This window comes from Euphorbia lathyris, chromosome 4 (assembly GCF_963576675.1).
Source record: "Euphorbia lathyris chromosome 4, ddEupLath1.1, whole genome shotgun sequence".
Taxonomy (NCBI): Eukaryota; Viridiplantae; Streptophyta; class Magnoliopsida; order Malpighiales; family Euphorbiaceae; genus Euphorbia; species Euphorbia lathyris.
This window is the reverse complement of record NC_088913.1, coordinates 71,858,816-71,930,904: the sequence shown is the minus strand read 5'-3', so window position 1 is coordinate 71,930,904 and position 72,089 is coordinate 71,858,816. Positions and strand designations below refer to the sequence as shown.

The 72,089-nt window shown below is 36.1% G+C and overlaps 1 protein-coding gene and 2 long non-coding RNA genes across 3 annotated transcripts; 1 reads left to right on the top strand and 2 right to left on the bottom strand.

Moving 5' to 3' along the window:
* Nucleotides 1-24,777: 24,777 nt before the first annotated feature.
* Nucleotides 24,778-26,116, top strand: LOC136225508 (uncharacterized). The gene is made up of 3 exons (XR_010687130.1): nt 24,778-25,168; nt 25,278-25,382; nt 25,915-26,116. It is a non-coding gene; the product is annotated as an uncharacterized lncRNA (long non-coding RNA).
* A 3,824-nt stretch (nt 26,117-29,940) lies between these two features.
* LOC136225640 (uncharacterized) lies at nt 29,941-30,455 on the bottom strand. Its single transcript, XR_010687202.1, has 3 exons — nt 30,368-30,455; nt 30,098-30,275; nt 29,941-30,014 (listed from the first exon to the last, which is right to left on the bottom strand). It is a non-coding gene; the product is annotated as an uncharacterized lncRNA (long non-coding RNA).
* Nucleotides 30,456-34,573: 4,118 nt separating this feature from the next.
* On the bottom strand, nt 34,574-43,468 carry LOC136227234 (uncharacterized). The gene is made up of 7 exons (XM_066015904.1): nt 42,458-43,468; nt 42,064-42,351; nt 41,652-41,923; nt 40,670-40,694; nt 38,882-39,355; nt 36,902-38,791; nt 34,574-36,847 (listed from the first exon to the last, which is right to left on the bottom strand). The coding sequence occupies exons 1-7, from the start codon at nt 43,466-43,468 to the stop codon at nt 34,574-34,576; spliced, it is 6,234 nt and encodes a 2,077-aa protein (XP_065871976.1).
* Between the last annotated feature and the right edge of the window lie 28,621 nt (nt 43,469-72,089).

Below are 72,089 nucleotides of genomic sequence, written 5' to 3'. Positions count from 1 at the left end.
CAAGGATTTAGAGTCGAGTCTTCCACAAGCGATCCTTGGATGTATCTCCCATTTATCGGTAGTGATAAATGCTCAATCCAATATATAACGATCCCGCAATCACTTCTTGTGATACCCAACATCTACTGTTCACACCCCAGAGTCATCTCTGTTAAGGATCGTGTTACACCAGAGTCAAAGCGTCACATTCCGTAATCCAGAATACCAATTAATATTCCTTTGAGTCTGAGGATTAGTTATACCTATTAATACCAATGAGATGAACATGTGAGAAGGATGGATCTACCCATCCTGTTATCTCAAATCGGATCCCCAATCCTAATGAACTCCCTTTCATTGGATCCACGTAACTGTCCAGATATCTGTATATATGAAGCTTGTGAGATCAGCTTTCTGTCGGACAGAAGATATTGTTACATGCAAGTCTCAACAGTGATATGTCAATCCTGGGCATATCACTTGACTTGGGGTGGTTTTAAGTTTATTAGTTTATCATAAAGTTTAGTCTCACTTCATGCTTGTATGAACACTTTATGATCACTTTAAACAAACTTACGAATTTCCTTTTATTAGACTTTATTTAGTGCTTAAAAGGGATTGCCTTTATATAGTTATAAAACATATATCTCATTAAAACAAATGATATAAAGAACACTTCATTTACATTAAGTTTGTATCCTAGAACAATTGTCTATAGGACACTAAACCCCAACATACTCCCACTTGGACTAAAGCCAATTGTTTCTAAAACTTATCCCAGTAGAAGTTAGATGACGATCATGTACTCTCTGGGTTAAGAGCTTTGTCAACGGATCTGCAACGTTGTCCTCTGTAGGTACTCTTTCTATTCTCACATCTCCTCTAGCCACAATCTCTCTTATGATGTGGTATCGCTTAAGGTAATGCTTGGATGCATTATGAGACCGTGGTTCCTTTGCTTGCGCAATGGCTCCATTGTTATCACAATACAGTGTGATGGGATTTACAATGTCAGGCACCACACCAAGTTCTGTAATGAACTTTCTTATCCAAACCGCTTCCTTTGTTGCTTCCGTAGCTGCGATATACTCTAACTCGGTCGTAGAGAAAGCTACGCTTCCCTGCTTGGAACTCTTCCAACTGACCGCGCCCCCATTCAAGATAAACAGGTATCCTGATTGGGATTTAAAATCATTCTCATCTGTGAGATGACTTGCGTCTGAAAATCCTTCTATTTTCATATCACCTTCTCCGTACACTAGGAACATATCTTTAGTTCTTCTCAAGTACTTAAGAATGTTCTTGACGGCAATCCAATGCTTGTCTCCCGGATTTCCTTGGTAACGACTCGTTACAGATAACGCGAACGCTACGTCAGGTCTAGTGCATAGCATAGCATACATAATCGAACCGATTGTGCTGGCGTACGAGACTACAGCCATGCGTCTTTTGTCATCATCGGTTTTAGGACATTGATGATTGTTTAACTTTACTCCATGTAGCATGGGTAAGTTACCTCATTTTGATTCAAGCATGCTAAACCGATTTAGCACATTTTCAATGTATGTAGCCTGTGAAAGACCAAGCAGTCTTCTCGATCTATCTCTGTAGATCTTTATACCAAGTATATAAGCTGCTTCACCAAGGTCTTTCATTGAGAAGTTACCAGATAACCATACTTTTATCGACTGTAGTAGAGCAATGTCATTTCCCATTAATAATATATCGTCCATATATAGTATGAGAAATGTTATAGAGCTCCCACTTGCTTTCTTGTAAATGCAAGCTTCTTCGCAATTTTGTTCGAAACCAAATTGTTTTATGGTTTCGTCAAAACGCTTATTCCAGCTTCTCGATGCTTGCTTGAGTCCATAAATGGATCTCTGAAGTTTGTAAACTTTGTTTGCATCATTTGATATGAAACCTTCAGGTTGCATCATATATACATCCTCAAGCAGGTTTTCGTTTAGGAAAGCTGTTTTCACATCCATTTGCCAAATCTCATAATCGTAGTGAGCGGCAATAGCAAACATGATTCTGATTAATTTGGACATAGCCACAGGAGAGAAAGTTTCGTCATAATCAATTCCTTACTTCTGATGATATCCTTTCGCTACTAACCTAGCTTTGTAGGTGCTAACCTTTCCATCCACGACAGTCTTCTTTTTGAAGATCCACCTGCACCCAATGGGTTTTATCCCTTCGGGTGGATCAACCAAAGTCCACACTTGGTTAGTATACATGGAATCCATTTCAGAATCCATAGCCTCAAGCCATGCTTTAGAATCTGGACTAGTAAGAGCCTCTTCGTAGTTTTCGGGTTCGTCGTCTAACACGGGAACCTCATTATCATCTCCCACTAGAAAACCATATCTAACTGGGAGTTCACGAACTCTTTGTGATCTACGAATAGGTGGCACTGGAGTCTCATCTAATGGGACTACTTCGAGTACCTCAACCGCCTCCGTTGTTTCAGTCGGTGTTTCTTCTTCTTGAACTTCATCAAGTTCAATCATGCTTCCCTTTTGTGTTTCTTCGAGAAACTCTTTCTCTAAGAAGGTTGCGTGCCTGGATACTATTACTTTCTGATCATCTGGATGATAGAAGTAATATCCCTTAGTTTCCTTAGGGTATCCAATGAAGAAACATTTATCAGATTTCGAATCTAGTTTGTCGGACGCAATGCGTTTGAAAAATGCTGAACAACCCCATACTCTCATAAATGAAAACACAGGTTTCCTACCAACGAACAATTCATATGGTGTGGAACTAGCGGATTTAGTTGGTACTCGGTTTAGGGTGAAAAGGGCAGTTTCTAAGGCATAGCCCCAGAACGTCTTTAGAAGTAAGGCCATGCTCATCATGGATCGTACCATATCTAGTAGGGTACGGTTTCTCCTCTCGGATACACCATTGTGTTGTGGTGTATAGGGAGGTGTCCATTGTGAGCATATCCCACATTCAGTTAGATAATTCAGAAAATCATCTGAAAGATATTCGCCACCTCGATCAGATCGAAGTGTCTTTATTTTCTTTCCTAATTGATTTTCTACTTCATTCTTGAAGCATTTGAATTTCTCAAAAGCTTCTGATTTGTGCTTCATCAAGTAGATGTAACCATATCGGGTATGGTCATCTATGAAGCTTATGAAGAATCTAAATCCTCCTCTTGCTTGGACTGACATAGGACCGCATACATCTGAATGAATGAGTCCTAGAGTGTCTGATACACGCTCACCTTTATTGCTAAAGGGTGTCTTTGTCATTTTACCTTTTAAACATGATTCGCATGTTTCCAATGATTCGGGATCGATTGGATCTATAAGCCTATCTGAATGTAGCTTCAGCATGCGTCTCTTGTTTATATGGCCTAAACGACAATGCCACAAGTAAGTTGAATTATCTAGCTTATGTCTTTTGGTATCAATTGCGAAAACAGAAATCTTGTCATCTAACACATAAATCCCATTTTGTGATATTCCTGAAAAATAAAAGATCGAATCTTTATAAAAATCGCAATGTTTGTCTTTTATTGAAATATGAAAACCGTCGTCAACAAGACGGCTAATAGAAATAATGTTGCGAGACATTTGTGGAATATACAAACAGTTCCTTAATTCTATTACAAGCCCAGAGGGCAAATTCAAAACATAATCTCCAATTGCGAGGGCGGCAACTCTTGCTCCATTTCCCACTCGCAAGTTTATGCTTCCTTTCTTTAGTTCCTTAGTCTGTTTTAGCTCCTGCATATTTGTACAAATATGAGATCCACATCCGATATCAAGTACCCAAGATTCAAACTGTGAAACTGTATTTATTTCAATATAAAACATACCAGATGCTGAAGCACCGCCATTTCCCTTCTTGAGGGAGGCTAGGTACTCCTTGCAGTTCCTCTTCCAATGCCCGTCTTTACCACAGAAGTGGCACTCTCCTTTGGGCTTCTTCACTTCCTTTCCCTTAGTTTTGTTGGGCACGGCTTTCTTACCTTTCTTGGGATGTTTAGGATTGGGAGAATTCCCTTTCCTCTTCTTTGATCCCTCTATGACAAGAGCCGGTATGGCTTTGTCTTTCTTCATATTGGGCTCAACTCACTTGAGCATATTTGCAAGCTCTTCAAGAGAGGTTTGCAAGTCATTCATCTGATAGTTCATAATGAACTGTGAATAACTCTCTGGGAGGGATTGAAGAATTAAGTCTATGCTTAATTCATTATCCATCGCAAATCCAATACTAGAAAGTTTGGTAATGTAGCCAATCATCTTGACACAATATGTCATGACAGATGTGCCCTCTTGCATCCTGCAACGATATAGCAACTTGGATATCTCGTAGCGTTCGCACCTGGTCTGTTTCCCAAACAATTCCTTTAGGTGCATGATGATGGAATAGGCATCCATTTCCTCATGTTGCCTTTGTAATTCCGGTGTCATCGATGCAAGTATGATGCATCCGGCATGATCATCATCAGCCTTGTGCTTCTGGTAAGCATCAATTTCCTCAATGGGAGCATCATCAGTAGGGAGAGGGGGTATCGATGTATCAAGTACATACCCTATTTTATCGAACTTCAAAACGATTTTGAGGTTACGAAACCAGTCGGTGAAGTTTGAACCATTCAATTTGTTATCGGTAAGAATGTTTTGCAGATTGGTTTTAGTCATGATTTTAAGAGTGTGTTTAATTAAACCTGATAGTGAGAAAGAGTAAACGTATGTCATTCATTTGCTTAAAGTATGTCAATCTAAAATTATAGGCCTTTTAGTTTATTTTAGATTGCTCCCACTATTTTGCCAAATTAATAGCCCTCCATATTAATTCGAAGAATTTCACAAATCCTTTAGTGAGCTAGGATCCTAACTCCTGAGATTTCGCCTTGAGTTTGCTCAACAAGCTAGTCTCATTCGTTAGGTAGATTCATGTAATCAATCACATCTTTAATGTGATTCCTAGGTTATTGGGTTACTAACCACATTAGTAACTAATATGCTATTCATATTAATCCCAACCATATTGCCCATTAGTTTATGACAACATGAGTTTGCTCATCCAATTATCATAATCTAATTTAAGTATTACCCCATATTCATGAAAAGTAATTTTCGATAATTCAGGTGTTACCGTAAGACCCCGAGCTTGAGTTTGCTCAACAACCCAAAGGCCCCCAGTACTGCCGGCTGAATTATAATATTAGGGAGGGGCAACCGATTTTAATAACTTGTTTATTTACTTAACTTTTTAATGACGGATTTTATTTTAGGTCTCATAATCTAACTTAGTCTTGATTTGTTTTAGCATACATCAGACACATACATTCACATACATTGGCGTTATGGACATATCATCTAAATTATTCCGTCGAGCCAGAGACGAAATAAAAGGGCAAACCTAAGGAAATACTAACTATTACATATTTCTCTTTAGGTCCTCCGTCTTCTCCATGGCGCCTTGAAATTACATATTAATTTCTATACTACTAAAGAAAACTTCAATTGAATTGAAGGGAATTAGATGAGAGGAGAAATTACAATAGATAGTAGAAAGGCAGGACTCGCAGCCCTATTTCAAAAATACCAAAAGACTAAAAGAGGGTCCAAATATGTCCATAACTCCAAACATGCATAAACTCAATTAAATAAATTTAATTGGTTGATTACATAACTATTTTATGTAATATTTAGGTTAATCATATTAACTTATTAAATTAACTTTCATCCAATTTTACTTCTAATAGTTTCGTATCTTTAAATTAATCCTTAGATTAATATAACTATACAAAACGTCAATTATGCACGTCCCAATTATTTTGATTTCAATTCATTTAACATTTTGATTTACAAATTGGTAAAACAAACTTTTAAACAAATTTTCATTCGATAATCAAAACAGAAAACTATCAATTTCTGAAACATATATATTCAAATATATATAAAAACCGATTTTAAACAATTTAAAATTCAAGTGGGTCTCGGACCGGGCCCAAGGGTGGGCTGCTGCCGATTGGCAGCAGCCCTAGGACGGCTGAACCGCCGCTGCATTGCGGCAGCGGCGGCCAGGCGCCGCACGCGGCTGCTGCCGTGCGACAGCGGCCAATCGCGCCGCGAGGCGCGACTCGAGCTGCTGTCGTAATTTTTTTTATAATAATTATATATATATATATATATATATATATATATATATATATATATATATCAGTTCTAAAACGGTTTTAAAACGATTTTCAGAAAATAGGAAAAAACTACTATAGATTTCCGTTTTATCTTTAGAATTAATAAAACTGATTTTATCAATCTAACTATAAAACTAATAGATTTTGTTATGATGATTATCAACCAAAATAATTAGGAACATACGCATAATTTATTTTAATTAAGAATTAATTAAAACTTATTTATCTTTAGAATTAATTAATCAAAACAATTTGTTAATTAATCCTAACTATAAATATTTATTCAATCCTATTGAAAAACTTCTAAATTTTCATATATGAAATAACGGATTTAACGATGGCTCTGATACCACTGTTGGAAATTAGGCTAAAGTATAGCAGCGGAAATATAAAAATTTTAACCTATTTCCATTAACCCTAGGATCCGTTAATCGTTATTTCATATAAAGAGGGATAAGAAGAATTACCTTTTGATGATCAATCTACCGTTGTTAATGAAGTGCCCGCAACTCTTCTCCGAGTTCCCAAGCACGAAATAAAACACGGGAAGATTAAGTTAGAATCAACCGTTGAATAGCAACCAAAATAGATTGCCTCTAATTAATCAACACAAGATCAAGGATAAAAGAAATAGATGAAATCAATTGATCGGAAGGAAGCCGTAGAAAATCTCGTCCTCGAACTGGGGGTCGAAAATTCTCTTTCTTTCTTTAGGGTAGGTTTCGAAAATCACTAGCCTTGGATTAGGGTTGAAGGATTTGAAAATCACATAGTGGGGGGGGGGGAGGGGTATTTATAATCTCTTGTATCTAATCCCTAGTTAGATAGAATTAGGTTACTGAATAGGAATTCAATTCGGAATAGAATTCCTAATTATTATCTCATTATATATCTAACATATTAAGGATAATAATAATAACCTTATTGGATAATAATAGGAGTATTATAATCTAATTAAAACTCCTAACTTATTTATCTCTTAATTAATTTAATTCATAATCCTAATCCAATTAGGATTGATAAAAATCAAATTAATTATTCATGTACATACTACATGAATTTCGACCCCCCCCCCCTTTGGTCCATGGGCCTTATTGGGCTCAATTGGGCTTCCATCAATTAATTAACATTTATCTCTTTTTTCGGTTCCAAGTCTTATGTGTGACCCATTAGGTTCCTATTACTACTGGTCGTATGCAACTATTAAATTAATTTTCAAAGAATTATATTTAATCTTCGCATAACGGAATGATGTACAGAGTAAGTGATTAGCAAGTCCGTAATCATTCCCCCAGAGCCATAAGAAGACAGGTTGATTTTGTCGTTAACCTTTCCATATTAGTTACAGTATAATTCGATCATTTATCAACTACATCCTTGAACTGAATCTTATGACTATGGATGATGTCAAGTCACATATAGCGAGACGTTTGTTTTACTTGTACAGGCCGAGTCAACCCAAATAGATAGGTTAAGTGAAATCTGTATTTCAAGTCTTAAGCTATCACCTTGCAAGGATTTAGAGTCGAGTCTTCCACAAGCGATCCTTGGATGTATCTCCCATTTATCGGGAGTGATAAATGCTCAATCCAATATATAACGATCCTACAATCACTTCCTGTGATACCCAACGTCTACTGTTCACACCCTAGAGTCATCTCTGTTAAGGATCGTGTTACACCAGAGTCAAAGCGTCACATTCCGTAATCCAGAATACCAATTAATATTCCTTTGAGTCTGAGGATTAGTTATACCTATTAATACCAATGAGATGAACAGGTGACAAGGATGAATCTACCCATCCTGTTATCTCAAATCGGATCCCCAATCCTAATGAATTCCCTTTAATTGGATCCACGTAACTGTCCAGATATCTGTATATATGAAGCTTGTGAGATCAGCTTTCTGTCGGACAGAAGACATTGTTACATGCAAGTCTCAACAGTGATATGTCAATCCTGGGCATATCACTTGACTTGGGGTGGTTTTAAGTTTATTAGTTTATCATAAAGTTTAGTCTCACTTCATGCTTGTATGAACACTTTATGATCACTTTAAACAAACTTACAGATTTCCTTTTATTAGACTTTATTTAGTGCTTAAAAGGGATTGCCTTTATATAGTTATAAAACATATATCTCATTAAAACAAATGATATAAAGAACACTTTATTTACATTAAGTTTGTATCCTAGAACAATTGTCTATAGGAAACTAAACCCTAACATGATTTACGGTCTAATTTAAGAGTAAATAAAGGAGTTTAATTACAAAAATAGAGTGTTTTATTAAAATAGCGAAGTAAGAATAAAAATCGTAGTGTCAGTTAATTATCTGTATTTTTGATTGAATTTATGAAATAAAACGTCAAGCTAACTCGGCTCGTGAGAATTGTATTTCAAGTACAAGCAAGGAGTGAAAATATATCAGTATACGCGGGGCGTATATCCCTTCATCCAAGGCGTGAAACACTTGGTCAGTAATAATTGCCCTATCTACAGACACCACGTGGGATCTACTCAGCATACGCGAGGCGTGTACCACCATACGCGAGGCGTGGAACATATGTCAGAAATAATTAACCTAATCCTGAAAGTCAGACTGCATGGTCTCCCTGAGTCAACCACCCATACACAGGGCGTACCACCTTACACGCAGGGCGTGTAAGGAAGTTCTTCAATGCAAACAGTTCAGAGACTCATTTGCGCAAGGCGTGCTTCAGCTACGCAAGGCGTAAAAGACCCAATTCAAGCTATAAAACTTCAGGAGCTCAAACACACACGGCGCATCCCAGTCTACGCGTGGCGTGTTTGAGACAACAGGATCCAGAATTGGTCCATATGCAGGAGATTTCTGACGGAATGGGCAAACACGCGAGGCGTTCCACACCACACGCGGGGCGTATCATGGGAATCCTACACAAAATCATGCTCCTCCATGCTTGCACCTTGTGAAGTTACAATTCTACCCCTAGCTTGATGTGTATAAATAAGAGTGACTAGCACTCATTTGAAAGAACTTTTGTACCTTAGAGCAAATTATACTTCTTTTGTTGTTCTAGATTAGATTCGGTTTTGTAGCTAAACTCTCCCACCTCGAGAGCTTGTTCGGTTATCCCGGCATTCCATCAAAGTTTCACTCCATCATTCGTTCACCAAGCTCGAGAGTTCCACCTCCACGACCTAGGAGACGGCCTTGAGTCCGGTTAGCTAGTTCCAAGGGCGGATTCTCCCCTTTTTACTTGCTAAATAGCTTGTACTCTTCCTATGTATTAGGCTTGGTTGTATTCCATATTTCTATTTTCCATATTTATAATTCATGATTCATAATCTCTATTTCCCTTTATGTGTTAATATTTGCTACTTGTTTTGATACTCGTAATTGATTATTGTGTAGGAGAACGCGATTTCTGACGCCATTCGGGCTATCTCTAGGGAATTATATAGGTGTTGCCTTACCAGAAGTGACAAACCGGAAACCGTAGGAATTGACACACCACGGAACTTACGGGCCCTAATTTCTAATTCCCCCGCATTAGACACGCCTTGACTAGGAATCACGTAGTCTAAGTACTTTATGGGTCGGTCTAGCTACACATAGTCGTCATTGCAAGAGTAAATCATTAACCGTATACATTTAGAGTTGTTCTTTATCATAGTTATAACTTATCGCCATTCATATCCCTTCATAAAGTTTTCGCTATATAAATCTGTTTCGTCACTAGTTAGGAGTAGTTTGTAGTTTGTTATCACATCAACCCCAAAGTATTCACCGCTTAAATAACATACGAAACCGAGTCGTCTAATACTTGTACTTATAAATCCCGTGGATTCGATACCCGGTCTTAACCGGATTATTACTTGATACGACGGGGTACACTTGCCCCTAAGTAGTCGTAGCGTCTAGTAAAGATAAAGCAATTTATAAAGATCACATCCGTAGTCATGGAGTCCGCACCATAACATAATATTTCATCGTAGAAACTCTACTACACATATAGACGTTTACACCCCATCAGTAGTCAGCATCATCCTTATCTACTTGAAGGTTTGAGTAGAATTCACGCACTAATTTAGGATACACAAAGCCGGGAAGAGAAAATAGTTTGGTCCATTTATTCTTCGAAATCCATTCACAGAATGGTTTCTCGTCTGTGATGAAGCTTGGGGAAAACCACCTGCAACGAAGAACCTCATGATTTTCCACGCTTTTGTAGACTTTGCAGAGCACCCTTTCCTTGGTATGCTTTTCCTTTTGCTCTTCTTCTTCTTCTTCGATGAACCAGCCTGGTCAGCATGTGCTATCTTGGTTGGGGTTTGGTCATGCTAACTGGATCGTTGGGACTTAGTAGGAGTTTCCTCATACTCCTGCTGAGTAGGTGATTTGGGGTTTTCATCGGAGCCACCGTCATTGTAGCCGGTGCCGGAGAGGTTTTGGGAGCTTGACATTTTCTGGGATTTCTTAGAGAGGTTTTGGGATTAAGAGAGTTAGAGAGATTTGAATGCCAAGAATTCGAGAGTAAAGAGTCCTAAGTGGGAAATCTTCCACTATTTATAGGCGTTTGAATCAATCTTAATCGTTGAACTAGCCGTTTTACCTCGAGATAATCAACCGACAGAGATTCTGTCATTTATGACACGTTCGGTGCATGGGTTTTTAATTATTGATTGCGTTATGCTAGGTAGCTATTTAATACGTGTGCAAGCATTTAATGTTTTTAAATGGATTTTACTCAGCTTCGAGAATGTCAATCGTTTGGAATTCTGAGTAGTTAGTTTTACGCAAGATTTGTTGATTTCATGCTTAGTAACTCGGCTTCAAACTAATCACTCAGCATGGGGTGATTTTATGTTATTTCTAACTCAGCATGCAACAGTTACTAACTTAGCACAGATTACTTAGCATGGCAATCACTCAACATTCAATTTAGCACATGGAATTATTGAAGAGGATTAGACATACCGATTGCTTCCCTTAATATGTTAAATTGCTCACGAGCCAAAGGCTTCGTAAAGATATCCGCAAGATGTTCATTTGTTGGTACATAGGTCAGCTTGATCTCACCCTTGAGTACATGATCTCTGATGAAGTGATGCCTTATGTTGACATGCTTCATCCTGCTGTGTTGGATTGGATTCTTAGACAGGTCAATGGCACTCTTGTTGTCACACTTGACCTCTATTGTTCCTGTTTTGGCACCATAATCCTCAAGCTGTTGCTTAATCTAAAGGACTTGAGCCACACAGCTTCCAGCAGTAATGTACTCAGCTTCAGTTGTAGACAAGGCCACTGATGACTGCTTCTTGCTGAACCAAGATACTAGACAGCTTCCTATGAAGTGACATCCTCCTGAAGTGCTTTTCCTTTCTAGCTTATCTCGTCCATAGTCAGCATCAGTGTATCCAATCAGTGTGAAGTCACTTGTATTTGGATACCATAAACCAGCATTAACTGAGCTCTGCAAATATCTAAAAATTCTTTTTACAACTATTAAGTGAGATTCCCTGGGGTCAGCTTGATATCGAGCACAATAACATACTGAGTACTGAATATCAGGTCTACTGGCAGTTAGATAAAGTAGAGAGCCTATTATACCTCGGTATAGTTTGCTATCTACTGACTTACCTTTTTGGTCAGCACAAAGAACCGTGTCAGTACTCATTGGGGTTGATATAGGCTTACATTCTTCCATATCAAATTTCTTTAACATCTCTTTAGTGTATTTGGACTGACTAATGAAGATGTCGTTCTTACCTTGCTTGATTTGGAGTCCAAGGAAGAAGTTGAGTTCACCCATCATGGACATTTCGAACTCAGTTTGCATCTGTTTACTAAATTCCTTGCACATAGACTCGTCAGTAGCACCAAATATTATGTCATCTACGTATATTTGTGCAAGTAGGGTATTTTTTACCCTTTTTCTTAATGAATAAGGTTGTGTCAGCTTTACCCCTAACATAATTCCTGGTCAGTAGGAAGTTAGTCAACCTCTCATACCAAACTCTTGGAGCTTGCTTTAAGCTATATAAGGCTTTCTTGAGTTTATAAACGTGGGTTAGGAATTTTGGATCTTCAAACCCCGGAGGTTGATTGACATATACCTCTTCGTTTATAAAGTCATTAAGAAATGCACTCTTAACATCCATTTGATACAATTTAAAGTTCCTAAAGCTTGCATATGCACACAGTATTCGCATAGCTTCTAACCTAGCAACGGGTGCAAAGGTTTCACCGTAGTCAATGCCCTCTTGCTGACTATAGCCTTGGGCTACAAGTCGGGCTTTATTTCTAACTACGTTACCTTGCTCATCTAATTTATTTCTAAAGACCCATTTAGTTCCTATGGTCTTTTGATTCCTAGGTTTAGGTACTAAATCCCATACCTCATTTCTTGTGAATTGGTCAAGCTCTTCTTGCATAGCATTCATCCAATATTCATCGTGCTCAGCATCAGCAAAATTCTTTGGCTCATGCATTGAGACGAATGCAACATTGCTGAGGAATTTCCTAAGCTGATCTCTTGTCATCAACTTGTTGTCAACAGCATCAAAAATGGACTTTTCTGAGTGTCCTCTTGGGATTTTTATTTCCTTAGGTAATGTTGGGTCGTTTGGAACAGGTGTTTCTACAATTTCTGTAGGAACAGATTGGTCAGCAAAGGTAATTTCAACTTCTTGTTTACCTTTGGTCAGCCCTTGTATTGATGACTCAGAGGCTCCTGGTTGGTCAGCAGAAGCTGAGCTTGGTTCATCTTCTTCGAGCTGAGTTAACTTTCCTGCAGGGTCAGCTTCATCGAACTCAATATGTACAGACTCTTCTACAACCTGAGTTCTTTTATTATAGACTCTATATGCTTTACTGTTTGTTGAGTACCCTAAAAAGATCGCTTCGTCAGCTTTAGCATCAAATTTTGCAAGATTATCCTTTGTATTGAGTATAAAGCATTTACACCCAAATGCACGAAAGTAGCCAATGTTGGGCTTTCGTCCTTTCCAAAGTTCATATGGGGTTTTCTTAAGAATAGGTCTGACTAGAGCCCTATTGAGTATATAGCATGCTGTGTGAACAGCTTCACCCCAGAAGTACTTTGAAAGCCTATTTTCACTCAGCATTGTCCTAGCTATTTCGACAATCGTTCTGTTCTTCCTTTCAACAACCCCATTTTGTTGAGGTGTTTTAGGAGCAGAGAAATTGTGGTCAATACCACTGGTTTCACAGAATTCATCAAACTGTTGATTTTTGAATTCTCCACCATTGTCACTTCTAATATGAGCTACTTTTAGGTCTTTGTCATTTTCAAGTTTTCTAATTAATGTTGTGAACATCTCAAATGTTTCATCCTTGCTACTCAGCAAGATGATCCAAGTATACCTAGAGAAATCATCTACAATGACTAAGGAAAATTTCTTACCTCCCAAGCTGAGTGGCTGGACAGGTCCGAAAAGATCCAAGTGTAGTAATTCCAATGGTCTTTTGGTTGAGACAATGTTTTTACTTTGAAATGACTTTTTAGTTTGTTTACCTTGCTGACAAGCCTTACATAATTGATCTTTTTCAAATTTTAATTTGGGTAATCCCTCAACTAATTGCTTTCTTGCTAGTTTGGCTAGGAGGTCCATGCTTACATGACCAAGTCTCCTATGCCATAGCCAGGAGTTGTCCTCCTTTGACACTAAGTATATATTTTTTGAAAATTGTTTTTCCAAACTCAGCATGTACACATTATCAACACGAGGGGCGGTTAAAATCAGTTTGTTTGTTTTTCCCTCAAGTATCCTACACTGAGTGGAATCAAATATAACCTGTCTACCGCTATCATAAAGCTGAGCTACGCTCAATAGGTTATACTTGAGACCTTTAACTAAGGAGACTGACTCAATAGTGGGATTACCTCCGATAGTACCTGACCCTACTATCTTACCCTTCTTATTGTCTCCAAAGCTTACATTACCACCTCGTTTAAGCTCTAACGTGATGAATTGAGTTTCATCACCAGTCATCTGCCTCGAGCATGCGATGTCAATATACCAAAGCTTTGACTTTTCCATGCACCTCAGGCTCACCTGCATTTTGGACTATTCATCTTTAGGTATCCAATTCTTTTTGGGTCCTCTTTTGTTAGCATAAACAGGTGCAAAATCATACTTTAGTTTGTGACGACAAACTTTTATATTGTGGCCTGGTTTACCACAGAAGTCATAATAAGTTACCCTTTGAGGGTGATGCTGAGTGTGATTAACGTTATTATGCTGAGCATGCCAACATACCTTAGTGGTATGTCCTTTTCTTCCGCAGAAGTCACATTGGACAATCCGCTTATTGTGCCAACACACATCTTTTGTGTGTCCCCTTTTCCCACAACAGTCACACTGAGTGAACTGTTTATGCTGGCTAGTACCTTGGTACTCAGCATGGGATTTATTTTTATTTGAACCTTTCATTTGATTTTGTAGGGTGGTGACATCCTTTCTCAGTTTCTTTGAATCTGATTGGACCTCCGAGACAAACTTATGTATTATTTCCATATTGCTATGCAAATCTGAGTTATCTTGGAGGAGATATCGGAGGTCACTCAGCTTGACCTCTTCAATCTCGTCACATCGCCTGCTGAGTAATTTGATTTTCTTATTACACTTCTTGGTTAGTGTATATAAATCACTCAGGGCATTTACCATTTCATTTCTGAGCAAAAGTAAGGAAGTTACCTCATTGTTGTGTTCCTCCTGGTCAGTTTCATCAGAGAGGTCAGCTTGCTCAGATTTGGTGTACTCAGCATCATCGGCCATGAAGCATATGTTGGCTGTTTCATTTGCATCAGCTTCAGATGATGTTGACTCATCACTATCACTCCATGTGGCTACCATAGCCTTTTTTCTCCCCTTCTTCTCTTTCTTAAGGTTGGGGCAGCTTGACTTGATGTGCCCAGTTTGGTGGCACTCAAAACATGTGACAGGCTTGGAGCTATCCTTCTTGTATTTATCACTGGACTCAGCTTTATACCTATCATTTCTTCTGAATGGCCTTCTGCTGTTCTTTTCATTCTTTCTAAACAGCTTCTTCATCTTTCGTGTGAACATGGTCATTTCCTCATCGTCTGATGAGTCAGCTTCAGTAGAGTCAGCTTTCATGACAAGTGATTTTTGTTTCTTGTCTTCTGACTTTTCTTTCTCTTTAGCTTCGAAATTCTTCATTGATATTTCATGGGTCAGCAAGGATTCAATCAGCTCATCGTACTTGTACGTGGTCAGGTCCTGAGCTTCTTCTACGGCAGTCTTCTTAGCTTGCCAACTCTTGGGTAGGCTTCTCAAGATTTTCTTCACCTGTTCTTCTTCAGTGAAGTTCTTGCCGAGTATTTTTAGCTCATTTATAATATTGGTGAACCTAGCGTTCATTGCAGAGATGTCCTCGTTGTCGTTCATTTCGAACAACTCATACAATCTCATGTGTTGGTTCACCTTGGACTCTTTGACTTTGCTTGTACCTTCGTAGGTCACCTCGAGCTTCTTCCAGATTTCCTGTGCTGACTCACAACCTGATATTTTATTGTACTCTGCAGCATCTAGAGCACAGTGAAGCATATTGATAGCCGAAGCATTATTTTGTAATTTTCTTAGGTCATCCTCTGACCACTCAGTTTCACTCTTGACGATTTTCTCACCGTCAACAGTTTTATAAGGTACATAAGGACCTGGTACAATTGCAAGCCATGCACTCATGTTTGTGGCTTGTATAAAGTTTTTCATCCTATTCTTCCAAAATGTATAGTTTGAACCAAAGAATAGGGGAGGCCGAGTTATTGATAGTCCTTCTGGGAGTATCTGTGTTGTTTGGTTCCCGGGAAGGAAATGAGTGCTGTTCTCAGCCATTTTATCAGGATCAGCTCAAGATAGTTATATCTTTGAGTAGTGAGCTTAAGCTCTGATACCACTTGTTGGTCCCGTGTGATTAGTTCCAAAGGGGGGGGGTTAGGAACTAATATAAAATTTTCGCTAATTACTTAAACTGACTTGATAATTTTTGGTGAGTTTATTAACTCGGCTTTTAGTCAGCTTGGTCGAACTTAGTGTAAGACAGCTTCAGTCAGATGTTGACTAAGACTGTTTCACTTGTGAGTTGGGAATTGACACTTTTAGAGGTCAGCTTCCAACTCAGCACTCTAATTTACTCAGAGTCAGCTTAATCAATTTATATGCTGAGTAAATTTATCATACAACACATGCAAGTATATATATATATATATAGAGTTAGAGATTACTCAGTATCACTTATCCTGGTTCGGCCTCTCTGCCTACGTCCAGTCCCTAGAGTTCTCTGGGCTTTTAGAATCCAATACTGAGCTCTTTAAAGGTAGAGCACAAACCATTTACAGGCAGTTGAATATGCAAGAGTACCTTCCTCTATTCGTCTACTCAACTCCTACTAAGTGCTACAACCCAGCACCTAGATTTCTCTACCACTAAGTACTCAACACCAAGTACTCATCATACACTCTCAATAATACAATTGATAAGAACTTGTTCCTTTTTCAGACAAAGAACGCTTTAGATGATTACAGAAAATCAATCTAGCATTTACACAAAGAATGGAAGTTTGGTGTAAGATCTTTCTTGTTTTTGAGTGCTTTGAATTTGTATCTTTCTCACTTGTTATTTTCTGTAAATCGGCAATCTTCCAAATGAAACCTTTGTCCCTTTTATAGTTGAAATGCAAGGGACAAATCATTTGAAATTGATTTGTCCGTTGAGTCCAAAACGGCTCTTTTGGGGGACAAATCTCTGGTCAGCTTCAGACATGCAGGCCAATCCTGAATCCTGAATTCTTCAGATGTCAGGCTTGTCTTCTTCCTGCAGACTTTGTCTTTTTACGGCAGTTCGTCTTTTAGCCACGGACAGTTGACCCATTCATCTTGGAATTTGGCTTTTGCGTAATTCCAAGACTTCTATTATTGGCGCAGACAGTTGTCGGATTTGTCTTTTAGCTAACGGATCAATCATACTGTCCTGAAGATCACTCGGCTTGACTTTGTTATCCGCTGTCTTTGTTTGTTGCCAAATCTCATACTAAGTTCTTTCTCACTCAGCTTCCAATGTCAGCTTCGTTCTGTTAAGACTCTGTTCTGAAGCAGACTTTTCTTCTTTTATGCTGAGTTTCGTTCTACTTAGCATCTTTTGATCATCTTCATTCTTAACCTGTTGTTTTGAGATGACTTATCCTTTATCGTGCTGAGTTGCTCCTCACTCAGCTTATGATGTGTCCTCATGCTAACTTTGTCCTGTCTTAACTTTATTTTTCTTGCATATATATTTTTACTCAATATTGAACAAACGGATTAGTACAATTAAATCAAAGCACTTAAATTTAATTGTCTCTTAATCATGGATTAATTTAAATGATTTTGTCAAATCAAAATCTTGTGGAAATGTGTTTCAACACATATGTTTTTGTTTATTTATGTACACATGTGTTATGCAATACAAATTCAATTCATTTCATACTTTAATCTTATGTTCTGGTTTATGTCTATTAAAATTTATACACTATTAGCAAATGAATCTGTACATATATATCTTAAATGCTAATAAGTTATAATCATTATTAACTATTGAATATGATAGTGAATTTTCATTTTAAATTAAATCATCAAGTTTACTTTTTAGTTTTTGATTCATTTATGTTAACATTGCTAATTATTAACATGTACCAGTGCATATATCTTTTCATATGAATCTGTATGAAATTTAAATCATCTGCTTAAGTTTTCATGTTTAAGTTTTACCATGAATTGGTGACTAATTGAACTTCCTTTAATGTACATTTATTTTTACCTCTTAGAAGATTAATTTCGATTCAAATGCTTATTCATTCAACTTATGTGAATTAATGAACATTGATTCTACATTAACTATGTTTAGGGCATTTATTGTTTCATTACTCCAATTAACAAAAGGATAAACCTATAGTTTTCCTTGTATTTAATGTTTTAAATTTGTGTTTTTAAGTTCAGGTACAGATTTACTTCATTACAGGCCATACTTACTCAGCAAATTTGCACAAACGAAGTTTTTACGCACATTTTGTCGCTGCCAGGTGCAGATTCTCGGCCGAGAATTGATAATTCTTAGTAACTTCAACGAAAACATGTAATTTTCAGTGAGATTTTCTCTCTGAAAATGACGTGTCGCGACCGAGAATCTGGATTCTCGGTCGCGACACGTGACTTGTAGGCACAAATTTATCCAATTTTGCAACCTTTTCCTATTTTTACATTAATTCCTAACACCTATATTCATACCTATATATACATATCCCTCACACAAACCTAACATCACCCTCCATTTTACCCAAATTCCAAAAATTCCATAACCGAACCCTTTATTTTCTCTATCTTTTACATCAAATTGTCTATTTTTATTTTTTCTTAAAGTTCAAAGTTTTACACACCATACCTAGACATAAGAAGGTTACTCACAAGGTTTCCTCTACCTCTAATAAATTGTTTGCATGTTGAATATGGATCCATTCAGCATTATTTCAGCTTAGCACGGGCAGCGGTACAAGCACTATTATGGACATAATGCCTAGTGAAACAGACGTTATTGTATTGGTTACTCTTTCCTATTCTCAAAAGAATGAGAGGATGATATTTAGGGATTTCGGTTAATTTTATGAAGTTGGGGATGACGAGATGAGTATTTGGTTTGGAAATCATACAAAACAATTTATTGTTAAGCCATCAATTTTCAAACCAATCCAGTTTGGACATATTTTGCCTAGTTTAGATGAATTTAATTCCAAACACACTTTTAGCAAGCTCCTAACGGATAATAGTAATTTCTATTTCATACAAATTTTTATCCTATTTTCTTTTTGGGCATGTTAAGAAGGTAAAGGATTTGAAGTCAGGATTTATTTGTTCATTTTGGATTACATCTTCAAGGATTTCGTGGTAGATTAAATTGGATTACCTTTTGATAAATGTTTCCTTTCTGAACCAATAAGCAAGTTACTATCAGTTCTTTGATTACAGGTTTTGTTTTGGATGCTACGAGTATTATGGAGTAGTTTTCAATCCCTTACTCCTACTTATTATCCGATGTTGGATTATGCCGCCATTTTACACATTCACTTAGTGCTTAGCCAATGTTGGCTAGTTTTGCAAGTTCGATGTTGGTACTTCAAGTTCACATGGTAATAGTATTAACGAGGATGGTGATGCGCATGCGAATTTTGGTAGGGATAACGATATGCATTATGATGATGAAGATAATGATGGTGCGTAGGAGGAGCGTGTTGATGCCTAAACACAAGCACAAGGGCATGTTGATGATGAGCACAATGTTAATGATCACATTAATTTGCAACAAATTTTGAACCAAATGCATGCACAAAACCGTCAAATGAATTTGCGGTTAGATGATGTTGTTGAGAGCAACCAAGCGATGAATTCACGAATTTATGTGGTGGATGCTTATATCAATACTTTGAGGAGCGAGCACACGTTAACACGACGCCGGTTATTATTCCATCGTCAAAACGTTATGACCACACCGTCTTCACTGGGTTCGCCTTCACAAGAATAGGTTTTATCTTATCTTTTCTCCACTCATTTATCTTGAATTGTTGTTTTTAATTAAAGTTCGGTACCATTTCAATTTCTATTATGTTGGATAAAATCCATTTCATATTTATCTCTTTTCTTTTCGTATGTTTTCTTTTCGTACAATTTTTCGTGTTTTATCCATTTTTGCACCAATGAGGACATGGTCCAATTTAAGTGTGGGATGAGATATACATATATCATTTATACATATACGAATAAAAGCAACGAATAATATTTTTATGCAATGAATAAGAATAATTTATAAATGCAACACTTGTTAGGCAATTGGTTTAAACATATAATAAATTATAAAACAATTTGATAGAATTAGTCGTGATAAATTAATAAACTTTTACATTTAAAAATGATGGATCGATTTCATAGAGAATAGATTTACCTTCTAGATTTATGTGTTCGTTATCTTGTCTTTCATTCATACCCGATGTCGTTTAGGGTCGGATTTGACGGTTTACGCTTATTAAATTTAAGCCATAAAATATTTTGAAATCTCCCCTTATAATTTATAATTCTTTTATTAATATTAAAACGTGTTGTCCAGTTGCATATGGACGGTATCAGAGAGCATATTTTTTTTTATTTGGATGTTCCAATGGAATGTTGTGACGAGAACTACGAAAAATACAAAGAGGCTAAAAGGGAAGTAAATAAGGTCATACGAGATGCTAGAGCAAAGGTGAATCGGGATCTGTATACAAGATTGGATACGAAAGAAGGGGAAAGAGACATATATAGAATTGCTCGGATGAGAGATAAGAAGACGCGAGATCTCGGAAAAGTTAAATGTGTGAAGGATGTGGACCAGAAAGTCCTAGTTGGAGATAAGGATATCAAGGAACGATGGAGGTCCTATTTTGATGACTTATTTAATGGAGATCGCCAACAAGATGTTGGAGATATAAGTATCCATCACGATATGATAAATCATGAATGCCTGCGGAGAATTCAAAAGGGTGAAGTCAAAATGGCATTAAGTAAGATGAAGTTGAAGAAAGCAGTAGGACCTGATGGCATCCCTATTGAGATTTGGAGATGTTTGGGAGAAAGAGGAATCGAATGGTTGACGATGTTCTTCAACAAAATTTGGAGAAACAATAAGATGCCATCAGAATGGAGGAAAAGTACCTTAATCCCTTTGTATAAGAACAAAGGCGATGTCCAAGATTGTGCCAACTATCGGGGAATCAAATTAATGAGTCACACTATGAAACTTTGGGAGCGAGTGATTGAACAAAGGCTAAGGAGGACGGTGAAGATCTCGGAAAACCAGTTTGGCTTTATACCGGGAAGATCAACTATGGAAGCCATCCATCTAATGAGACAATTAATGGAGCACTATCGAAATAAGAAGAAAGACTTGCATATGGTTTTCATTGACTTGGAGAAAGCATATGATAAGGTACCAAGGGAAGTACTTTGGTGGGCCTTGATAAGGAAAGGCATTTCGCGGAAATATATTGACACCATAAAGGACATGTATGAGGGAGTATGCACGAGTGTACATACTAGTGTTGGGAAAACTGAAGAGTTTCCTATTACGATTGGAGTGCATCAAGGTTCCGCACTAAGCCCATTTCTTTTTGCCATCGTTATGGATAAACTAACAAGTTCACTTCAAGATGGTATACCATGGTGCATGCTGTTTGCAGATGATATTGTGTTGGTTGATGAGACGAAAGAAGGAGTGGAGATGAAGTTAGAACTATGGAGGCAAACTCTAGAATCTAGAGGCTTTAAGTTGAGTCGAAGTAAGACAGAATATTTGGAGTGTAAGTTTAGCGGCCGTAGGAGTAGGGAGGCAGGGACAATCACCCTAGATGGGAGAGTTGTTCAGGCCTCGGATTGCTTCCAGTATTTAGGATCTATTATCCAAACGGATGGAGAAGTAGATGGAGATGTTGCCCATAGGATTAAAGTTGGTTGGTCGAAGTGGAAGAGTGCTACGGGTTTCCTTTGTGATCCCAGCATGCCTAATAGATTGAAGGGAAAATTCTACCGGACGGCAATTAGACCAGCATTGTTATATGGTACGGAGTGTTGGGCAGTGAAACACTGCCACATCCATAAGATGTCGATGGCGGAGATGCGTATGTTGAGATGGATGTGTGGTCACACGAGAAAGGACCGGGTGCATAATGAAATAATTAGGACAAAAGTAGGGGTCACATCTATTGAGAATAAAATGAGAGAAAACCGACTAAGGTGGTTTGGCCATGTGAGACATAGAGCGCTTGATGCGCCGGTTAGGAGAACCGAAGAGTGGCAAAGGGATGTAGTGGTGAGGGGTAGGGGAAGACCTAAGCAAACTTGGAGGAGGGTGATCGAGAGTGATATGAGTTTATTGGGAATTGAGGAAAATATGGTAGTGGATAGGACGGAGTGGAGGGAGCGAATCTGTATCGCTGACACGACTTGATTTTCACGGTTTTATATGATGGTTCATGTTAGCCGACCCCGAATCATTTCGGGACTAAGGCTTTGTTGTTGTTGTTGAAATGCCTTGAGACGAAAGACTCAATAACATGCGTGCTTATATATCGTCCCGAATACTTCAGTTTTAAAATTGAAATACAAGACGAATGATATATCGCCTATTATACTCAGTTAGTTTGATATTTTGCGTATAGATTTGCCAAGCGAAGTTAATCTTTTCGGCTTAACTAATTTTAAAAGGAATACAAAGATATATGTTTTATTTTCATAAAGAGATTAGTTAAAGAATAAATTCAGTGAAATTTTGCTCTGGACTAGCAAAAGATTAAGTGTGGAGATTTGTTAAGCCCAAAATATACCTAAAATATCATCAATAATTACATCAGTTTTGCTATGAATTCGTGTTGTTTATATCTATTTAGAGTACTTTTACTTTCGAATATGTTTCTTTCTTGTAAGGTACCTAAATATTTGGTAAAATCCAAATAGGAACGAAAAGAGGTCAAAAACGAAAGAAAAATCCTAAGTTAGGAGCCAAAAGACGAAGAAATCAACACACTGATACGAGGAAGACGAGAACAAAGTCAGAAACGGGAGAAAAATTCCAATTCTCAGTTGATAATCCAAATTCTCGGTAGAGAATTTGTGGGCCGCGACCGAGAATCTCACGACACGCGTCGGCCAGCTCTCCCTCCCTTTCGTCCAAAGGCTGAAAAATCAGTTCCTCATTCTCAGCCGAGAATTTCCATTCTCGGTAAGATCAGAAATTCTGCCAAGCACAACATACACATGTTTTAATTCCAAGAAACGCGTTCGTTCGGGTGGATAGACACGTCTCTTCACATCGGACACGACACTTCAATCACGACTCTTCAACATCTATAAATAAAGAGTTGATGGAGAGTTGAAAATATGATGAGAGAGTTAGATTTTAAGATTAGTGCAAGAGTTATGCAGAAACTCTGACTCAGAAATGAGTCAGAGATTAGAAGTTTGATTCTGTAAAAAGCAATATGATGTACACACATTGTTTATTAAATAATTACAAACACAGTAGCGTTTAGATTTGTTCATATTAGTTTACATTTTGGTAGTAGCCGACCGTATCTCTATTACGAAGTTACAGCGAGAAGATTTAGTAGAGGATCCGCCCCTGAGTCTGACAAACTCTAACGAAACCCAAGGAAAGGATTGACAACCCGTTCACTTGCAAGTCGTCGAAAGTTTCCATGCTTCTTGTTCTCTGTAAACTTGTATCAAATTCATATTTCATCTAATAAAGTTCATTCTATTCGATAGATTTTTATGTAGCACTTTGGTAAATGATCCGAAGTGAGTTCTGGTGTTTTCATTAAAACGTAGTTTAATTCAAAATCTGTACAAGGAAACTTTGTTGAACACTTAGGCAAATTGATATCATCAGTAGAGTATCAATTTGGTTAAGGTAGCGATCTAACCCGACAGTAGGAGGATTGACTGCAGTTCAAAGCCTTAAAATTAGAGGAATCGACGTTTATTTCATTGTTATAATTTATACAAAGTTTAAAGTTGTTTTCTTTGCTTAATGCAAACGAATACAATTGTTACTTTTCTAAAGAACTAAACGTTTCTGTTTTGTAAATTTATCCTTAAATCAGAAGTGATTTCTAACATTTGTTATACTCTAATCTAATTCTTATTCTACCAATTCCAAAACCAAATCCAACTTAAACGATTTTCCATATTATAAACCTTAAAAGTAAATTTAATCGATTCAGAATAAGTTTTTGTTAAAAAGCGTTCCCTGTGGGATCGATGTCTTTTATTACTACAAGCGTATACTGTGCACTTGCGGAAATCGTTCAACTATAAGTATATATAAGTTAAGCTTATATAGGATACACTTATAGTACAAGGAATTGGATTCCTGACATACTTACTAAGAGTCAGTATTATGCCTCTAATGCCAGTTAAAGATGAACCTAGAAAGTCACACACATACAAGTTGTTTGTATCAAGCTTTAGTTAAATTGATTAATTAAAAGTGTTTTAATTAATTAATTGACACAATTGAATATGTTATTGACAAAACTTTCTAACACTGTTTGATATTCAATTGAAATGAGGAAATTATAAATAATTATTCTTGCTCAATTTAAATTGATAGCTTTTTTAAAATACAATAGTCAAGTGTTGATTGTTAGTATTGAGAGGTGTCTATTTTGTTAAAGGATATAATGATAATTAATTAAGTTGTTAATTAATTATATATATATATATATATATATAATAATAATATAATTTATTATAATAAATATAATATAATTTATTATTATTACATTTAATTTTTTTTAATTATAATTATAATAATAATAATGTATGTAGTAGGACACTACGTGTCCTACTACACCATCATTCTTATCTTATGATAAAAATGATATATATATATATATAAGGGAGGGATCAAGTGAGAACCCTCCCCTAGGTGAGAACTCACCTTAGGTGAGAACCACCCCAAAACTACGTAGTTTTATACATTAAAAAAACAACAACCTATCCCAATTACAAAACTAGAGCGTTTCACTCTTGCAAATTGAGGATCAACAATCGCAGATCATTCTTCCATCATCGCAAAATCACGATCAACAATCGCACCTCCTCCATCACTTCGATCTTCATCATTTTTCTGTAATTCAACCTCAGATCTTCCTCATCATCCATCCTCCTTCGTTAATTAGATCAGCCTCCTTCCTCATCATCGTTCCTCATTCCTCATGGCTCTGTCATTCAACCTCAGATCATTTTTCTGTAATTCAACCTCAGATCTTCCTCATCATCCATCCTCCTTCGTTAATTAGATCAGCCTCCTTCCTCATCATCGTTCCTCCTTCCTCATGGCTCTGTCATTCAAAAATCGCAAATCAGATTAAAAAGACGATCTACATTCAAACAAAAAGATTGAAAGCAATTGATCTCAATAGCATCAATCAGGTAATGAAATATCCAACAACTATAAATGAATATTATTCTCTGTTCTGTTTCTTATGTTTATAATTATTCAGAAATTCGTTAAATCTGAAACAAATTGGAAATAATTCAGATTCTATCCAGATGGAAACAATGGATTTGCATGAAATAATAGACAATGATCTACAGGAGAATGATGATCATCATCAAATTTCTCTGTCTTCAACTATAGAAAGAGGTACATTCCCAATTAACATTCTTCATAATCTAAAAAAGCTAGTTCCAAATAATTGTTCATGTGTTCTATAGATAATAGTACATATTATTCGTTTCTTATTTATAATTAGTTCTAAAAATTGTTGAAAAAATAAAATTGAGTATATTGAAATATATAGTTCAATACATTCTTCAAACTGTACCTAATGTTCTAAACATTTGTTCATATGTTCTATATATTATCACATATGTTCAAAAATTCAACTTAAATGCAGTGTCAAATCAAGAGCAGCCTAATGATTCTACTACTGCAATTATATCCTACACTCAACAAGTAGAATTTGGGCAGACTCCTGAAGGAACAAAAGAATGGAAGCCATGTTGCTCTCCAGAAAAAATACCTACTGTAGGAACAAAATTTAATATTATTGATGAGGGTATTGAATTTTACAAAGCATATGCCACTGAAGCAGGATTTAATATTAGAAAATCTACAGTTAAAAAAAGAAAAAACTCAAATCTTGTCATTTTTCAATACTGTTTGTGCAATAAAGCAGGCCATAAGCAGAAAAAAATTGTTGAAGAAATTGAAGGACACATACCAAGAAGAAGATTAATAACACGTGTTGGATGTCAAGCGCAAATTGTTTTAAAGTACTGCAATGATGGAAAATATATTGTCTTTCGTTTAAAAGAGGAACATACACACCCACTTTACAGTCCACGATGTATGAAATTTCAAAAACAGGGAAGAAATCTGACAATACTACACAAGAAGATGATTGTTGATAATTCTAAGGTGAGTCATATTATAAATTTAAAATGTTTACAAACATCTTTACTTGTACATTTCTAACAGTTCATATTGAAACATAGAACATAACATCTACAATATTTCAAATTGTATTTACTTTCCTTATAAAATCTCTTAATGTCTTTTCTTTAGATGAATGTTGGACCCGTAAGAACATATAGACAAATAAAAGAAAATGTTGGAGGATACAACAATGTAGGTGCATCTAAGCAGGATTTCAAAAACTTCCACAGAGATTTAAAGGCTTACATTTATGAGTCAGATGCCCAAATGTTTATTGACATTTTCAACAAGAAAAAACTTCTATGGTCTGCATTCTTTTTTGACTTTGATATGGATGAAGACGATCATCTCTGTAGAGCTTTATGGGCAGACCCAATTTGTAGAAAGAATTATGCTCTATTTGGTGATATGGTATCTTTTGACACAACATACCAAACAAACAAGTATTATATTATATGTACTGATTTCTTATTGCAATGTTCTAAATATTTATTAATGAATTTCAATATATTATTGGCATGTTCTAAAATCTTATTCTTATATTCTTAATAAGTTTTCTTATTTACAAATTTTTTTATACTATTTCCACAGATATAACATGATCTTTGGCCCCTTTACTGGAGTAGACCACCACAAAAAATGTGTTACGTTCGCTGCTTGTTTCATTGCTAAAGAAGATATTGCATCATTTGAGTGGGTTTTCAAAACGTTTCTTAATGCAATGGGAAGCAATGAACCTACCTGCTTAATAACAGATCAAGACCCAGCAATGAAGATTGCAATCAAAAATGTTTTCAAAAAAACAGAACATAGATTCTGCATGTGGCACATTATGAAAAAGATGAATGATAAATTAGGTAAGCATTCTAAAACTTTGTTTACAATTAAATTTTTTACTGCTTGATTGTTCTACTATATGTTTTGATCAGGTATTAAATTGTATGTTCCAATATATTATTCGCATGTTCAAAATATTTGTATATTATGAAAATACTAACTCGTTCTTTTAATAGGTCGTACAATTATGCAAGAAACCAATTTCTTAAAAAGGATTCAACCAATTGTTTGGAGTGTTGAGATAGAACCTGCAGAATTTGATGAAAAATGGAAAGCAATCCTTTCAGAGTTTAATTTGGAGAAACATGAATGGCTATGTCAAATATTTGAAATCAGAAAAATGTGGATTCCAGCGTATTTCAGGGACTTATTCCTAGGAAGAATTATGAGAACTACATCAAGGTCAGAGAGTGAGAACAACTTTTTCACTGCTTTTACAAATTCTCATCTAAGTCTTGTAGAATTTTATATGAGATTTGATAGTGCAATGGATGCACAAAGGCATAACCAAGCTCACAATGACAATGAAGCCAAACATAAAAGACCTGTATGCAAAACACCAATGGGTATTGAAACACATGGAGCTGATGTTTATACAACCACTGTCTTTTATGAGTTTCAGGAAGAGGTTTATAATGGATCTTTTTTTTGTGGAATAGAAGGATTCTATAAACAACCTCCTTTTGAAATTTACACTATCAAAGAGCAAAGGACATCAAAAACCTTTCAGGTTACGTACAGCAACATTGAAGACGAAACAAAATGTTCGTGCAAGAAGTTTGAGAGACAGGGCTTACCATGCAGACACATGGTGTGGGTTTGGAAGGCAAAAATGCTTGAATCAATTCCAAAAAGGTATGTGCGTAACAAATGGACTACATTAGCAACAAGTCAAAAAAATATAAATATGCAAGGAAATCTTATGGAAGAATGTGCTGCTACAATTGATAAGAAAACATGGCTGAATCAACTATGGTCAGAGATTAATGTTTGTGTCTATTTAGCTCAAGGTAGTGAGGAAAATATAAAGGATCTTGTGAAGAAGTTTCAAGCAATCAGAATGGATTTAGAAGCTAAAAACACTCAAAAAGACACTGAGAAAAACAAAACTCGTTCAAAAAATCAAGACATTGAGATATTGATTGGAACTAGTGTACCAACAGAAATTAATGTCAAAGCACCGAAAATATCAAAGAACAAAGGTACAGGTGTACATATTCCAAAAGGAAATAGTGATAAAAGATTGAAGGGTGAAAGAGAGAAAGCTGTTGAGGAAAACCAGAAAAAAAAGAGGTTATGCAGAGTCTGTAAACAGCTTGCTAACCATGATAGCAGAAACTGTCCAGAAAAAGAGAACTGATCTCATATATTGATTAGAACATATCATATAAGATTTAGAACATATGATATAAGATTTAGAACATATGATACATGTTTTAGAACATACGATCTTTTTTTGGAACATACAATAATTTTTTTCCAATGTAAGAAGCTGAAACATAAATTTTTTCTTATATGGTACAATATTTTGATGACAAACTGGATCTAACATGTTTATATTGCATCTAAACATGTATAGCACTAAAATTTAACTTCAACCTTCTAATGCTATTCTGATTAATTTACATATGATTACACATATTTTGTTAAACAAGTCACTAACCTACACAACTTTCCACTTTAAACAGATATATACAATCTACTCAAGAAATTCACAAATCCTACACATTCAGTTGAACAAAATCACAATTCAAGGTTTGGCTCAATAAACCTGATTCCACCATTAAATATCTAACTTCCATTTCAACATTCTCTGTAAATTACAATATTCATCACCTGTACCCATTTCCAATCTTCATAATTATCACCATAATCAATTTTACTGCTGTCATTTGGTTCTCATTATATCCTTCCTTCTCAAAACTGAGATATCACATCCAAGAAAAGAAACCACTAATTCATCCAATCCAATTCAAAATATGTGTTTCAAACACTTCATTACTGTTAACAAAATCGTGCATGTTACAAATAATATATTTCATGTTCCAAAATAATATGTCTTACGTTCTAACATATATAATTACAACAATTGCAGAATATACAATTATTTTAATTGTTTATTCTTCCATTTTAAGGCCTTCTCATTTACAACAGCAACTTCTTTGTTTCCAGAATTTGACAGAATCTTCCAACAGTATTCAATTCTGAAATTCTTCAACTGATCAACCTACAATATCCCATTCATTATTACTAACATTATCAAAATAATAACAACAGCCTATAATAAATAAGATTAAAAAAAACTCACATTGTTATTTCGAACTCCAATATCCCATTCAGACTCCTCTTGTCCAAAATAGGATTCCATATGTTTCAAAAGGAAAACACCACAATCATCATTATTGCTTGACTCTTTCCACTTCAACTTCAGATGTTTTGAACCATATGCACTGATATCATTCAAGCAATTAGGGTTCTCTCTTTTTATATAAAGATAATATGCTTTCACCTGAAAAACATAGAACAACATCTTATCAATATTAAAACAAATCATCAACTACTCAGAACATACACTTAGATTTTCTGAACATGACAGTAAATATGTAGAACACAATAACAAAACTAAAAAACAGATAAGTAATATTACCAAAGCCTTTGCAAAACCCTTATATTTACTATGGACTGTTATGCCTTTATCAAGAGCCTTGTTATCAATGACGTCTATCTTTCTAGTAAAATGGTTAATAACGAAAACATAGAAATGGGCAGCATAAACAACTGGAAAGAATACCTACAAAAAAAACCATTAGCAATCATAATAATTACAAACAACAATTAAAGTAAAACACGATTTACTTTTAATATAATTACCAAGTGATAACTCTCTAAACTGTTTATTTTAGCCTCATGAAGTTCATAACTAATTCTCTCAAAAAAAGCATTGTGTCTGTCGCTGTACTTGGTACTTCCAGGAACTCCTTTATTAGTACACAGTAAAACCTATACAAAAATACAACATTCATATTAATATAATCCAATTTATTTTTAACAAAAAAAATATATCAAAATGTAAAAACACATACAAATGGTAGAGTAGAGAAGAAGAATCTATGCACAGAAGTTGGACCCTTGCACTTCTCTTCAGAATTCAATATTCGAGACCACGCATCAACCACATTACTAACCAAATGATTGCTTCCTGACAAGCTCATAATCTCCTCTCTATTGATTGTGGACAAACAATCACTATACAACAACTCACTTCAAAAAGAAAAATAAAATAAAATAAAAACAATCAGTATAACTTAAAGAAAATTTAAATTAACACAAACAACATTCAATTAAGATCTTACTGTGGGTCTTCATTAGAAAAAGCATATTCAACCAACATTCTCCGCGAACTAAGCATATTGTTTAGTAAATGCTCAGACTCAAGCAAAAATGGAGACTGTAAATATCCAGGCAACTTTGAAATCCTTTTTGAACGATCTCCAACACCAACTTCTTGCACTTCCTCAACTACATCTTTGCCTACTCTCCTATTAACAACACAAAGAAAATAACAAAAGGGAACAAAATTAACCAAGTTCAAAAACAGAAACCACATAATCTTAAATTCTATTCTCATGTTCTAAAATATAAACCATATGTTCCAAACACACATACACATGATCTAAATTAAAAAAACTTCTTAAATATCACTTACCTTGCATTACTATCAGAAACATCATCAGCAAAACATTCATCAAGCCCAGCAACCCCTACTCTAAACACTTCTTCAACAAACTCTTCCCGAACTTCATCCAAATCAAATTGACTATATTTCATACCACACCTACTTTTCCACTATAAAATATAAAAAAATTAAAACCATAAAACAAATTATAATTTCAAAATAATGCAACAAAACACATTTATTATAAATGGACTATACCTTTTCAGCAAACTTCAAATCCTTGTCCATCACAATATCTCTCATGAACCGCATTACAAAAAAACCACATGTTTTGTGATCTTTTTGCTCTGGCACACCCTACAACACAACAACCACAACATTAAAATAATGTACATCAATCTAACCTTTATGTTCTAAAAAATTTCACACATGTACAAAACAAATATACAAGTTAAGAATTACCAAAAGTGCAGTCCATTTGACTTTAACTTCATCATTCTCAGAGTATAATTGAACAACCCTGTTAAAATAAAAATCATTAAAATCAGTAACATCATCTTAATATTCAAACATAGTTATATATCAAAATAAACTATAAACAAAATACAAAAAAAAAAACATACTCATTCACAACATCAATCCATACATCTCCCTTTGGCAAACGCCTTCTCAACGGATCCAACCAATAAGCTCTAAAATTCTTCAAATCAATAATTGACAACGTCCAATGTCCACTGAAAATAATACTATTATTATTTCAAAATACATAAAATTACTTAAAAAAATATTAAATAAAATAAATAAAACAATCATACCCTGTATTATATGGACACAAAAAGATAGACTTATCCATTGTGGACATCTTCAATCGATTCATCAACTCATTAGAGCGCTGGCTTACTGTTTTAGAACTTCCAATGGAATAAGTGTAATGAGGATCAACGAAATAAAACAATTTCTCCATTTCTCTTTTCTTCAACAAATTAAACAAGTAGCTACATAAAAACAAAAAAGAACATAGTAAGAATCAACTACAACTAATATAAATAAAACTATAACATTTCAAAAACAAAATACCTCATATAGAAAATTATAACGTTGCAAGTTATCTCTTCCATATGAACCATAGAATATATATCCTGCCTCAACAATAATGCTTTAGCAGAATGTCCAAACAACTCTTCACAAACAACATAGCTAACAAAATTCCCTTTCACCAACTCTGCATTTGCCCATTTGCACAACATCCGTAACTTATCTGGAATATTTCTAGGCAAAGCTTGCAAATCTACATCCAACGCATCTTCTATCACCACGTTATCAACTTCATCATCAACAACAAACCTGTTGACAAAACAAACAAACTTAAAAAATCAAATAGGAATAACATAATCAGAAGCATAATACGTATGTTCTGAACAATAAAGCATATGTTCTAAACAATAAAGCATATGTTCTAAAATATAACAAACATTAAAAAACATAAACAAAATATAAAATAATTATTTTCACATACATTACTTCAGGATCAGACTTATTCTTCATATCTGCACCATCCGATTTCTCAACAAAATTTTTTGCTTGTGTAGATCCACCTTCAGTTCCAACAAAATCAGACAACTCTTGACTCAACAAATTAAAATTCGGAGAAGAATTTTTTCCTTCAGAATTCTTCATTGGAGTTTTACTCTCTCTCTGATCTTTCTTCTCTCTTTTAATTCTTTCAACCAACACATCTATCTTGTCACGACCCAACCCAGGCCATGACCGGCGCATAAATTAAACTAACTTTAATCTATGCTAGCCTTAATTCTGAACAAATGAAAATTCCAAAATTTATTAGCAGAATATCAAATTCATCTCAATTACATCAATAAACCTTAAAGGAATCAAATGTGCAAGTCTAAACCTCAATAATCAAAGTTCTCTAAAGAATAAAATAAAGCTAAATTCTTAATCAGTCTCCTTCAACATCAATCCAAGGGTTACCTCATGAACAGGGACCTTAATCTGGAAAAAAAAAAGATTCAACGTGGTATGAGATTTTCGTCTATACGAGCGAAAACCTCAGTGAGCAGTAGCTATAGCACACAACAGAAAGGGAACAGGCAGGCAAGCTGATACTTTTAAATTATGACAAATATAGTTCAAAATATAGTATTTCAAAATCAGTTAAACTAAAGGGGCAATATAAGATAATCAATTCCAAAATGCTGACAATCAATTGTCAAACATAACACTGAAACCTTTCAAAATATCAAATATTAGTATAATCAGAATATAAGACAAAAGCTTTAAAACACATGGTACAGTGTAACAGAGTGGTGATACTGCACACCACCAGGGCCAGATATATGGTAAGCGCTACCAATAACAGATACAGATAACAGATAATCGCCTTCACCGATCTTATGCATGATTCTAATGCTGACACAACTGACGACAAATTGACAACTGACAACCTGACTCAAAGACAAATGCAAGGACCTAATGTTATGAAGATCGGTGAGATGCCAGATAACAGATACAGATATACTGAGCACTTGTACCAGTTTGAAAACATATAGTATACATATATAAATCAGAAAATCATCACTGATTGAACGAGTTATCAGATTTCTAAAACAAGGGTAATAACTACGGTAAATCGCGTATCAAAAAGTACAGATCACATCAAATCAAAATCTTAAAAATTCCAATGTAACTGATAATCAAACAATTAATATAAAGGCCTGTTCCCAGAATATACGCTCTAATACTAAGAATATTTAGTAAAAATAAGGTTCAAAATATACGCTTTTATGAGAGGGAAAATACCGTCAAATGCTAATTTTGATAAACAGTTTAAAGTCTGATATTTCAATTAAACAGTGTCGTATACTATAATTACCACTCACCTGAGATTTTGAAACGATGCTGCACCTAAGATCACGAATTCTTGTCGATTAACAGTCCAAAGGAACTTCGGAACCTCCTATTGAACAAGAATGATGGAAACCGAATGAATTAATCTAAACTCGAAAAGGAACTAAACTGTCATAGACACTAAATGTTAAGGAAAGAGGATTATTATGTACATTCTAAGAGAAAGGTGAGTACCCTAAAAACATAATTTCTAATTGGAAAACGGGGAAGTGAGGCATTTTTTAAGATTATTAAATAATTGCTAATTGCATTGATTATATCCAACCAAAACAACCTAGGCGGAAAAATAGAAGAGTGAAACCTAGTTTAATTTTTGTTTTCCTTATATGTGTTTCATACCCAAAATTCAATGGCCAAAAGAAAAGAATATAATATAATCAAGTTTATGGAAACATGATAACAAGGAAAAGATAAGGAACACAATTGGATAAAAAAAAATATCATGAATAATTACTCTGTTTTCAATGTACAGAGATGTTTTGGGGAAAAGAAATTGCCAACCATTTAGTATTCCTCATGGCATTAATGGAATGGAAGAGTAAAGTATTGATTAAACAAATGATGCACTTACTCCAACTGATGAATAATAGGTAAGAGCGATTCGACTTCGACAGCAACAAAATTGGATTGACGGCGGCTTTTCAAGGGATATGGAAGAAACTGTTTTCTTTTAGAAGGAGGCTAGGTTTTCAAGGACAAGGGGTAATAATTTAAATTTAGAGATTTAAAATATAGTTATAATATAATTAAAATAATTATAATCCTATAATTAATTAACAGCTACTATAAAATAAATATATTTTTCTTTTATGTTTTTGACAAAACCGAAAGTACTATCAATCAAATACCTATATAATGAGAATGATATATATACAAATATTATTTAGGTTAGGGTCATTACATTCTTCCCCCCTAAAGAAAATTTGGTCCCCAAATTTAAATTATAAGGACACTAATCTTAAGCATCAAATAAATGAGGGTATCTAGTTCGCATCTCTGATTCGGTCTCCCAAGTGGCTTCACTACTTGAGTGGTTTTGCCAAAGAATTTTGACTAAAGGAACTTCTTTAGATCGCAGCTTGCGGACTTGGCTATCTAAGATCTTTATTGGTTGCTCGTCATATGACAAATCATCTCTAACTTGTATAGTTTGAGGTTTCAAAACATGGGAAGTATCTGGAATATATTTCCTAAGCATCGATATATGAAATACCGGGTGAACCTTAGAGAAATCAGGTGGAAGAGCTAAACGGTATGCAACTGCACCAATCCTTTCAAGAATCTCAAACGGGCCTACATAACGCGGACTCAATTTTCCTTTCTTGCCAAAACGCATGATTCCTTTCATCGGAGAGACCTTCAGAAATACATGATCACCGACCTGAAATTCCACATTCTTGCGCCTCGGATCAACATAACTCTTTTGCCTACTCTGAGCTGTTAAGAGTCTATCACGGATAACACGAACTTTATCTGAAGTCAGCTGTATCAATTCAGGTCTAGTGAGTCTCCTTTCTCCAACCTCATCCCAACAAATTGGCGACCGACACTCACGACCATACAAGGCTTCGTAAGGTGCCATCTCAATGCTAGCTTGATAGCTATTGTTATAAGCAAACTCTACCAAAGGCAAATGATGATCCCAATTTTGGCCAAAATCAAAGATACAAGCTCGAAGCATATCCTCTAAAGTCTGAATAGTCCTCTCTGACTGACCGTCGGTCTGAGGATGAAACGTTGTGCTAAATTGGAGTCTTGTACCTAACGCTTCTTGAAATTTCTTCCAAAATCGAGAAGTAAATTGAGCACCACGATCTGACACGATAGAGACTGGAACTCCATGAAGTCTAACAATCTCATCAATGTATAACTGAGCAAGCTTAGAAAAATCATAAGTTATCTTCACATGAAGAAAATGAGCAGACTTAGTTAAACGGTCGACTATCACCCAAATGGAATCATACCCTCCCCTAGTACGAGGCAATCCTACCACGAAGTCCATAGCAATGTTCTCCCACTTCCACTCAGGAATAGGTAATGGTTGGAGCAACCCAGACGGTTTCTGATGTTCTGCCTTGACTTGCTGGCAAGTAAGGCATCTAGCAACAAAGTCTGCAACATCTCTTTTTATTCCACTCCACCAGTATAACTCTCTTAAATCTCTATACATCTTAGTGGAACTAGGATGAACTGTATAAGCCGAACAGTGTGCTTCCTCCAAAATTTCCCTTTTTAAATCATCAACACTATGAACACACAGTCTAGTCCCATAACGAAGAACTCCATCATCACCAATCATGAAGTCTTGAACCTTACCCTGACAAACCTCATCCTTAACTTTACACAATTGAGGATCTTCTTGTTGCGCTGCTTTGATTCTATCTAATAGAATAGGTCTAACACGAAAATGAGCTACCAACGCTTTAGATGTTGCCTCAAATTCTACTCCTTGATCAATCAATTCATGAATATCACCAATCAAAGGTCTCCTCACTACGGAAAGATGAGCTAAGCTACCCAGAGATTTCCTACTTAAAGCATCTGCTACAACATTTGCTTTTCCTGGATGGTACTGAATTGTGCAATCATAATCCTTGAGAAACTCCACCCATCTTCTCTGCCTCAAATTTAAATCACGCTGATCAAAGATGTATTTGAGACTTTTATGGTCAGTGAAAATTTCACATGTCTCCCCATACAAGTAATGTCTCCATATCTTCAGGGCAAAGATCACTGCTGCCATTTCCAAATCATGAGTTGGATAATTCTGTTCATGTTGCTTTAATTGGCGAGAAGCATACGCAATCACATGACCATGTTGCATCAATACACAACCCAGACCAACCCTTGAAGCATCACAAAACACTGTGTAGCCCCCCGATCCAGATGGAAGAGCTAACACTGGTGCTGAAGTCAAACGAACTTTCAATTCTTCAAAGCTTTTCTCACACGCTTCTGACCACTGAAACTTCACATTCTTCTGGGTTAACTTGGTTAAAGGAGAAGCTATTCGAGAAAAGTCTTGCACAAAACGTCGATAATAACCCGCTAACCCAAGAAAACTTCGAATCTCCGACACTGAACTAGGCCTTGGCCAATGAAGAACGGCATCAACCTTCTTCGGATCAACGCTCACCCCATCTTTGGATACTACGTGCCCTAAGAATGCGACACTATCCAACCAGAATTCACATTTTGAGAACTTAGCATACAACTGGTTCTCTCTTAGGGTCTGAAGAACAAGCCTCAAATGCTGCTCATGTTCTTCTTTACTTTTAGAATACACCAGAATGTCATCTATGAACACTATCACAAAACGATCAAGGAAGGGCTTAAACACCCTATTCATTAGATCCATAAAAGCTGCAGGAGCATTAGTGAGACCAAAAGGCATCACCAGAAATTCATAGTGACCATACCTAGTCCTGAAAGCTGTCTTAGGTATGTCGACATTTTTAACCCTTAACTGATGATAACCGGACCTCAGATCGATCTTAGAAAAGTACTTTGCACCCTGGAGCTGATCAAATAGATCATCAATTCGAGGAAGAGGGTATTTGTTACGTATTGTGACCTTGTTCAACTGTCGATAATCAATGCACAATCTCATTGATCCATCCTTCTTCTTCACAAACAACACAGGAGCACCCCAAGGAGAGACACTAGGGCGAATGAACCCTTTGTCAAGCAAGTCTTGCAGTTGTTCCTTTAACTCCTTGAGTTCAGCAGGAGCCATTCGGTAAGGAGGCATAGATATGGGTCTTGTTTCGGGTGCTAAGTCAACACAGAAATCGATTACTCTTTCAGGTGGCAAACCTGCCAAATCTTCAGGAAAAACATCAGCAAACTCATTCACCACATCAACATTCTCCAACTTGACACCCTCTACTTGAGTATCCTTAACATAAGCTAAAAACCCTTCACAGTTCTTATACAACAATCTTCTTGCAGCAATAGCAGAAATAAGACTATGAGGAGCCATGCTACGATCTCCTTGAAATTGAAATTCTATCTCCCCAGGAATTTTGAAAGTTACTAACTTGCTATAACAGTTTAAAGAGGCATGATATGAGGCTAACCAATCCATTCCCAAAAGCACATCAAAATCTAACATTTCAAGTAATACAAGATCAGCTAAGAGTTCCCTTTCCCCTACTTTTACTAAGCAATTCTTAAAAGCTAGATTTATGTCAAGGACATCTCCTATAGGTGTTGCCACAGATAACGGACAATCTAACATAGTGGGTGGTACACCAAATTTCATAGAAAAACAAGGAGAAACAAAGGAATGTGTAGCACCAGGATCAATCAAAACTCTAGCATCAAATGAACATACAGAAATGGTACCTGTCACCACTGCATTAGATGCCTGAGCATCCTGCTGTGTCAGAGCAAAGGCTCTAGACTGACCTCGACCTGTTGTTGCATGATTAGGAGCTGGATTGGGACCTCGACCACCTTGACCTCGACCTCCTGAACTCTGGCCTCTACCACCATACTGAGAAGATGGCTGAGTAACAAAAGAAGCAGAACCTGTGTCCTGACTCACAGCTAGTGTTGTGTTACTGCTTGGGCAATCCTTTCTTCTATGTCCCACCTGACCACAACCAAAACAAGCCCCAGTTGCTCGATGGCATGGAGAGTTACCATGGAATTTACCGCAAAGCTGACAAGTAGGGAATGATGATCTAGAGGAACTTTGACTATTCTGAGTACCAGTGGACTGAGCTCTCTGACCATGTCTCTGATTATTCTTGGAGTATTGCCCTCCTTGACCAGGTAAGGAATGAGACCCATGAGATACTGAATAGTTACTTCCCCTACTATGCTGACCACTCTGGTTATCATATCGAGCACGTTTATTCTGATCACGAGCCCTACGCTGATCATCAAACATCTCCATCTGCCTGGACCGATCCACCACCTCCTCAAAGCTAGACAATCGTAGAGGAGCAATTCGATCTAACAGTCTGTCTCGAAGTCCCCTTTCAAACCTCCTTGCCTTCCTCTCCTCAGTTGGAATAAGATGCTCTCCAAAACGAGCAAGTCGAGTGAATTTCATTTCATATTCACTCACAGACATACCACCCTGCTTCAGCACTTCAAACTCTAAAGCTTTAGCTTCCTTAACACTAGGAGGAAGGAACCTCTCTAAGAAGGAATCACGGAACTGTGGCTAAAGGAAAGCATTATCAAGTCCATTCCCTCTTTTGGAAAGATACCAGCTACGTGCCACTCCTTGTAACTGATTCCCTGCTAACAATACCATCCTAGCACTGGTGCATCCCAAAACCTCATAACATCTGTCCATAGCATCTAGAAAATCCATAGGATCGGTTACTGAATCCTCACCCGAAAACTTTGGAGGTAGTAACCTCAAGAAGTCACTGAGATCCTGTAATTGTGCTCTATCATTAGGCATAGCAGATCTTGTAGTTCTTGGTTGTATGTTCTCACCTACCACATTTGTTAGCCTTTCAACTGCTTGAAAGACTCCTTGCAATCCAGCAGCTAAATCAGTGTTAGATATTTGAGCAGGCTGAGAGGTTGAAGCTCTACGAGTGGGCTCAGATGACCCTCCAGCTGGTTGCAATATTGGTTCAGATGCTGGAGCTGCTCCTCCAATAGGGTGTGAAGCTCCCCCATCAAGCTGAGATGAATTCTCAACGGTCACCCTACTCCTAGTACTAACATTAACCGTATTCTTGCGTCTTTTTCTTCCTTTAGGAGGCATGATTACCTATCCATGCAGCAGAGTTAGACACTTTAGCAAATGAGGTATTGAAAATGAGTAAATAGGAAGACCTAGATAGATATGCAAAATAAGGGGTACGAACAGAACACGTGAATCCTATACAGTAAGTTTATAAGAACCCAAACCTGGCTCTGATACCACCTTTGTCACGACCCAACCCAGGCCATGACCGGCGCATAAATTAAACTAACTTTAATCTATGCTAGCCTTAATTCTGAACAAATGAAAATTCCAAAATTTATTAGCAGAATATCAAACTCATCTCAATTACATCAATAAACCTTAAAGGAATCAAATGTGCAAGTCTAAACCTCAATAATCAAAGTTCTCTAAAGAATAAAATAAAGCTAAATTCTTAATCAGTCTCCTTCAACATCAATCCAAGGGTTACCTCATGAACAGGGACCTTAATCTGAAAAAAAAAAAGATTCAACGTGGTATGAGATTTTCGTCTATACGAGCGAAAACCTCAGTGAGCAGTAGCTATAGCACACAACAGAAAGGGAACAGGCAGGCAAGCTGATACTTTTAAATTATGACAAATATAGTTCAAAATATAGTATTTCAAAATCAGTTAAACTAAAGGGGCAATATAAGATAATCAATTCCAAAATGCTGACAATCAATTGTCAAACATAACACTGAAACCTTTCAAAATATCAAATATTAGTATAATCAGAATATAAGACAAAAGCTTTAAAACACATGGTACAGTGTAACAGAGTGGTGATACTGCACACCACCAGGGCCAGATAAATGGTAAGCGCTACTAATAACAGATACAGATAACAGATAATCGCCTTCACCGATCTTATGCATGATTCTAATGCTGACACAACTGACGACAAATTGACAACTGACAACCTGACTCAAAGACAAATGCAAGGACCTAATGTTATGAAGATCGGTGAGATGCCAGATAACAGATACAGATATACTGAGCACTTGTACCAGTTTGAAAACATATAGTATACATATATAAATCAGAAAATCATCACTGATTGAACGAGTTATCAGATTTCTAAAACAAGGGTAATAACTACGGTAAATCGCGTATCAAAAAGTACAGATCACATCAAATCAAAATCTTAAAAATTCCAATGTAACTGATAATCAAACAATTAATATAAAGGCCTGTTCCCAGAATATACGCTCTAATACTAAGAATATTTAGTAAAAATAAGGTTCAAAATATACGCTTTTATGAGAGGGAAAATACCGTCAAATGCTAATTTTGATAAACAGTTTAAAGTCTGATATTTCAATTAAACAGTGTCGTATACTATAATTACCACTCACCTGAGATTTTGAAACGATGCTGCACCTAAGATCACGAATTCTTGTCGATTAACAGTCCAAAGGAACTTCGGAACCTCCTATTGAACAAGAATGATGGAAACCGAATGAATTAATCTAAACTCGAAAAGGAACTAAACTGTCATAGACACTAAATGTTAAGGAAAGAGGATTATTATGTACATTCTAAGAGAAAGGTGAGTACCCTAAAAACATAATTTCTAATTGGAAAACGGGGAAGTGAGGCATTTTTTTAAGATTATTAAATAATTGCTAATTGCATTGATTATATCCAACCAAAACAACCTAGGCGGAAAAATAGAAGAGTGAAACCTAGTTTAATTTTTGTTTTCCTTATATGTGTTTCATACCCAAAATTCAATGGCCAAAAGAAAAGAATATAATATAATCAAGTTTATGGAAACATGATAACAAGGAAAAGATAAGGAACACAATTGGATAAAAAAAATATCATGAATAATTACTCTGTTTTCAATGTACAGAGATGTTTTGGGGAAAAGAAATTGCCAACCACTTAGTATTCCTCATGGCATTAATGGAATGGAAGAGTAAAGTATTGATTAAACAAATGATGCACTTACTCCAACTGATGAACAATAGGTAAGAGCGATTCGACTTCGACAGTAACAAAATTGGATTGACGGCGGCTTTTCAAGGGATATGGAAGAAACTGTTTTCTTTTAGAAGGAGGCTAGGTTTTCAAGGACAAGGGGTAATAATTTAAATTTAGAGATTTAAAATATAGTTATAATATAATTAAAATAATTATAATCCTATAATTAATTAACAGCTACTATAAAATAAATATATTTTTCTTTTATGTTTTTGACAAAACCGAAAGTACTATCAATCAAATACCTATATAATGAGAATGATATATATACAAATATTATTTAGGTTAGGGTCATTACATATCTCATCAAAAAAATCAGAATTAAAATAAGAATGACTATCTTGACTAGACAAATCACAATCAACATCTCCAGTCATTGCTGAATCTTTTTTACTTTCCGGTTTGTTCTCATTAACTACTTCTTCTTTCTCTCCTTCACTTTGAGAAACCAGATATTCATTGCCTCGAGAATATTTACTCCACAAGTTGTTGATCAGATTAGACATCTCAACACTTGTACCATCTTCACCAAAAACAACATTAGCTTCTTTCAACATAGAGTACATTTCATTAACTTTAGAACCCAATTCTTTAGCTAATGATTGGAACTTCGCAAGAAATTCCTGCATATACAAATCCATAATAAAAATCAGGGCATGTTATAAACAATATTAAGCATGTTCTAAATTTTAATAAACATGTTCTAAAATGTAATAAGCACGTTCTAAAATTTAAAAACATAGATAAAGATGTAATAACATACAAAAATTTGACCAGGTCCACTAGAAGAAGCTTCTCCACATTCCTTCCTATTCGCTCCTTCAACATCTTGATTATCTTCTCTTGGCACATTTCCTTCATCCATATCCATACTTTCTCTTACCAAATTTTCTCCCACCACTATTCTCTCTAACACAATCCCACTTCCAAATCCCCTCATCTTTTCCAAAACCATCCTCTTTTGTATTCGTTCTTTATTCCAAACAGCTATCAGTGGAAAATCTCTTGGATTAACAACATTAGCTCGTTGAAGCCTATCAAAATAACTTATCTACAAAAAAAAATAACAAAAATGAACAAGTTATACACAGATTAATAAATAAACAACAAACAAATGTTATAAAACACATAATAAAAAAAAAGAAAATTAAACTTACCAACAAGAAAGGAAGGGGACCTGTAAAAAAAGTAGGACTCCTTTTCCATTCACTGACAGAATCCAACAAATGCTTATATGCAAAAGAACACCAATCCAAATTTGCAATCTCCTTAACATTCCTACAACTATAAAGAAACTTATAGTTCATAGACTGGTTCTTGGTAGAACGAATACAACAATTCACAACACAGAATACAAAATGCAACAAAAATTCATCACACAACGGTTTCGTCTTCAGATCATTCAACTTAGCAATCACAGTACTATTAATTGGACTCCCAATCTCAAGACCAAAATACGACCTCCATTGAGCAAAAAAATCTGAAGACTCGTCTTCACCAACATCTTGTGGCTCCTCAATCTCTACACCTCCACAAGGCAAGCCATAAACAGCCTTAAAATCATCCTTAACAAACTTCAATTCTTCACTATTATCTAGCATAAGGCTACACCTATCAACATTAAAACTATTCACAAGTTTTTCACAAAAAGTAGCATTATGAACATCTAAACTTAGATGCAAAAAACCACCAAAACCAATACGCTTAATTGCATCCTTATGAGTCTCCGGAATATCATGAAGAATACCCATAAACTGTTTAGGAGGTATTCTTTGACCAAGAGCAACCTTATTCCGTTTGGAAATATTTTCATCATCACCTACACTCAAAACATTCTTCCTCTTCTTTAAAAAACTAGAAGTAACAGACAAGTTCCTGGCAAACTTCACTTTCTTTACCTTCTTAGCATCAACATCTTCCTTTACCTTCTTAGCATTAACATCTTCCTTTAACGCATCAACCGAAGCTTCAGAAACTTGAGAAGAATCAACACCTTTACTAGATATACTCCTTGTTTGACGCCTAAATATACCTTTCCTAGATTCACTACTAGTTTGCTGAATAAACTCACCTTTCATAGATTGACTCCTGGTTTGCCGCCTCAACAAACTATTGGACGGAACGACATAACTAGACAGCAAATCATTGTCAGCAGGAATGGCTGGCATTGAAGGTCTTTTAGAGATTGAAGGTCTTTTCGAAGTCCTCTTAAATCTTTTAGAAGTATGTCTTTTTTCACTTCTATCTTCAACAGGAACAACAGGTTCACCTTTCTTCTTATTTTTTTATCTTCATCAGAACAATATTCTTCCATAATATCAGCCAACAATTTCTGATCAACCACATTCTTGGGAAAAATCTCTTCTCCATCATTCCTGCCCATTTTCTAAAAAACAGAACATATACTCAACATTTTAGAACAAACAAATGCAAATATAAAACAAATATACAACGAAACATAAAACAAATGGAATAACTCATCAACCAAACATAAAGTAATTTAACAAAGCAATAACTCAACAACAGCACGTTTGATTAATATTTTAGAACAAAAAATGCAAAAACAGAAAACAATAACAGAACAAACTCAAAAACGTTCTAAAACTAACTACATTTGAATACAAAAAACATACAAAATCATACCACAACAAACTTTGAAAGTTCAAACAAGCGAAAACACCAAACAAACAAAAATAGTTTTAACAGAACAATAGTTCAATATTTTAGAACAAAACACATGCAAATATAGAACATACGAACATAATTTTAGAACAACATAAAAACATTCTCAAACTGAATAGATTTGAATACAAAAATCAAAGAAAAACATACAGGAACTTCTTTATAAAGATCATACAAACGAAACCCTAGAAAATCAAAAAATATACAAAATCGAACTCAAAATCAACAAAGAATATAAAACAACAAAATAAACGAAACACATAAAGCAACAAACCTCCTTCAGACGAACAAATTCACAAAAAAAACCAAAAAACGAAAAAATGCAAACAAAAACAATGAACAGAAAAAACGAAAAAGATATGAGCAACTAACCAGATTTAAGAGGAACAAATCCACGGTAGAATCGATGAAATACAGAGCGGAAATCTTCTATAAAAACCAAAGTTGATCGACGCTAGATTAGAAGAGAAATGACAGAAGATAGAAATGAGGAAGAAGAAGAGGAAGAAGTCGAGGAACGAAGTCGAGGAACGAAGAGACTCAACTCTTCAACTTCAGAAATGCGCGCAATCAGATTACCAAAACACAATGTTTTGGTTAATGAAAAACCCCCAAAACTACGTAGTTTTGGGTGGTTCTCACCTAAGGTGAGTTCTCACCTAGGAAAGGGTTCTCACAAGAGCCCTCTCCTATATATATATATATATATATATATATATATATATATATATATATCAAGTTATATAACTTGATAATTTTCGAAATAGATATACGATTTCGGTTCAGAAATCATATCCGGAATCAGTTTTCGATTTTGAATAAGATTAATCAATTTCTTCGAGGCTTGATCTAATCGACTTAGTGGACTGACTAGAGGCTTCACCACTAGAGAAGGTTTAATACCTGATTGGAATGTACAAGAGGTATTTATTCCGATCTCGTAGTATAAATATCAATTTGATTATTAAAGAACTTAATGATCTTGGTTAAGGATTTGATGTCAGACATCGGATGTTTGACTGTTTATCAGAGTGATTGGATCACACTGATTGTTTGTTTAGGGAAAAATTTTGAAATTCGTTTCCTAAATACCAACATGCTTCCGCTTCAAATCCTTCATTTTGACTATATTTTTATGAATATGAATGGATATTATATATGCAAAGTAAGGGTATTTATATGAGATTCGGTTTATATTCATTATATTCCTTGAGATTCTCTTTTCATTTGTTTATCAATTTTTTCACTTTACTTTTTCTGTAGCCATTTTATTTTTTGGTGGGTAATATTAATGTGTTTTTCTTTAATGTTATTGAACTAATCAATGTAATGAAAATTAATAAGGATATGGATGATGAATTTGGTGACAAAAGAAGGAAGGTGGCGATGATGATAGGGAGAAGAGGGACGATGACGATGACGATGAGATGAATTAAGTTAAAGTCAAGGGGTGATTTTGGTCATAAAAATGTCGTTGAGGTTGTTGATGAGAATGAGGGTAATGATGATGCTTTAGATGTAATCATGATAATAATGAGGTTGAAGATGAAGTTGACGATGTAAGTAAATTATTATTTCTTCGGTCATTGATAAGAATGTTACTATTGGTGATTCTGTTATTACTTCGAATTCCAAGAGCGATGATATTATTATTGAAGATGTTGATAAAGTTATATGTAATTGATACATAATAAGTAGCAAAACATCAGTATTTTATAATGATATCTAAAATTGACTCAACTTAATAAAGTTGAGAGTAAAACTGCTCTTGCCAAACGTTAGATGTAAAAGTGCATCATTTTAGATGTTATGAATAAAATTGCTCCTGATTGTCAATATTAGAGGTATTTTTGCACTTTATCTTAAAAAAATTAATGAAATTGATCGCTACAAACGGCGGTATTATTATTTGACAATCACAATTTACTTTGATACATTGTAATTTAACTAGTTTATTTATATTATTATTGATTTTTTGTCAATTTAATATTTCACCTATATAGTTTGCTCTCATAGGTTTAAAAAAAAACTGTCAAACCTCATTTGTTTTTTCTCATCTCTTTCTCTTTTTTTCTCAAAGCCTCATCATCTATCAAATATACAACCTTTTTTATTTTGAGAATTTACTTTGAAAAGGAAGATGGAAGTTTGTCTTTCTTCTTCCTCCTCCCACCGGGTTAGATTTTCTGTAATTTTTTATTGTTTTATGTTTTTTCTGTCTGTGTTCATATACTTCATCTGGTCTCTTTATTCGCCTGAATTTAGCATGAGCAGAAACGGTTTATCTTGTTCGTAGATCAATGGTTCTACGTGGTTGCAACAAAAGAAATGATTCATATCCGAATGTTCAAATCGACTTAAATGATGATAATTGGATTACATATGTTTTTCTATGGATTTGGATTTATGAGAAGTATATATTTTCTTGTTCTTTTGTATTTTTAATAGCTTTTATGGTTATTTTTGCTCTTTGTAGTTATTTTTATGCCTTTATGGATCTTGTAAGGTTTTATTACTTATGTTGTTGTTGTACTTGCTTGTTCATCTATTAAAGATTTAAGCGTTTCTATCAAAAAAATATATATATAGTTTGCTCTCACTGGTTAAAGATCCTAGATCCGTCCCTAGATGACATCATCTAAATTATCAAACTCATTCACTTTTAGATTTACACCTCTAACCTAATCAAAATTTATAAATAAATACAATATTTATATCATACATGTGCGCGTTGGGTGGTGGGAGGCACACTTAGGGAAGGGGGAAGGAGAATTGTGTTGTCCATAGTTTAATTATATGCATCTAGCAATCCTGACATTACAGTTGAAATTGTGCTCTAAGTCTGAACGCTCAGTTGAAATTGATGCATGCAAAAACTTGTGAACAACGTTTGAGTCTCCAAAGAGTGTTATTTAACTAAGATTGACATGGAACGAGACGTTAGGTGAGGTTAGGATTGTTACAAATAACCCCTAAGTTGTGAGCTAAAGCCTAAAGATCAATATTTCAGACTCATTTTTAGGAACAATTGATCTCTTAGGTGTGGGATTACAGTTTTTGTCATTATGCTCATAGGAATTGCATCCAATACTGGTTGAATGTTGTGTTATAATTGAACTTGAAATGATTAGGCAATCTAGGTATAGCCCTTTGTGAATTTGCCTATTCTTGGTTTAGCCAAAATCCCTTACCAATTCCACTAGATAAGCCCCTTTGAGCCTATATTTACCCCTTTCTTTGATCAACCTTGTTACAAGCCCTTAACCTTCGTAAATATCCTTTCTCACCCAAGTTAATTGACTCGATTTCGGTTAGAAAATCCTTAGGCACACATCCTTCAAATTTTCGTTAGCTACCATTGAAAGGTTGTAATTCTAAATAGAAGAAGTAACCCATTCAAATTGACTCTTTGTCCCCTCTATCTCAAAAGAAAAGAAAGAAAGAAAAATATGGTTCAAAACCGAATCAAATAAATTATAGAGGAAAGGATAAAAGACATTCTTTTAATTACTTCCCGAACTGAAACACAAAACAACCTTGAGCTTTAATTATATCACACATAGCGGAAAAAGTGCCCCTTTTGCAAAATTCTAGCTAGTTGAGTCATTAACTTTTTGCCTAAATTCCATTTTTCCTACCCCCAAACCTCTAGCCTATGTTACAACCCTTTAAAGACCTATAATCTTGTGCAATTGTGATGCGTAATTTCGACCGGATGGACGATGCAATTCCAACTTGACCATTTTGTGCAATAAATTGTAGAGTTTTTACCAAATTCATATTTACCCAAACACTTGAATGCAAGAGCGACCACCTGTGAGCTAGCAATCTTAGTCCTTGCCTTTCGTTTTCGCAAAGTGTTAGTTGATAAAACTAATTAATCAGTTTTGGAGATTTTTCTGAGGTTCACTTCATTTTTAATTGCAACTTGAGTACTCTGAAACTGTGTATGGAGTATAAAAGTGCAATTTGTTGATTTTTTGCTGCTTTTGATTCTTTCTTCCTTGAGGACAAGCAAGATTCAAGTGTGGGGAGGTTGATAGCTCTCATTTGTATAGTGTTTTAAGGATCATTTTAGTTTGTTTTCGCTTTATTTCCATTCAATATCAGTATCGTTTTCTTATCTTTTAGTTAAAATTAGCAATTTCAATTATTTATGGCATTTTCTTATCTTTTAAGCATTTCCGAACCAGACCCGAGCCTTTTGGAGCAATTTCGGACAATTTAGGGACCATCGAAGCACTTTTAGGATTCGTCAGGGACCATTAGAGCAAATTCCAGAAGCCCATGGACAAAAACGAAGAAAAACCGGACTTCCTGCCCCAATTGAGAGCATGTCTCGTCGAGACACAAAGGCGTATCGTCGAGATAGGCTCTGTCTCGTCGAGACACTGGCTGTCTCGACGAGACAGCTTATGTCTCGACGAGACGAGGCGCGAGAGGCGCAAAAACGCCTCTCCCCTGCTGGAATCTCGAACTATTAAGTCCCAAAACCCTTTTTAAGTGTGGAAAATGACCTATGTACCCCCGGAGACCTAGGTTTGCTGCCTATGTCTATAAATAGCGAGCTAATCTCAGTTCTTCGGGGAGATTAGATAGTTTGATATTCTTAGCTACTTTAAACGTATTTCAGCTTTTAGTTTCAATTCAGTTCTTATAGTTTAGCTTTTATTCTTTGAAGAACAAGCTCAAAGGGTGGAGGATCGACCTACATTGCTTATATTGTAATCAGACAACGAGTTTTAGAATCTCTTTCTCTTTCTCCTTCCCTTTATCTTTATTACATTTAATCAAGAATGCTTTCGTTTACTTCCAATTGCATGAATAACATGATTAGTTTGTCTATGAGCTAATCCCCATCTAATCTATGATGGGGATGAAATTGGTTGAATGATTCTGTATGATTAGGGTTTAGGGTTTAATGTATTCGCTTTCGATTCGATCAGTTTATGCATGCTTAATGCCTAGATGATGTCAAGAACATGATTAATGCTAGAATGAGAATCGATGATGATCAACTAGCCTGTTTAATGTAAATATTGTGCTTAATGCCTGTGAATCTGACTTAGATAGGATTATAGATAGATGAAAACCTGACCACGGAATCGTCTAAATGGAATCTGTGTTAATCTGACCTCGCTAGAGACCACTAGGAGTGAGTCTTTGTGACTGGGCTACGACTTTAGTGTTAATTGTCAATTGACCTAACGCTTTGCATGACCTAGGGTATATGCCTAATCAAGCCGTCACCCGAATGCATGTGAATAGGATAGACGAATATTGATCACATTTGTCTTTCATATTAGGACGATTACCTTCAATCATTAGTAAAGCTTAAACCTGAAGTCCTTTAAACCCATACTTAGGAATTAACCAATGAATTCCCTTTTCTAGATTGTAACTTCCATAAATCACAATCCACCATGCGGCTCGTTCTGTTTATTGCTTTCTTTAGTTTAGTTATTTATTTTAATAGTTTACAACCCAATTGCTTTTTAACCTTGCTAAATAGATAGATTTACCGATTGAATAAACTAATTAGGATAATAGTCTTTGTGGTTCGATCTCGTGCTTAAGCACTATATTACTTGTTGCGATAGGATACACTTGTCCTATTAACTGCTATATAGTTTACGAGCATCAATGACTAGTACTCGAACAGAGACATCATACAAGATTTTGAAGAAATACTTGGAAAATTCATATATTCACTTTAAAACCTCATATCACGAGGAGTGATAAATATACATTGGGATATATGTTCCACGGTTAAATCCATTATAATATCTAAGATGATTTTGCAATTAACTGCATCATGGATATCCAAAAAAGAAACCAATACATATTATCAGAAATTGGAATGATTAAAACTAGTTGCAACATTTGAATGATTCAGTGATAAAACACATGATAAAAAAAGTCGGGAAGGAATAAACAAGTCAAACACTTAGATACTAAAAAAATAAAATAAATAACAACATATCTGCTTCTGATTGCGAAACGAACAACATACTTCCAGATTAGCTGGCACCTTAGAAGAGTGATGTTCCTAAAAAAAATTATTCCTTCGCAAATTTAGGGCCTCCCCACAAGCTTACATTTCCTCAATGGAGAGAAGAAGATAAAAGACAAGCTTACAGAATACTGAATGCTTTAAACCTGCAGACATAAGATAATCCTACAGATAGAAGATTACGATAAATTCACAATCGCTAAGCAAAGAGATGCTAACTTATAAATAGTAATGCTTTAAACCTCCTAAATTGTTGATAATTATAATAAAAAAAGATATCAGCCACTTAAATAAGCTCACTGAAGGCATTCACAATAAATAAGCCAGAGCCTTGTCACTAGTGTCCCCCCTTCCCCTTTGATAACAACCCAAATTATTCTAGAATGAGGAGTAAGGGAAAATTAATAGAAATAATGGCAATCCATTATTCCTTCTAAAAATAAGATTTATGCATGATTAATATGGAATTAATGATAATTAATGCAAGATTAATGCAGGGGTGAATATAAAAATAATGAAGAAAAATGAAGGAGTCTCTAGCATTATGCCACACCACATGGACCATGACGAGACACCCCATAACAAGATACGCCCGATGAGAGCGAGTAATGGAGACCCGCCATAGTTCTCAAGGAGAGCGATATACGCCTCGATGGTTCTAAGAATACCAAAAAGCGCATTTATAACCATCCATGAATGAGAATAAATATAATTAAATGACAATTAATAGCCATTAAGGGGAATAAAGACTTGACTGTTCGAATACCCCAACTCAGAGGTTTTTAAGGATAAATGCTGGGATTAATGGAGAATTGATAGCAATTAAAGATGAGTAATGACATGACTCTTCACCTGCTTCCCCATTATTGAAGGTTACAGAAACCTATATAAATACCCTAACTTCCTAGGATCAAAGATACACTTACTGATTTCCTACTTTTGTGCTTACAGTTTATTCTCAGAAATATTACTGACTTTAGCATCGGAGTGTCTCCGGCCGATCCCCAACGGTGCCACACAGGGACGTAATCTGGTGAAGGAAAATTGACGATATATCACCCTTCTAATTGCAAATAGGTTATTATATTAATTTCAATGCTAATTCAAAGAACGTATAAAAAGATTTCAGAATCAGCAATAGCAAATCTTCTATTTAAAATTTAAAATAAGATCTTATCAACATCTAGAACAAGACCTAATAAAGGTTTTGTATGATAAAGAATTTAGAATCAACAATTGCAATCTTCTCCTTAATACTAGGGATGGCAACGGGTAGGGTACCTGCGGGTAGTGTCAATCTCAAACCTTTACCCTTTTATTTTTTAATTACCCGTACCCTTCCCATTACCCTAACGGGTATATATTTTGCATCCCATACCCTTCCCATTTAATTTACGGGTACCCGCGGGTACCCTTACCCGTTAAGAATCAATAAATAAAATAAAAAATATTACTGTTGTAGCCTGAACTAAACAATAAATTTGTTGAATAGGAGATCAATCGATGAATCTCTGAAGGAAGGCGGTCCTTCCAAACAGGGTGATGACATAGATGTTCCTCGAGGATTGAACCTCCTTGATGAAGGTCGAAGGTCCCTTGATGAAGATCGAAGGTCCCTTGATGAAGGTTGAACGTCCCTGGATGAAGGTTGAACGTCTGGATGAAGTTGATCTTCGTTGAGGATTAAACCTGTTACAGTGTGGGAAGCGGTCTTCCCACAAACGCTCCGATGCTTAAGTCAGATATCGTCAAAATATAGTATTATTTTCTCTCTCTAAAAGCCAACAACCAAAGGCAAAGGAGGTCTTCGGGTCTGGAGGGAGGCGGCCCTCCCAACCAGATGGAAACGAGAATTTTGTCTTGAAAGTATGAACATCATCTTTTGATAGGTGAGTAGGAACACACAAAGCTAAAACGTCCAATGAATGAGGCCCCAATGCTTCGGATATGTGTTTTGATGTTTGCTTGGTACGAACCATGATAATGAAACAAGCCAACTACGAAAGAAAAAGCTCAAAAACGATTAAAAACAAAGACAAACGAGTTTTTTCGCTATTCCAAGGGCAAAATGGAACCAATAACACAACCAAAATGCTGAAAAATTTACATCTCCGTACAACATTTAATCAAACAGAATGAAATAATTAAAAATAAATCTTAAAATTGGGTTAAGTAATATACGATTCATCTATTTTCATCTGACATTTGTTTTTATTTCTTCTTCCAATCATAAATTGAAATTCTAGAATCTTAATTTTTAAGTTAAATTTGGATCTTTCATACTTGAAAAATAGCAAAATAATCCGTAATCAAGTATTTGCTACAACAAAGAAAACATAAACAACATAAAAAAAAAATTCTGAAACTTCTAGCTACCATATATTCTAGAATCTTAATTTCAATGTTGAAGTAAAACTAGAAAGTTATATTGGTTTATATCTAAACAAGTTGTTTAGCCTTTTCCTGATGATGAAATTCCGCAGAAAATAATGCTGCTTATGGTGGAAAAAATCAGAGGAAAAGTAATGAAATCACTGTAATCCTGTTAAGAAACATACAGGATCACTATAAGCAATCGAATTCTCTGATCCTAAAAACTCCAGATGTTTCCATTAATAAAATAGCCAGAATAGAGATCGCATTAGTAAGCAAGTTCAGTAGTAAACCAGTGTGCTTATTGAACTCAAACACCAAATCAGATAAACCCAAAATCAAAATCATCAAGTGTGCTCCTATTGTTGTTTCTTATACGTTAGAGTTCGATTTTTTTCTTCGAATAAGAAAAATAACAAAAAAACATTGGAGGTCGATTATTTCGAAATATGAAAATCACAAAAAACGTTAGAGTTCGATTGGTAAAGATAACCTGAAAACGGAGCTTTTCCCGAGCCAAGAAATCAAAGGCGAGAGCAGGATGAAAAAATTCCACAAATACACCAAGATTAGGTACGAAGGAGGGAAAATCGGAAGGCTTGAGAAAGCTTGTAAAAACCGATGCACTTGAGGGAGCTGGCTGGTGCAGAAAAACTGTGCCGTGAAGGTTAGAAAAATTGTACCGTGGAGGTAAAAAATAAATCATGTACAGACATCCTTAAATACCAGAGTTGTCTCATAGAATCCTAAACGAAATAGGATTCTAATATTTATTATAATTCTATTTTATCTCATAAAATCCTAAACAGAATAGGATTTCGATTCCTACTAATATTCTAGATTATCCCATGAAATCCTAAAGGGAAGAGGATTCTAATATTTGTTATAATTCTAATTTATCTCATGGGATAGGATTCTGAACCTATCATTATTTTAATTAGTGGAGATAGAAATTAGAAAAATTATCCTTATCAGAATAAACGGGCTAAGCTTTATCCTGTGAAAATACGAAAATGGGAGGAACCCGATTTTTTTTAATTCAACGGGAAGGAACTCGATTTTTTTTTATTCATTGTTCTAAAAAACTTATTCCATTTTACTTCCCATGCGAAATTGATAATCCTGACAGAAGAATTCATGCAACCATTTTTTTAAAATCATTTTTCAGGTGTTTAAGAAAATCTCTTTTTCACTCTTATTTTTGAAAATAATCCAAAAATAACAGTGGGGAGCAATTGATATAACCATAACACACGTAACCCCTTATCCACCTAAATAACCATACCCACGTTTAGTATGGTATCTTACCGATAGCTCACAAGTAACTTCCTCCCTTATTCCTATAAATAGGTTTAAGTTCGAAGGAGAAGGGGTTGGCTTTTAGAGAGAGAAAATAATACTATATTTTGACGGTATCTGACTTAAGCATCGGAGCGTTTGTGGGAAGACCGGTTCCCACACTGTAACAGGTTTAATCCTCAACGAAGATCAACCTTCATCCAGACGTTCAACCTTCATCCAGGGACGTTCAACCTTCATCCAGGGACGTTTAACCTTCATCAAAGGACCTTCGATCTTCATCAAGGGACCTTCGACCTTCATCAAGGAGGTTCGATCCTCGAGGAACGTCTATGTCATCACCCTGTTTGGAAGGACCGCCTTCCTTCAGAGATTCATCGATTGATCTCCCATTCAACAAATTTATTGTTTAGTTCAGGCTACAACAATTACAAATTTAACAAAGAATAAATTTAATAAATCATCGATTTAAAAATTGAACCTTAATCAATAAAAATAAAATAGTTTAGTGGTATCACTTAATGGTTAAAGAACAAAAGTTTAGTTTTCAAATCTCAAATCTTACATCTAAAACACAATAATATTTTTTAATATATAAGAAATTTATGACGGGTAACGGGTACCGGGTATCCTGGGGGTCTTTCCATACCCGTCCCATTACCCTAACGGATAATGATTTTGATCCCATATCCGTCCCATACCACTTTTATACAGGGTACGGATAGTCCAATTAGGGTCGGGTAGTGCCAGGTACCCGCGGATAGAGTACCCGTTGCCATCCCTATTTAATACTCTTCCTTGTTTTTACTGGGTGAATCCTAGATGGAAAAAAAATCCAGCAGTATCCCTTTTCAAACCAAAACACAATTTAATAGGTATTTATTTATTAAAGTTCAACAAATATTAGCCTTTTATGACACACTAATGAGAAACCTCTCCAAACATAAAGTTAACCAAGAAATGTATCGAACAACTTCAAAGAATACAATCAAGAGTCACTAGAATTTGTTAAACCCTACCACAATATATCCCACTTAGATTTCACTCTATTCTATATGACTTCACTGTATATCCAACTTACAAATTAAACTCTATCAATATAGATGTCTGAATCTTCAAATTATGAAAAGGAGAAATTAAACACTTAACTCAGAATGAATTAGTGATTTAGAGAAATTGAAACAGATGAGGAATAGGGAATCGCGAAGTGGTGGTGTGATGCAGCGCGGAATCCACTGAGAGTTTTAAACCGTAAACTCACAAAGGCTAACAACTTATCTAGCTAAACTAGAAGGAGTGGATCCTAATTCATGGACTAAATCCATAGGAATAGTGAAATCCCCATTGTTGAAGGATAAAACCTTAACAAACTTCACAAGGAAGAAGATGATAAATTGTATTTCATAAAAGTTAACAATACAAAGAGAAAGAGATGAATTTATATCATCTCAAAAAACCTAAATGTTAAATTACATAAAAGGGTAAAGAGTTTAGCTAATTAAACATAAAGATAAAAGGGTAGATGGGGTAAAGGTGAGTGGAGGGGTGTCTTTTGGAAGTGGGGAAGGAGCTGAGGGACCAAATGTGTAAATAATAAAGGAGCTGAAGTAAGGAGCAAGTTTGCTGAAAGTGGAGATACGCCCTGCGTGTCCAACAGTACGCCCTGCGTGTCCAATAGTACGCCCTGCGTGTCCAACAGTACGCCCTGCGTGTCTTGGCTGATGAGCTCTTCTCAGGATCAGACACTCAAATACGCAGGACGTGCCCAACAGTACGCCCTGCGTGTTTTGGCTGCTGATTCTTCTCCGGATCATTCCTTTTTACACGCGGGGTTTTCTTCCTTTCTCTTGCTCCGGATTCACGCTCCGCGTGTCCTCTCTTACGCTCCGCGTCCAGGGACAAGATGCCCTCATCATGGTGATGGTGGAGCAATCGAAGATGTGGATTGTGGAGATTACTATTTCTTCGCCTAATCTAAGCTCAGGTCGAGGGATGCGGTCAAGAGGCGTGGGTTATGGGGATTACTATTTCTGCAATATTCTTCAAATGTCTTATTCCATTGAGGTTTTAGGAAAAGGCATGGCGTGAGACTACCATTTCGTTGGCACTTCCTGGAATTAAAAGTGTGATCAATTATTTGCATTTGCTAGTAACAAATGGTCGATGAAAATGATAATACTACTTGCATTAGTCTCTTAAATAGGACCAACGCAAATAATTCAATAGACATTTGCATCAGCTCGTAACACTGGACCGATGCAAATAATAAAGGTGTTTGTTTCGGTCTCGGGGACGATGCAAATACTAAATGTCATGACATTTGCATCAGTTCCAAATAAAGTGCCGACACAAATGGATTTTTTCGTCATATTTTATAAGGATTGATATAGATACGTCGATACAAATGGCCGTTTTTCACTAGTACCAATCAGCTCGATGGTGTGATTGGATACCAATTTATTATGAGGTGGACTCTATTTAGGGTCTGCTTGTTTTGGGGTTAGAGGAGGTTAATTAAAGGGATGTTATTTAGCTAGTCTTACTTGGAAATTAGTTTAAATGGAGGTAATGGTTAAATGAAGGTTAGAAAATCTTAAAATAACCTCAATTTCAATCCCACCAAATTGGTGGGAAGCGATTCCCTCTGCTTGCTTCGGAGGCAAAAGGAAGGTTAGGGTTTATCAATGGTGATGTCGAGATTTCAATTAAGAATTCTCCCGAGTATAAACGTTGGTACAAGGTTGATAATATAGTGTTTTCATGGCTATCAAACTCTATCTTGAAAGAAATTGTAGAGAATTTCATATGGCGGCAACAATGTCTGTTATGCTGTATTTTTTCAAGTTGTGGGATGATCTTCCCGAAATTAGACCCCTACATTTGTGTGCTTGTGTAGCATCGAATGGATGTAGTTGTGGTGTATTGGCTAAAATTGTAGAGTTCAAAAATCAGGACAAGGTTATCGAGTTTTTATGGGCTTGAATGAGGAACATGATAACATTTGGAGCCAAATTTTGTTATTGGATTCATTACGGAATCAAGAAGACTACTCCATGGTTCTTCGGGTGGAGAAGCTTAAGGAAGTACAAGTTTCTATCCTTGATCATCGGGAGAATACATCTTGTTGTCCTAGATGATAGCTAACCTTACTTAGAAATGAGTTTAAATGGAGATGATGGTTAAATGGAGGTTAAATGAAGTTACAAACCTTAAAATAACTCTGATTTCAATTCCACCAAATTGATGGGATCCGAGGTTCACTAAATAACATCCATCACTTTAAAGAACCATGTCAAACTTTCACCCCAAGCATATGGTTAGATTAATTTGCATAAAGATGGTCTCTTCGGATTTTCAGGGGTTCCTTTTTCTAGTTAGGGGAAAAAACATAATATAAAAATGTGAGATTGATGGACTCCGTTATATTCTTCTCTATAGACACCATCTCTTATAAGTCTGATCGATGGAGAGGAAGCGAACGTTGAGAATTCTATCTTCGTTTTTTCATTTGAGTATGTCCATAAGGATTTTGCCTCTGTCTAAAGCCTTCGATGGATTTTTTCGAAGGGATTTGCCCTGCATTGGTGACCGACCATTCACCAGTAGAAATTTGGCTTCATATGGCTTTTCTTGCCATAGATCCAACAAGCAGAGTTACAACGATAAATGTAGTTTCATCTCTTTTCTGTGCATTCTCCTTTCAGACCTATTGATGAGTTTTTTTCCAAGTTCCTAAGGACCTTCAAACACATGTCCCATTTTTTCGACGATGGGCAGAGGAAAATTGGGTTCCTTGAACCCTAGATGGAGGTTGACCCCTTAGAACATCTCCAATAGAGGTGCTAAAACATGGTCAGCTGATGTAGCATTGAGTTTGACAACTCTTAAAGGGTGTCTACTATTGGAGTGATGGTGGGTGCCAAGAAGGTTGCCAAAAGTTTTGGCAACCTTGCTTCAAGGTTGTCAAACTTTTTTAATATAAAAAAAATGATTTACTTGAATACTATTGGTACACCTTTTTTATTACTGTCTCTTTCATTTCACTATTGGTTAACAATATTTAGAATTAAAATAAATTATATATTGAGTAATGATTTGTGGAGTCATTGTGACAACTTTTAAAGTTGAAAGTTATCGAGAGTGATGTATATTATTAAATTAATAAAATATTATATTTTAGTATGATGAGTTTTAACACTCTTTGAAGCAACATCTATTGGAGATGCTTTTATCGGATCTGGACTTTTGTGTGTGTTTGTAAAAGGTTTTAGGCTTGATATCTGTGGACTGTTTTTATGTTCCTGGATTTTTGGATTTCTGAACTGTTTGCAATTTTTAGGTATTTACATAACAACATTTTTTTTTTGTTGGTGTCCCTCTTTTTGCTTTCAGTTTGCCGATGAAAAAAAAGAGAAAATTACGGTAAAAATGACAGTTTTGAAAATTATCTACAACTTTGTCAATTACCTATTTTAATTGTATCAAGTCCAAAAACATCATGGCAGTTAAAAGAAAACTGCTTTTCTCACGGCCATTTCATAAACCAATTAAAAAATTAATTTGACATTCTTAAAATAAAAATTCATACTTTTGATATTTTAAGAATTAAATTGTCAATATGTATAAAACAATAATATTATTATTATTTATGATTTTTATGTAACCAACCCAAAAAAAATCACTTTGGACCCTTAAATATCACTTTGGACTTTGACCCACATTTGAATGGATCTCGACTCGGCTCTCTAATAGACCCTGACCCGAAATTGGAATGAGTCTTGGCCCATTTTAATATGGACCTAATCTGCATTGGTTCATGGAGTTGGCTAAAACTTGACATGGATATTGATGGTGTTGTCTAAAGGGAAAATTACACAGAAATTCATTTTTGAGTAACTATTTACAACTATATCAAGTCATAATTTTGGATTATATCAAACCTTTTAATATATTTTAAGGATTGCAATTTATAAATTAGGAGTGTAGACTATATTTTCTAGGGTTTATGATTCATGAATTGAAGTCTAGAATTTTTAAATTAGGGTGTAAAATCATAATATATAGAAAATAATATATATTAAGAATTAAGTTTGGTGATACGACTTATTTGTAATTTTGTACTTAAATATGATATTCATGTAATTGACCCTTGTCTAAAATGAGCCAATCTGTGTTTTTTTTAAGGGTCAAATACATATCATAATTAAGTACAAAATTACAACTAAATCATATCACCAAACTTAATGCTTAATATGTTATTATTTGGCAAAAAGCATCATTAGATCCCTGATCTTTCATTTTTTGGTTCATTAAGCCCTTGATCTTTTATTTGGATACATTAAGCCCCTGATAATTTATTTTTTATCTCATTAAGCCCTTTATGACCAAATTAGTAAGTTATGAACATCTAATTATTTTTTGTCTCATTAAGCCCTTTATGACCAATTATTTGATCATATTTTATAAGGATTGATATAGATACGTCGATACAAATGGCCATTTTTCGCTAGTACCAATCAGCTCGATGGTGTGATTGGATACCAATTTATTATGAGGCAGACTCTAGTTAGGGTCTGCTTGTTTTGGGGTTAGATGAGGTTAATTAAAGGGATGTTATTTAGCTAACCTTACTTGGAAATTAGTTTAAATGGAGGTAATGGTTAAATGAAGGTTAGAAAATCTTAAAATAACCTCAATTTCAATCCCACCAAATTGGTGGGAAGCGATTCCCTCTACTTGCTTCGGAGGCAAAAGGAAGGTTAGGGTTTATCAATGGTGATGTTGAGATTCCAATTAAGAATTCTCCCGAGCATAAACGTTGGTACAAGGTTGATAATATAGTGTTTTCATGGCTATCAAACTCTATCATGAAAGAAATTGTAGATAATTTCATCTATCGGTGAATGTAATGGCTTTTGATCTATCAATTGAAAATGGAAATGGCGGCAACAATGTCTGTTATGCTGTATTTTTTCAAGTTGTGGGATGATCTTCCCGGAATTAGACCCCTACCTTTATGTGCTTGTGTAGCATCGAATGGATGTAGTTGTGGTGTATTGGCTAAGATTGCAGAGTTTGAAAATCAGGACAAAGTTATCGAGTTTTTTATGGGCTTGAATGAGAAACATGATAACATTTGGAGCTAAATTTTGTTATTGGATTCATTACGGAATCAAGAAGACTACTCCATGGTTCTTCGGGTGGAGAAGCTTAAGGAAGTACAAGTTTCTATCATTGATCATCGGGAGAATACATATTGTTGTCCTGGATGATAGCTAACCTTACTTAGAAATGAGTTTAAACGGAGATGATGGTTAAATGGAGGTTAAATGAAGTTACAAAACCTTAAAATAACTCTTATTTCAATTCCACCAAATTGATGGGATCCGAGGTTCACTAAATAACATCCATCACTTTAAAGAACCATGTCAAACTTTCGCCCCAAGCATTAGTTAGATTATAATTTGCATAACGATGGTCCCTTTGGAGATTCAGGGGTTCCTTTTTCTAGTTAGGGGAAGAAACATAATATAAAAATGTGAGACTGATAGACTCCGTTATATTCTTCTCTATAGACATCATCTCTTATGAGTCTGATCGATGGAGAGGAAGCGAACGTTGAGAATTCTATCTTCGTTTTTTCGTTTGAGGATGTTCATAAGGATTTTGCCTCTGTCTAAAGCCTTCGATGGATTTTTTCGAAAGGATTTCCCCTGCCTTGGTGACTAACCATTCACCCGTAGAAATTTGGCTTCATATGGCTTTTCTTGCCATAGATCTAACAAGCAGAGTTACAACGGTAAATGTAGTTTCATCTCTTTTGTTTTTTTTCCTCTTTTCTGTGCATTCTCCTTTCAGACCTATTAATGAGTTTTTTTTTCCGAGTTCTTAAGGAACTTCAAACACATGTCCCATTTTTTCGATGATGGACAGGGGAAAATTGGGTTCCTTGAACCCTAGAGGTTGACCCCTTAGAACATCTCCAATAGAGGTACTCAAAAAAGTGTCAGCTGATGTGGCATTGGGTTTGATAACTTTTAAAAGGTGTTTACTATTTGAGTGATGGTGGGTGCCAAGAAGGTTGCCAAAAGTTTTGGCAACCTTGCTTCAAGGTTGTCAAACTTTTTTTAATATAAAAAAGTGATTTACTTGAATACTATTGATATACTTTTTTGATGACTGTCTCTTTCATTTCACTATTGGTTAACAATATTTATAATTAAAATAAATTATATATTGAGTAATGATTTATGGGATCATTGTGGCAACTTTTAAAGTTGAAAGTTGTCAAGAGTGATGTGGATCATTAAATTAATAAAATATTATATTTTAGTATGATATGATAAGTTTTAACACTTTTTGAAGCAACGTATCTATTGGAGATGCTTTTATCGGATCTGGACTTTTGTGTGTGTTTTTATGAAAGGTTTTAGGCTTGATATCTGTGGACTGTTTTTATCTATGAAGCACGGACGCGGGTGCGGACACGGCAAACGGTATTTTTAGAAAAATATGAGACACGGGTGCGGCGGGGACACGGCAAATTTTATATAATTAATTTTATATATATTAGATATAAAAATATATAAAAAACATGCTAAATCACAAATGAGATTATAATTTAGGATTTTTGATAAATTGCATAATTGATCTTTAAATTTTATAAAAAAAATTTAAAAACAACCCTAATTTTTAACTTTTTATTACCCCAGCCGTGTCCCCAGCCGTGTCCCCCTGTGTCCCGCCGTGTCCCCCCGTGTCCCGCCGTGTCCCCATCCGTGTCCCATTTTCCGGCCGTGTCCCCGCCGTGTCCGGCAGTGTCCCCGCCGAGTTCCCGAGTTCGGCGAGTCCGACTCGGCCACGGCGACTCTGGGAAAGAGTCCGTGCTTCATAGGTTTTTATGTTCCTGGATTTTTGGATTTTTGCATTTTTGAACTGCTTGCCATTTTTAGGTATTTACATATCAACTTTCAATTTTTTTTTTTTTGTGTTAGGGGTCCCTCTTTTTTCTTTCAGTTTGCTGATGAAAAAAAGATCACTTTGACCCACATTTGAATGGATCTCGACTGGGATCTATAATAAAGGGAAAATTACACAGAAATTCATATTTTAAAAAACTATTTACAATTATGAAAATCGCTTTTATGTATTTTATCATTATATGATTTTAAATTTTAAAATATCAGAATATCATAATTTTATTTCTATTTTTGTCAAATTTTCAGTTATTCAATTGCAGGAAATAAAAACAGTTTTAAAAAAAACACCAAATATGACATTTAAATAAATTTGTTTAAGAGTCTGACACAGTTATAAATAATTTGTTAATTATGATCATTGTGTAATTTACCTTATAATAAACCTTGACCCGAAATTGGAATGAATCTTGGCCCATTTTAATATGGACCTAATCTGCATTGGTTCATGGATTTGGTCGAAACTTGACATGGATATTGATGGTGTTGTCTAAAATGAATCAATTTGTGTTTTCTTGAAAGGTCAGATACATATTATAATTAAGTACAAAATTACAACTAAGTCATATCACCAAACTTAATTCTTAATATGTCATTATTCTCTATATATTATGATTTTACACCATAATTTAAAAAACCTAGACTCAAATTCATAAATTATAAAATCTAGAAAATATATTCTAGACTTCTAATTTATAATTTTAATTTTTAAAATATATTAAAAATACTGATTTTACTAGTTTGATATAATTTAAAATTATGACTTAATACAGTTACAAATAATTTTTGAAAGATGAATTTCCGTGTAATTTTCTTTCTTTCTTTCTTGAATGGAATAATCTGCATTGGGTCATGGATGTAATCCACTTTAGTTGAGAGATTGGCCCATTTCCTTCTGGTTTTGATTTAGACCAGGTTAATGGGCCTAAAACTAGAAATATGCCCAATTCTTTCTTTTATAACAATACATTGAATGACCAAGTGATTTGGTCAGTCACCGTTAGATCTAGATTTATTAAAATCATATAGTGGAGATTAAAACAATCATATGGATTAGATTTACATCTCCTACATCTAACAGTGGCTGACCAAATTCACTTGGTCAGTCACTGACTATGTGAAAATCACTGATATATATAAATGAAGTTTATGATTTAAAATAGGGAAAAGTATAAAAATAAACCTTGTGGTTTTGGCCATTTTCACACATAAACGATGTGGTTTAAAAGTTTGCAAACTGGTACCATGCGGTTCATTTCGTTAGCAAAGAGGAGAAATTTTTTTAACACCGTTAATTTATCAATTTTGGTCAAAGAGTCAAAGGGCAAATTTGTCCATCTCCCTTACTTTCCTTCTTCTTCCTTTACCATCTTTTTTAGATTCCAGCGAATGTGAAAATCTGCAATTTCAATCCAAATCTTTTCTTCCTTCACCATTTTTTTTTCATAATTATACCAAACGTTAGCTTCGAAAACATTTGCAGCTCTTTTACCTCTGCAAAACAGCTGTAATTAGAAGAAATTCGAAACAATTTTTTCAAAAAGATATCCATTTCGCCTCTTCAGATGGTTGAGAATTTGTTGAGTCGATTAGTTGAGCAGATTTCGACAGCACTTATGCGGTGGAGGTTGCGCCAGTGGTCATCGTATGGGGATGTGGCGATGGAGGTGTGGTTGGTGCCCAGGTATTTTCCCAGGATGAAGAGAGGACGATTGGCTAAAACGATGTCGTTTTTGGTGAAGCATTCTTCGACTGCCGATGTTGATGATATGACGGCTGTAGGACGGGATCCTAACCGGAGGTAAAAGATTGGACCGTACTTTTGAGAAAGGTTATGAAACGATTGATGAATTGGTTGCTTAAGAATATGAATATGAATTTCTCTCTTTAGAATCAAATAGCTATTTGTTATGTTCATAGGTTGTAAATTGAAAGAGTTTAATGTTAATGCAATGCAGATGGATTGAGATTTAATTATCGCGTTATGGCACAAACACTTCCAGTTTTCATGTCCATTTTCGTTCGTTTTTAGATTTAGTTTGAGAAGTTGAGTTTCCGGTTCGATGATCCACTTGGTCGGTTTGAATCGGAGCAAGAAATGCAAGAATCAGTGTGATTATCATGACACCAGAAGGAGAAGTAATTACTCTCTCGAAGAAAGAAGTAGAAGATGGGTTTATGCTTGATAAATCTGGACAGCAGGGAATCGTAGGTTGAAGATAGATTTATGAACGGAAAAGATGAACAGATGAACGTAGTAGACCATCGGAGAAGACGAAGATCAAAGGAGAAGAATAAGTGCAAAATAATGAAAATTTTAAAAGAAAATAAATATAAAATATAAATTAAATGAAGGACAAAAATACCCTTTTGATCTGTTGACTTTGACCGCCACGTCATCAAAAAATTAACACCGTTACTCATTTAGACCCTGTTTGCTAACAGAATGAACCTCAATATACCAGTTTGTAAACTTTTAAACCACGTAGTTCATGTTTGAAAATGGTCCAAACCACAAGATTTATTTTTGTACTTTTCCCTTTAAAATATTTTGATTGTATATAGGGATGGCAACGGGTAGGGTACCCGCGGGTAGTGCCAATCCCAAACCCTTACCCGTTTATTTTTTAATTACCCGTACCCGTCCCATTACCATAACGGATATATTTTTACATCCCAAACCCTTCCCATTTAATTCGCGGGTATCCACGGGTACCCTTACCCGTTAAGAATCAATAAATAAAATAAAAACTATTACAAATTTAACAAAGTATAAATTTAATAAATCATTTATCTAAAAATTAAACAAATTGAACTTTATTCAATAAAAATAAGTAGCTTAGTGGTATCACTCAATGGTTGAAAAACAAAAGGTTGAGGTTTAAAATCTCAAATATTACATCTAAAAAACTATAATTTTTTTAATATATAAAAAAATTATGACGGGTAACGGGTATCCTAGGGGTTATTCTCATATCCGTCCCATTACCCTAACGGGTAATTATTTTGATCTCATATCCTTTCCATACCTTTTTATACAGGGTACGGGTAGACCCATTAGGGCCGGATAACCGTGGGTATACTACCCGTTGCCATCCCTAATTGTATATAACAAACACTTGAAGAAAATATATCCATGAATGACAACTTTAAAATTAATATTTTTATTCTATTATTCTATACAATTCGTAGTCAAGCTTAAAGTGTTCGGATGAAAAAAAAAAAAAAAGTTCTGCCTTTATTTTAGTGGGTTACTAAACCTAGCCACTAATTCCCACCTCTAGCCCCTAGAATTGACCGGAATACCCTTTGGACTAAATTTCAAAAATTCCAAAACCTCTCAAGAACCCTAAATGTTTTTTGCTCAAATCCGGACAACACATTGAGCCGAATCATGGATGGCGACAGAAGACGTAAAGGAAAAGATAAAGTGGTAAGATTCACCGCTTTATTTCGTTGAATTCGAGCTCGTAACGAATCTGTGTTGTTTTTTTTGGAATTCGCCGGAATCGCAGGTCGGGCGTATGAGTATCACGCCCTCCCTGCGGTTCGGGCGTATGAGCATCACGCCCTACCAATGGTGAGGGCGTGATAGCCATACGCCCGAACCGCAGGGAGGGCGTGATACTCATACGCCCGAACCGCAGGGAGGGCGTGGTGATATCACGCCCGAACCATTGGCAGGGCGTGATGCTCATACGCCCTACCAATGGTTCGGGCGTGATTCCCTTACGCCCACGTTGGTTTTTAAAATTTATATTATTTAAAATTTTATTAATTTTAGTTTAATATATATTATTTAAAATTTTATTAATTTTAGTTTAATTTTAGTATAGTATTAGCAAGATTTTTACAATTTTATTAATTTAGGGTAATTTTATAATTTTGGTTTAAATTGATTAAAACTTTAGTATAATTTATTATAATTTTGTAATTATAGTATATTTACAATTTTATTAATTTAGTATAATTTTTTTATGTAGACGGAGCGGCCTACTAGGGGTGGAAAATCCATCCCGTCATCTACTCGTCGTCTAGATATGGACGACGAGGATGATACACCACGCCAAACGAGATTGCGTGGTGTAGATGTCCGACCGAGCCGTATATGCCCGACCGAGCGCTGCGACAGGTCGGATATACTCAGCCTATCCCAGCTGAGCGTATTAGACCTGATAAAGCAGTACGACCATGGAAGTCGTTATCGTACAAGCTCACGCATTCCTTAGTCACAGTTGAGGACACCTGGCGGAGATTTCCATCGGCTCGGGGCATCGATCGGAGGAGATGCCGACCAGTCGGATACGATCCCACTGCCTGTGATCCTGCTTATATGGATTGGTATATGCAGTATTCGCATCCCCATCTTCTTCATGCACCACAGGCTGGACCGGTACAGCATTCTCGCGCCAACAGCGAATTGGTAAGTTTATTATTTTTTAATATTATTATTTTGTATTGGTTTATATGTGTTTAATTTTAAATATTTATTTATTGATTTTTTTTGCAGTGGGTTAGCTGGTTGTGGCGTGTCACCCAACTAGCGGCTACCCACCGATCTGACGAGGATGTTCCACGCATTAAGAGGGAGATGGATGAGTTTATGGATGCGTGGCGTCGGGCGAACTAGATTATTTTTTTTTTATAACTTCATACATTTGAACACTTTTTGTTGTATATATTACGTTTATAAATGTTTATGTTTATTAATGTTTATTTTAATTTTTATGTTTTTAAATTTTTTTGTTAAGTACATTTAACGGACTATTTACGGGTTTAACGGCATATATACGGGATACAGAACACATTTTTTTTGCTCTCTCGATACACGGGCGTGTGAAGATCACGCCTTCCCGTGTGGCCGGACGTGATAGCCCTACGCCTCACCGAGTGATCGGGCGTGATACTCATACGTCCGACCACTCGGTGAAGCGTAGGGCTATCACGCCCGGCCACACGGGAAGGCGTGATCTTCACACGCCCCACCATGTGGTGAGGCGTGATGTCCATACGCCCTTGCATCGAGAGAGGGAAAAAAAAGTGATTTTTCCACCCCAAAACCTATGAAAGGGTAATTTCGTCCTTTCACGAGGTTAGGGGTGGGAAAATGGGGCTGGGTTTAACAACACCCTTATTTTATTGCTAACTTAGATTAAAATCGTGAGGTCACACCTCGATAATATTTATATATTTTTCAATCCTATCTAGGTCAAAATGAAGCCATTTTATCCTGTACAACGTTAAAAAAAAATCAACCAAACTAAATGTTTAAGTTGTTAGTTAGTGTTTAAGAATAGCTTTTATATTAATATCTGATAGTGAATATAAATTGCATTCTAAGCATATGATTTTACGACATGAAAGTAGAGGAACTATCTATCCATTTTAAGAATATGTTTTAGTGGTCGGAAACTGTTTCCACCTTTGATTATATAATTATATATTTGATGGGTCTCCGGTTATTTATTTGGATTTGGATTCATATTCTAATGAATATCTTACTTAAATATGCATTAAATATTTAAATGAATAACAAGAATTTAATTGATGTTTGATTAATTGGAGAAAATCATCTAGGAATCAATAAAACGCCTATAGAGATTAATTGGAGAAAATCGCGACGGATTCTTAATTTCGAGCGTCTAAACAGGACCTAAACGGTCCAGGCGGCTTTCGTTTCGAACATTGGTAAAACTTATGTTATTATGGTGTGTTAGGGATTAAAAATTAAAAGTGTCCTAAAATTATTAGAGATCTTTATTTTTTTTTTATGAATTCAGTTAATTTTTTTTTAAATATGTTTTTTTACTTTTATTTTGAGTTTTAAAAGTAAAAAATAAATTATTTCAAAAAAAAAAAGTAAAAAATAAATTTGAATTAAAAATGAATTAAAAAGGTTAAGAAGATATATAATAAATTGAAAGTAATTAAAATAGTAATATAGTTATTTAGAAATCATAATTTAAATAAATAAAATTTTAAAAAATGATTTATGAAATTTGTATCTATATTATGTGATATGTATGAGATCCGTTATCCATCATAATTCTTTTATATATTAAAAAATATTATTACTTTTTAAATGTAAAATGTGAGATTTAAACTCTATTTTTTTTTTTTGTTCTTCAACCATTCAGTGTACCACTAAACTACTTTTGATAACATTGAGATATTATCCCGAGGACTAAGAGGGATATTCACCTAAGGAAACGTCGCATATAGACAAGATCCGACTGGCGGATCACCGGATCTCCGAGGACCCATCAAAGGAGATCCGCCGGCGAACCTATGAGGCGAATCTCCTTGAACACTCATTCGCCATTATAACGGCTGGGCCGACCTGGCCATAAAGACCATTAATGAGCTATCAATTAGCTAACCGCCAGCTTAAGGATAACCTGTAACCGCCATTAATGAAACATTAATGGAGACTTTCTAGTTACTGAAGGTTACAACTTTCTAGCTATATATAGCCTATGTCTCAGACTATCAAGGTACACATTCCCTTACCCTTTGTCAATTCAGTTTGCTCTCTTGTTCCTCTATACTGACTTTGGCATCGGAGCTTCCCCCCGTCGAACCCAACGACGCCCCCACAGGGACGGAAGTTGATCATAATTTCTCTACTTGTCATCAATTGGTGCGGTGAAGGTGGAATCCTTAAACAAATAAAGGGTTTTCATTCACGGTTATAAGAAATATGACAAATGGAGATCATAACCCCTCCTCAGGGGTTGAAACACCACCAATAACTAGTGCTGGCCGCACTGATTCTAATGCTCCCATAACGCAAGCTGAAAGTAGTATGCCCCCGGAGGCATTCATCAACATGTGTGCAGAAGCTATAGGGGAAAAGTTTGGCCCTGAAACAGGTGATCGCCTGCGGTCGTTCATGACCATTCCCCCGTTTTGGAGTTTGCCATCTTCGTCTACGATATCTTCTTGGCCCCAGATGACTCTAGGACCAAACGCCCACAATTCTTCATTTCTCCAAGCCCATAATACAGAATCCATGGTAACTACCACGGCGGCGTTGGGAGAGCGACCGATCAATCGAGAGTTATTCCCTGCTGGCGCAGGAGGGAGTCAAAGGAACAATCAAACTCTTGTTGGCGGATCTACTAGCCATGGGATCAATCTGGGTGGATCGGATATCCCAAGGCGGCCACGGTCAAATCTCTCCTTAGGTGGATCAGAAGGGAGAAAACACAAAAAGCGTAGAAAAGAGAAAAGTAGGCGGTCCGAATCGCCCTCGCCCGAAGACCGAGATCCTCCCGCAAAGGCAGATCACCCCCACCTACTGGGCGTAGACAGAGCAAAAGGCCAGTAGACACGCCACATCCAAGCGGGCCACCACCACCACCACACCACGGGAATGAGGGGCACATTCCTTCTGGAGGCTCTAGAGGGGGTAACGGCCAGGCTCCCCGGGTGGAGGAGGTGGAGGTGGAGGAAGTGGCGGACGTGGAAGCGGAGCAGACGTGGTGGACGGTCACCCTCAGATCCATCTTCGGGATCTAGTTCATCATCTTCTCCAAGCAGATCTCCACGGAGGGGTCGCCCAAGGGCGGATCCGGAGAATTTTGATGACAGAGTTCGAGCCGCGGTGCTTCGCATGAATGAGGAGAATGCCAGGCATAATCCGTTCGCCAATCGAGATTCGCCCTTCACGGCTTGGATTGAAGCAGAGGAAACGGATAGGCATTTTAAAATACCAAATCTCGCCATATACACAGGTGTTGACAACCCAGAGGCCCATGTCCGAAAATACCGAATATTGCTTCGCCTCAACCGTGCAACTGAACCAGTGCTGTGAAAAATGTTTGTCACCACGTTAGGAGGTCCCGCTTATGGCTGGTTTCAATCACTACCACCTGGCTCGATATATAGTTGGGACCAACTAAGCAGAGAGTTTTGTGCTAAATTCGCTGGCTGTATCCCTCCAGTGGTCAAATCCAGGAAGCTCTTTGAATTAAAGCAGAAGGCGAATGAATCCCTTCGAGATTATATAAACTCCTTCAACAAATTGTGTATACAAATTGTGGATGTAGATATCTCCATGGCAGTGGAATCTCTGGTAAAAAATACCACTTGTAAGAGTTTACAGGAGGATCTAATTCGCAAGAAGCCTACCAGCATGGCAGAACTAATAGAGCGCTGCAAGGACTTTATGGAGGTAGATGACATTCGCCGTGAATCAGCATCTCCAGCTAGGAGGGACAAAAGCGAATCTCATCATCGAGATAGGGAAAAGGACAAGCATCAGGATTCCTCCTCTCGAAGTAGGCGAAGAGTTTCTAAGAACAAATCGGCATTTGTCACCTCCTTCACACCTCTCAATGCTTCCAAAAGTGAAGTGCTTATGTGGATTGAGAACAGTCAACACAAGCGGAGCATTTCATACCCCGAACCAAAAGGGGGGGAGTATACCAATACTGGTAAAAATCCTAAAAATTATTGTAAGTATCACAGGAAAAACGGCCATGACACAGATGCATGCTGGGAGTTAGCTCGAGAAATAGAGCGTCTCATTGAGAGGGGAAAATTGGATCGGTTCATCCAAAATGATGGCAAAAAGGGAGATGGTGATAGATCCAAGGATGACCCAAAGAAGAAAGGAAAGGGGACCATCAATGTCATAGTAGGCGGACCTGGATATCAACCAGTACTGAAAAAGGCGAAAACCACTGCTCTTGACAGGACATCGCTGAATCGCCCATTTGCAGACGCAGGACCAGAGATCTCTCCTCATGCAGATGCCTTGGTCATTACTATGATGATGGAAGGCTGGGAGATGAAACGGGTGATGATCGATACTGGGAGCTCATGCAATGTCATCACAAGAGGAGCTTTCGCCAAACTCATGGTCGATCCAGTCCAAGTAGAACCAACCGTAGTGGATATCCTGGGAGTGACAGGACATACCATTCAGACAAAAGGCCAGGTAACGTTGGATTGTGAGTTAGCAGATGAAGATCAAGTCTGGAGGGGTGATCTGGAATTTTCTATCTTGGATGGTCAGTTAGCCTATAATATTATACTCGGACGGCCCTTTATCTCCGAGGCAGCTGCCCTCATCTCCATACGCCACTTAACTCTTTACATCCCTATGACCAAGGGAGGTGTGATGATCAGAGGGAGCCAAAAGATGGCTCAGGAGACATATTCGGCATCACTAATGATCCGCCCCCAATCTAGGGACGAAGATGAGGAGGAACTCGTCACAATGGCCTTGGGCGAGACAGAAATGTACCTCATGGCGGACGAAAAGCAGGTCCGAATGGCTAAAGGGCTCAAAGGTGAAGTTAAAGAAGTAATCACCAAAGTTCTCCATGAAGCGGAGGACGTCTTTGCATGGAAAGATGAGATCCTCCTAGGGATCAGTCCAGACGTGATCACTCACAAACTTAACATCGACAAAGATGCGGTTCCCGTAGCTCAGAAACGGAGAAACCATGGCCTTGAAAGGCAGAAGGTGATAGAGGAAGAGATCACCAAGCTCCAACGGGCGGACGCCATTGAAGAGGTCCTTTATACACAATGGTTGGCAAACGTCGTTTTGGTGAAGACGGCAGGCGGATCCTACCGCATGTGCATTGACTTTACGGATCTCAACAAAGCTTGTCCCAAGGACAATTATCCTTTGCCGTGTATTGACATACTCATAGATGGAACCGCTGGACATGCTATGTATTCCTTCACAGACGTGAAGTCGAGTTATCATCAAATCCCCATGGAGCCTTCGGATAGAATCAAGACCTCGTTCGTGACTCACTAGGCCACTTATTGCTTCAAGGTCATGCCCTTTGGGCTTAAGAACGCAGGCGCCACCTATCAGCGGATGATGAACAAAATATTCACAGAAAGCAAATGTGATAACTACTCTGTCTATGTAGATGACATGATCATCAAAAGCACCACTGTGGAGAAGCACGCAGATGATGTAAGGGAGGTACTGGCCGTACTCCGACACCACAATATTAAGCTAAACCCGGAAAAATGTACTTTTGGTGCAACATATGGAAAGTTCCTAGGATTCATGATTAGTGAAAAAGGCGTGAGCCCAAATCCTGACAAAGTTAAGGCTGTTCTGGAAATGCAGGCACCACGGAACATCAGGGAAGTGCAACACCTCAACGGGCGGATCTTGGCCTTGGGCATGTTTATTTCCTGTTCAGCTCGTAGGTGTCAGCCTTTTTATGAAGTCATAAAGAAGCAAAAGGCATTCGAGTGGAATGAGGACTGTGAAAAGGCTTTCGAGGGGATGAAACGGTTTCTCACGGAACCGCCCATGATGAGCCGACCCCTAAAAGGTGAAAATCTCTACATGTATATCTCAGTTACAGAGAAAGTTGTGTGCACAGTCATGATAAGAGAAGAGGATGGCCAGCAGTATCCTATCTATTACATGAGCAAAGTATTGAAGGATGCTGAAACCAGGTATTC

Bases quoted from the DNA above. Each gene is read 5' to 3' on its own strand.
- LOC136227234 (XM_066015904.1), bottom strand. From the start codon at position 43,468: ATGCCAGCCATTCCTGCTGACAATGATTTGCTGTCTAGTTATGTCGTT. The intron at 42,352-42,457 runs GTAAGTTTAATT...TTTTTTTTGTAG, and splicing joins GTCCCCTTCCTTTCTTGTTG to ATAAGTTATTTTGATAGGCT. The intron at 36,848-36,901 runs GTGTATTCTAAA...CTTGTTCTTCAG, and splicing joins TGTTCATAGATGACATTCTG to ACCCTAAGAGAGAACCAGTT.